Consider the following 72,089-nt stretch of genomic DNA (forward strand, 5'->3'; position numbering starts at 1 on the left):
AACTAACTACTTTGACACCATGCCAATAAAATGTGTCATGCTTTCTCTATGTTCTTATTTTCCAAACACTTTTCATGTATGTGGGGGCTCATGTTTGGGCTAAAATCACGAAAGACTTCTCACTTCAATGAAGTTGGAGTACAACCTGTCAATTTTCATCGTTACCATAGAAACCCGACAATGTATTTCAAGAGTTGATTATTCACATTTTAGGCAGTGGATCGTTTATTTACCCGGAATCCATCTCTTGTTTATTTTTCCGCAGCTTCCAACCCTCCGCCCAAGCCACCAGCCCCAGCCGCTGGTATGGTGAAACCTCCAAGGAATATGAACATGGGAGGAGGAGGGGAGGAGGAGGAGGAGGAGGAGGAGGAGGAGGAGGAGGAGGGGGAGTCAGTGACCTCAATGACATGCTAGATGACCTTGTAGGCACTGTCACACCATCTACGTAAGTCAAGAAATATTTATTTCAGACTACCGTATTTGCCGGCGTAAAGGCCGCAGTATTTTTGGAAGAGAGAAGTCGGGGTGCGGCCTTTACGCCGAAACAGTAAAAATCGCAAGTCAAAACAGCACGTCCATTATTTGTAGTCAACTTTATACAAAAAAATATATTAACAAAATTGACTTGAAAACACATCGGACAAGATCTAGTCTGAACCACGTCAGCAGCAAATTTGAAGAAGTCATCTTTTTAATCGTTGTGCAACCAGAAGAAGAAAGCTGACCAGAAACTCGTATTAAAAATCGTACTTGTAAAAATGTCCTTAGACAGCGCACGGCCCGGGTACGTAACCAAAATCATACCTCGCTCACACACTCTGTGGTGGGGAGCTACGGGGCTGGGAGTTGCCAACAAATCCAACGCACCTTCGGAGATTCACAGCGCGCAATCGTCGGTGTTCTTAACTTTTTAGTAAGATAATTCTGAATTATAATTGAGACTATCTAATTAATTAAAGCAACAAACTAACCTCGGTAGATCTCTAATAACAATACAAAAGCTTGTTTATTTTCTCCATTTGGCGGTACGATAGGGGTAAGACCGGATAACATTATATGGCCACAGCTTGGTTATGGCAGGATTATATTAGTGCCGACTCGCTGCATGCAAGCTAAAGATGGCCATTCAGGTTTCTGTATGCATGCGAAGCGCCCTCTAGTGTCCAATGAATATGCTAATCTGCCTAAAAATCGATGAAGATTTGCTAAATTACGATAATTTTTTAGGTAAACTTCCTGTAAATTTATAAAACATTTGATAATTTTGGTATTAGTTTGTAGGAAAAATAGAGTTCTACGAGAAAATTACGATTATTTTCTTTGGTCCGTTTTTTTTTTTTCTCTATGAAATGTCAAAGTTGGAGGTGCGGCCTATGCGGCGGTGCGGCCTTATCGCCAGCAAATACGGTATAGAATTTCATTTCTATTTTTCTCATAGAAATTGATATGATTACCCTAGTGTTAATACATATAACTCTAAAACGATGGTTTCTGACTTTTCGACAGCATATGTACCGGTATATGTGTCGAAGAAAGAGAGGCAACTGGATTAAAAACAGTAAGTCCAGGTTATCACCTTCAACATTACAGACTACATACCAGATGATTGTATCAAGTTGACAACTGCATGGATTAGACCAAGTATCAGAGTAAATGGCAATTTTAGTTTCGATTATGATAATTATTCTAAGATCCTTGATAATGTATGAGGCATAAAAATTAATGACCACATGTTGGTTAAAAAAAAAAATAAAGAATAATTTTCTTTGCAAATGGTGTTTCTTGGTGCCGAATCACTTTCATATTTGTTTTTGTTTTTGATCTACTTATATGTCATATTGATCAAAAGAGCCATGAAGGAACCATGTCATTGTTAAATAGATGTCACTGTGCATACATGTGCTAGATCTTTTGTGTGGTTGTAATAGGAGAAACATACCTCATGATCTCAAACTAAAGCAACCCCTTATCTTGTTTCAATGAAAGTTTTGTGACTAAATTTGATTTCAAATTAACTTCATTATCTTTATAATTTACAGTTACACAGTGGAGACAACTACCAAGACTTACACCACACACTCCCAACCACCAGTACACTCCCAGCCCCCCAAGGCCCAGCCTGCCCCGCCTACCCACTCTGCCCCGCCCACTCACTCTGCCCCGCCTTCCCAGCAGCAGCACCAGCAGCCAATGAGTAGAGTGATGACAAACAGCACCCATGCCCCGCCCCAAGCCAGTCAGCCTCAGATCAGTCAGCCACCTCTGAGGACCGCTTCATCAGCTACCAAGGAACTGGATGATCTCATGGCATCACTCTCAGACTTCCAGGTAAACCAGTGCTAGCTAGAGTGGAAACCTCCTAATAAAAAGAAAGTTGAGTTCTGGGAAGGGTGAACAATAATTTGTGCGCGTTATTGCATTTTGCAAGTGTAGAAGAACATCAGATAAAAAATGTTCCCTAAAAAGCGTAGCTCTTCAAATGCCCTAATATTCTAAATATGGCATGAAACATCATAAACATTGGGACAGATTTTGTATGCCACATGGTCGTGTAGTCCCATATACATCTTTCTGTGTACAGTGCTTGTAACTTTACCAAGACTGGGCCAAATTTCTTATCATTTTGATGATTCCAGAACCTAGCAGTACACACCAATACTTATATGCTAGATGATCAACCTTTTCTGATCAATTCCACAACGTTTCTTTCACAATGCAATCGCATGACCAGAACTCAACTTTATCTTTAAGAAGGCCAGATATTCTGCTTTGCAAGGACGAAGATGCAATCTAATCAATTCTGATCAAATAGGTCATCTGTTATCCTGTTATAAAACTGAAGAGAAGCCTCCATGGAAACATCATATTGCATTATCAGGATCAATCTGATTTCTTGTACATGCATTGTATTCAAAGACAAGGTTCTCTCCCAGGAGGCATCAAGGGACTCCACCTTGAGGCACCCTTGAGGCAGCCCTGCATGGCTCTCTAACCTTGATTTAAGCCAATATAGCTGCATGTTTTACGAAAGATGAAGACAAATCTTTAATGTAGTGGTGGTTATTTTACCTGACTGCTAATAAAGCATAAATGCTTGTTAGTATTAAGTAACCAGAGGACCAATGGCTTTAGGTCGTCTCCGAGAGACCTGGTAATGAGGATTAATGCCTTACCAAAGGGCACTAGCCCATCGCCTTGGTTTCGAACTTGGTTCACTGGATTACGAGACCACTGCTCTACCAACTGAGCTATCGCGCCTCTTTAAAAATTTAAATAAAGTACATGCAGTGTGTTTATATTAAAAAGTCATAACCTGAATGGATATGTGTGAAAAGCCAGTCAATTAACTCACAACTTTTTCTCTTTATTTTAACCGTAGCTGTCACCAACCGACACAGTGCCCCCTGAACCTGCCTACGCCCAGCCTCACAAAGTCACCCCACCCCCGAAGCCCGCCCACCCTGCCCCTAACATGGTTAACATCAACAACACTCCTGCACAGCACCCAGCCCCACCAGCTCAGCAGTACCCACCCCAGCACCCAGCACCACCTGCCCAGCACCCTGCTCCACCGGCCCAGCAGAGCTATGCCCCTTCCCAGCCCAGTCAGCTGGATTCTATGTTGGGTCATCTCAACTCTGATGTTAGCAGGCAGGGAGTGCAGACCATGGCTAAGGGAATGTGTGCAGCATGCCAGAAACCTATAGCTGGACAGGTAAGTTGACAAGCAATGAGTGAATTCAAGTTGGGTGTTTATAGGGCTGGTGTTAAGGCTTCCTGTAGCTAGTGTTATCGATTTTGCAAATTATCGTTTGCTGAACTGACCTTTGTGGCTGGTGTTAATATTTTACGTACAAATGTACTAACACTAACCCCTAGGGATTAAGCAAATGTTGATTTCCAACTTTTTTTAATGACAGTTTTACTGTATCATATGTGAATGAATCTCAAGGATCCATTTCCAGTTTCATGTTCTACAGGAAGTCTGGCCGAAAAAAGCCAGCATGATCGATGTCCAGTATTCTTTAGAGCTATAGATACATGTAGTTAAGGATGTTCAGCTCTGATAGCAACAAAGAGTCTTGATACCAAATAAACCTCTGTAATCACACTGCGGTAAAGAGGCTCAGAAAACACTTATGGAATTACATGAACCGGTACTTTTGAAAGGCAATTTATCTTCTTAAATGATCCTAGAATGAGTACTTGTTGGTACAGAAGAATTGGAGTGTAAAATGATACTGTATATATCCTGAAGAAATTGATCTTGCTTTATATTGAATGAAATGCACACCTACAGCTCTTTTTAAAAACATTTCTTCCCTTGAATACATTGTAGCAGCTTTAATTGGTATTAGAAAGATCTTGCTACCTACTTGACACTAGATGAATTTCTTTGTCTTTTCCAGGTTCTGACAGCATTGAGTCAGATGTTGTTTTCAGTGCACATATTCTGTTTATGCTCATTGTCAGAGACAACTTGCAACTCAAGTATACATTAAATCTATCTGATGTATATTTCTCTCTTTTTTCCTCAGATAGTAACAGCCTTAGGACAAACGTGGCATTCAGAGCACTTTGTTTGAGCTCAGTGTCAGAAAAAGTTTTTAAACTAAAGTAGACAAGAGCATGAATCCATATTCTTCTATCAGGTGTGGTATTCAGTGCATAAACTTTGCTTCCTCTTGTTGTCATAAAGAACTTGCTACGTAAGCACCTAATATCTATCCATATATTTCTCTCTTCTTCCCTTAGATTGTGACAGCTTTAGGACAGACGTGGCATTCAGAGCACTTTGTTTGCGCTCAGTGTCAGAAAGAGCTCGGTTCTCAGACGTTCTTTGAGAGAGACGGACAAGCGTTCTGTGAGGAGGACTATCATAACCTCTTCGCTCCTAAATGTGCCTACTGCCATGGACCTATCAAGGACGTAAGTCTTCCGCCTCGGTCAGATATGACCCGGCAAATCCGTGGTGTTTTTCTAATGATGACGTAAAGTATGATATGCATTCCTGGGACCCGTTCACACAGCCTTTTTTCAATGACAAATGACAAAAATCAGTGACAAATCTGCTGATAACCAATCACAAGCAAGGATTTCACTAGCTTATAATAAACACTGTCATATGTCACTAATGACAAGTTTTGTGAAACGTGGCCCTGGTTTCTATATCCTATAACACAGAGTTCAGTGAATATACACAGAGGATCTCTGTTGCGTGCAATTGCCATTCATTCACACTTTTTTTTAACACCGCTTTGTTTTGTTTTGTTTTTCATGCGGTTAACTGCATCATATCTGAACAAACCTTCTTTAGAGCTTTTTTGTTTGTTTGAATATCTTTTTCTATCTTTGTTCTTCACATTCTGTCAGTTTACTTGTCCTTTTTTCTGTTTTTTTTAATTGTGATTTTCTTAGCTTTGACAGATTCTTTCTCTATTTGATTATGAAATATCGTCCATTGAAAGCTTGTAGGGCATTAATACTCTTCTGGATTGTAAACAGACGATATGTTGTATGTTGATTAAGTATTGTACCGAAAGACATTCATTTTTATGATCAAGCGTTTCTTTAGACATAAAATTAAAAACGTACCTTTGATTAGCAAATCTTTGCAAAGATAAAATTTCAAACAGTGAACAGACTCTCAAAGTTTATATATTGTAACTAGATTTACCCGTACTTGTTTTTTTTGCTAAATATGTGCTTTAAAATTGCATCCATCAAGCTATTACACGTGTCATCTCTTTCCCCTCCTTGCAGAGGTGTGTGACAGCTTTGGATAAGACCTGGCATCCAGAGCACTTCTTCTGCGCTCAGTGCGGTAAGACGTTCGGTGAGGATGGCTTCCATGAGAAAAACGGCCGAGCGTACTGTAAGGAGGATTACTTTGATATGTTTGCACCTCGGTGCGGAGGATGTAACAGAGCTATCATGGAGAACTTCATCACAGCATTGAATGCACAGTGGCATCCAGAGTGCTTCGTATGCTCAGTAAGTCATGATCATTCAAGTTTTGCGTCAGTATTCAATTAACTGCTTAGGTCATATTTTACTCAGCTTTGGGCTTACAATTGGTATTCAGTTGAAACTTAAAGGTATAGACAAGTTTTGGAAACGCCCCGCTGTCAACAAAATGAAATGGGAGCTCTTATTACCAATCATGTGAAAGAATATATATTTTGACGAATACGTGATGATACAAATTTTGCCAGGAAACCGCCTACTTATTGATATATTTGGTAAGTTATCATATTTATCCAGCCTAGATAGATATCGCGTAGTCCCATATAATCTTTCTGTGTACAGTGCTTGTAACTTTACCAAGACTGGGCCAAATTTCTTATCACTTTTATGATTCCAGAACCTTGCAGTACACACCAATACTTATATGCTAGATGATCAACCTTTTCTGATCAATTCCACAACATTTCTTTCACAATGCAATCGCATGACCAGAATTTTTCTATACCTTTTAAGTTGGCTTACTAAAGTAAAATACCTAGATTTGATTTGAATAAGACTTTAGCTATCTACTTAGCTAGACTAAATGCTGAGTAAATACAGACAAAATTATATTATTGAATTGAATATGGGCCCTGGTATCTGTATTAGAAGATTTGGTAAGAACTATTGAAGGATGTTTTTTGTTAGCTGTTTATTTTAATTTAGGTTGTTTTCATGTAACACTGAAATTATATATTGAATCTTGAATCTTGAATTATATAAATAATAGTATCAGCTTTTAGAATGTATAGAAGCAAACAAGAGCTTGTACTTTTCATTTGTTAAACACTGAAATTGTACTTTATTATTATTATTTTAAAAATGAAAAACTATGCAATTGAAGTGAAAAATCATATAGATAGTCTGATGAACATGATCGATTTAAGAGACAGCTTTAATATATGTTGTATAATATTGGTATTTTATTATCTTCAATGTGAATGTCTGAAAAGAAAAGGAGCCTTATCCGATATCTGAATCATTTAGAAGTTCTCTTTCTCTTAATTCCAAGTCCTTTTAATAGAGCAATAGTTAAGCGGACAGTACACATGAAGCTGATTTGAAACCTACCGTGGAAACTAGTAATGCAATTTATTAGTGCAGCAGTACCACTTTAATTTCATCAAAATCATCTGAGAACTAATTCAAACAATGTTTTGATCATTTTCTCCTCCATTAGGACTGCAGAGTACCTTTCAACGAGGGTGATTTCTTTGATCATGACGGAGTCCCATACTGTGAGATCCACTACCATGCTGTACGGGGCTCCCTCTGTGCCGGCTGTAACAAGCCAATCACAGGCCGCTGCATCACAGCCATGCAACGCAAGTTCCATCCGGAGCACTTTGTCTGTGACTACTGCCTGAAGCAGCTCAACAAGGGAACCTTCAAGGAACAGAACGGCAAGGCATACTGTCATTCATGCTTTGTCAAGCTCTTCAACTAGATAGCTTTGATAGAGGGCGGTCTGTAGGGGTCACAGCTCAAGAGACCAACAGCCCATGAGACCGACAAGAGTCTTGCAGATCTTCTGAAAGGTTATCTTTAGGGTCAACGAGACTGACAATGCCCATCTGGTGGACTTGCTGAAAAGCTCTCTGAGAGTCCACAGGACCAACAGCTCATAAGACGGCATATCAGTCTTGTGGTCCTGCTGACACTTTTTATAAAGGTTCAGGTGGGCGTTTCACAAAGCCTTTTTCAATGACAAATGACAAAAATCAGTGGCAAATCTGCTGATAACCAATCAGAAGCAAGGATTTCAGTAGCTTAAAACAAAAACTGTCATTTGTCACTGATGACAAGTTTTGTGAAACGCCCCCTGGAGTCTAACATTGTGAGTCTGGTGAGCTGTTGATCTCCTGGGATGTCCCGGTCCTAAGGTTTCCTTGGTCATGTATCATACATGGAGACTTCCCTAAGATGTTGACTTGGGACACATTTCACAACGCCTTTTTTAATGACAAATGACAACAATCAGTGACAAATCTGCTCATAAACAAGGATTTCCCTAGCGTATAGCAAAAACTGTCATTTGTTACTGATGACAAGTTTTGTGAAATGGGGCCATGGTCTTCATTTTTATATTTTGCTTGTAGAAAAGTCAGTCAGTCTACCTACAATAGATAGTGAATGCTATGATAAAATGATGTCTGAATGGTGCTTGGAGCAACTTAAGGAATGTTTCATTCCTCTTCATCTACACTGGGTTGGAGAGACAATGGAAAATAAATGCCTCGTCTAATAAAACCAGGGCCCACTTTCACAGAACTTTTCATCAGTGACAAATGATAATGTGGTGAAATTCTTTCTTCTGATTGGTTATCAGCTGATTTGTCACTGATTTTTGTCATTTGTCATTGAAAAAAGGGCTTTGTGAAACGGGGTCCCAGGTGTGTGCAATTAAGTCTTACAATAAATTGCATTGGATCACTGACTTGATTTAATTACAAACCACATCTTTGGGGAACTTATCTTAAATTTTCAGAAACGATAGAATATATACATGTAGATAATTTGCTCTCAGTTGTTGTAAGATAGGAATTATCAGAACACAAAAGATCCTGAAATTATCTGAATTTTGATACAGTTGAAACATTGTAGTCCAGGCAAATGATATGTCTTCTGATTAGTGATACATTTCTGTCTATCATTAGTATACTTGCAAAATAAATGCAAGTCATTTTATGTTGTAAGAGATCATGTGTGACATTTTAAAAATCTATTTCAGGAGTTGAAATCTTTTCTCTCTGGTTGGGAGCTCGTTTCTTGATCTTGACAAAAAAGATGGAATTCTTTCTCTATTCATTGTCACAATTCTTTGCCTTTTTTTATCTGTCATAATGTTTATAATGAATGAATGAATGATATATTACTGAATATTACAGTACTGTCTAAGTTAATGTTTACAATGATAAATTATATATTATGTCTTGCGCATTGCTACATTTTAGCATTATATGACAATGCTAATTCAAAAACTGTATATATTTTGACATCTTTCTTTTCTTCTATTTTATTGATATGTAACATGCTTTATGTTAATTGATTTTTTTTTCTTGATATAGCTGCTTTCTACTTGCATCCATATATTTTTCAGTTCAATTCTACAAATTATACAGAAGAGGCGATAGAAATGATTGTAACAGAATACCAAATATATAGAGAGAGCTATTTCTTCATTTTTATGAGTAGTAGTGTACACCGTACATGTATATAGAGTGTTTGAGAACTGCATTTGCTTTTTATATCCTTTTCAAGGAAAATATCCTCCTCACCTTCCTTCCTATCAACACTTGTTCGCTTGTTTTCCCTCCTGTTTTTCCCTCCTGTTTTTAAAAAGAATAATGTACCACTGCCATTATTGATGTAATATTAGTACAGTTCTTCCAAAAAAAATGCACTTTTAGTTTTGATGACCTTGTGTTGTCGGAGGTAGAATCACGAATCAGCGACTGGTAGTAACTACAGTTATGATTTGTTTACACTCATCATTAGGACTGGAGTGGGAAAAGACTAAACTCTGGATATTCACAAAGTGAAATTTAGGTTGTTTTATAGAGTAAATTTTATCTTACATGAGAACCACTCTTACATAACAAATAGGGATAGGGGAATTACATGTATTTGTGAACGAATAGTATAATTTATGGAACAAACATTCATTTGATACAGTATTTCAGTAGATGCTTTATGATGTTAAATGTTCAGACTTTTAACAATTGGGCCATCCCCAATAAAGAAGTCAATTGAAATGGAAGGAATGTGATTTGCTGTGCAGATCAGTTAGACACCTTTAATTTAGATTATGAAATGTTCATGAGAAGTTTGGTTTTAGTTACTAGGAGACTGAACATTAGAGATCGATATGAAAAGAATTAATTTGTTTTTTTCTTTTAAACAGAATGAACAAATCCAATTATTAAAAAAAGTTTTTGTTTGTTTGTTAAAATTGGCTCTACACTTTCTCTATTTTTCATGTTACATGAAGAACATTATTTCTATACAAAAAAACCCTGATTAAAAAACATACGCTGATGAGGTTTTAGGAAGTGGTTCTACTGTTTCTGTTGTGGTTACAAGTGCCTTGTATAGAGTAAACTTGGAAAAATATTATCTTCCTGTTATTAAATGATTTCATTATTTGTCATGCAAGTTTAATACTCAAAAGGAATTTTTTACATGTCTTCAGATTTATCAGAACAAAATTATATTTTCATGTAAATTCTGTTTGCAATTGTATTTTTTGTGTCTCTTTAGCAGTTGTACATGTATTAATGGCGAAAAAAAAGATTTACGTATATAATACTTTCTGCTTTTATGTAACTACATGTAATTTGGTTTATTTCCTTTTTCTTCTTCTCTCAATGCAATACCTGGAATCAGACCTATACTCACCATGTACGTGTATATGATTAGCGTGTACAGCTAAAAGTGATGAACTGTCTTCTTTAAAGATATTCTCCACTTCTGGATATTAACAAACACGATACAAAAAGCTGTTTTATTTAACAAAAACAATATATAATTATGTATTAAATATGAATCTGCAATTTCTATTTCTCTGAATTTACAGATATGGAAGAGTCATTAATTACACTGATGCATCAAATCGTCCCTATTTTCACGAAGTGACGGTAGTGAGGAAAATCGTCACGCAAAGTGAATGCAATTTTTTTTCACTACCGTCACTTCGTGAAAACAGCGACGAAATTTATGTGGCTGTTCCAGGGCCTCACACCTTTTATTTTCTTTTGAGGGGGTTTGGAGTCATATTTTGGTCTGTGTGCTCCTGATTCTTGTTAAGATTGGAAATCGTTTAGAAACCTAGAGTAAAATCTTATTAAGAGAGGCATGTGTACTGGTCCTAGGCCGTTTGTCTGGAGGAGGCACATTTACTTTCTTACCTTTTTCTCTTTTTTTTAATGCATTACAGATATTTTTTGCTGATGTAATTTACCATTATGGATGGACTTATCATTATGAAATAAAGAATATGATAGCAAATGCTTTGACCTATACAAGATGTGTACTGTGTGATTGGTTTTCATTCTTGAGTGTTTGTTTTAAAGTTCTTGCATGTAAGTACTAGTACAGTGTAAGTGTGCCCTAAACAAATTGAATCAGTTTTAGCTTATGGAATTAATACCGCTGTTTAATTCATTCTGTTATGTCAGTATTTTCTTCCTTTTTGTTCCACGTTTACATTTTCTTTTTCATATACATTCTGTTTCATTCCCTCCCTCCACTCACAGATTTCCTTGCAATTGATGCCATCTCTGACCTCTCTTTCCAATCTTCCTTGTCCTTCCACACCATCATTTCATCTTCTTTTCCTTAAAAGTTTTTTTTATTATTTTATATATCACCCCTAATGATAGTAACTATGACATTGATCTATAAAGTAGAAAATGTAATGGCTTTTGCCTTTTCTACATATATATACCACTTTTACAGTTATTGTTATCATTATTGATGATATGTGCCAGGGCGACAGGGCAGGTATTCAATTCAATACTTGGCATACGGTAAGTAAGAAATATACTAAGTAAATGGCTAAGCTAAGAAATTTACTTATCTCGTATTCAAATCACATTTTAGACTTATACTTACTGTATGTAAGACAAAATCTAAGTAAAAAACTAACTGATAAGTATACCTACCAATCGAGGCCTCCTGATAATTGACTTAAGTCTGGTAGGGAGCTGTCTTAAATTTAGGGTAAAATACTTAGCCAAAAGTTTGAATTGAATACCAAAATTGGCTTAGTATTTTATCTAAGCCAAATACTAATTAAAAGCTTACATTTTGTACTTAAGTATTGAATTGAATACGGGCCCAGGCTCCTTACTGTTTTACAGCAAAAAACCCTTCTCATCATCATACTTAAAACCACTGCAGTTTACAGCATCAGATCTAAACAAGGCTTTATCCATACTTATCAGATATCAAACTCTCCTTTCTTCACTACTCTCCTGTTCTTTGTTTCCTCTTCCTCCATTCCAGATCTAATAAATCACCCCAACCACACAACTTCACACAAATGATAAAATGATCTACGACCACGTTTTAAGATGGCTCTCAAATAATTACTTTTATTCAAGCGTTATGGTGTATTGATCATATACATGTATAATACAGGTATAGAAAATCCACTATCTTACATTTATTTACACAAGATATTGGGCCTTTCATTCAATAATATCAAAATGAAGGGCTTTGTCATAAACTACATCAATCAAAGAACTTTTGTAAAAAGGATGCATCATAAAAATGTTATGAAAATCTGGTATGTTTGGTTTGTTTGGCATAGTTCATTAAACGTGTCTACATTTCTATAAGGAATGTACTATGGGATATTCCAAACACCATGTACCTGTGTCATTGAATAGTTTGCCGTAATAATTGGTAAAAAGAAATATAATTCATTTAGAGTTCAATTTAAAAAAACAATATTGAAGGAAAAAGGAATTGTTTTGAAAATTTGTTGCATTTGTCTGTATTTAGTAAGGTGTAAATAATAAATACAGTACAAGGAATTCACAATATAGTGATTGGCACTTTGAATAGCTCTTAACAACAGGCATTTATGACCGACTGAAATGTCATAAATATTGGCTGAACCAAATCTGCATGTATGTCTTCAATGAAAGCGTTGGAATGAATGCAAGCATCTGCTGAAAAAATATCTCACCTTCTATCCTGGTATGATTATGAAGAATTAAATGAGAAGTTACCGTTTGAAATTTGATTGATATCTTATTAGTAGTAGGAGGATCTTGTAACATGTTTCATAGTAAAATATCTTTCAGTTCATCATAAAAGATTAAATAATGAGTACTCCATAAAAACAGATTCTTGAAAGTAACACAAACATATCACAATTACCATTTTTACATGAGATTAGAGAAATTTGTTAATGGTTTCATAAAAAGCTTTGTTATATTAATAACATAGCTGTCAAAAATAGTGGATACATTTCTCTTTCCAAGGCAAATAAGGAAAAAAGATATTTTACAAAGAGAATTAATACTTTGAAGTTAAAGTTCTGAAGGACATACAGATAATAGTTGATGAAGCTGGTAACTTAATGAGTACCTGGTCTGTTACAGTGAAGAGTGCATCACAGTGCAGGTGCTGCAGGATGTGTACAATTACATGTATGTCTGTTTTTACAAAAACAAACGGTTAAAAAACTATATTGTGCTTAAAAAAAAAGGAATCCATATTCCTTTGGAACATCATATGTCTATTTTTTGTTATCTTTACAAAGCAAACATACTTTTAAAATGCTCTTTCATATTTGTGAAGATGTATTGATAAGCAAGAGTTAAAATCAAATAGTGCTTAAGAAAGAAAATTGATTGCTCTTTTAAAATTACAATTGTACCTAAAATTATGAAATTGTAGACTTTTACAATGAGTATTACCTTGTAAACAATTTATAATCTGTAATTGAAGTAAGATATGTATATAACACTCATCAAAGCCTCCTAAAAAATAATCAAAATCCTTGATTTATCAACAAAGCAGCATCTGTGTAACACAACGCATAAAAATCAATTTTTATTTTCTTTTGCGACTGTTCTCGTATATAAAGACATATCACACAGCAAGTCCATGTTCTGGTGACAGCAATACACAACAAACAAGAAGTTTATATTCACCAACTCTGCGCAATACACCAAAATAATCTTGCCAAAACCAAAGCCTGTTTTATCTCTAGTTAAACTGCAGCTCCAAACATTATCTTGATTAATATGAGTCACCATGTTTCTTCATTCAAACACCCAAAATGGATTGCGTACCGAGAAAATTCTCAACTATGGAAGATATCTTATGAATACTAAAACTCCTGGAATACACATCAAGAAAATATCAGTTTACATGTACAAACACAAATATACCTGTACCTCATACTTGGCAAAAACCTTGAGAAAACCTCAACTCATGCAGAAATGATTTCTTGAATAGAAACAGAGGAACCAATGCAGCTATATTGTAACGTCTTTAGAATCCATAATTTTTCCTCTACCAGGAGCACCTTTAGAAAACCTCACAATCTGCAGCATCGTAAAACACTATTATTTACATATTTACATCAACATCATCAATGTCTATGGATGTTTTTAAACTCTTCTGTAAGTGCATGTTGAAGATAGTATTATCTTGGTATACATGGTATATCTGCCAATGATGTCTGCCGGGTTAAAAAATGATGTTAAGCAGTCGAAAAATCAACAAAGATTCAATATGTTTCCTCTAATGTAAGGAACGTTAAAAGATTAAAAAGGAAAATAAATTGTGAAAGAGTTTTAGTGGAAAGAAAGACCAATGAAACCATTTCCATTGGTTCTTGTCAATTCAGTACTATTCTGAAACAGAAAAATTTGGATAGAATTAGACAAAAAATAGTCTTTCTGGCAAGAAAAGATAAGAAAAAGACGTGAAAAGAATGTAATTAAAAAAAACTATAAGCTGAAAAAAGTAATATCAATACTATAAATAGTAATATTGTGCCATATAGTGCTTATTCTTCAAACCCCCACACTTGCAGGTTTCTATCTTTAAAAAAAAAAAAAATTTATGTTTGCAGGTTTCTATCTTGTTATCATTAGGTCTCTTCGGTGCTATATCATTTCACAAAATCTTCTCAAAATTAAGTTTAATTCTTGACTCTAAATAATTCATATGAAACTAAAACTAAACTAAACATAGGGATTAAGAGATATAAAATATATGGCTAAAGAAAATTTAACAAAAAAGGATATTGCACTAAATGAAATATTTACAAACAATTTTCCCTCGCATTACAGATGTTATTGTGTAGTCTGAAAAAAGAGTAAATAAATTGTTATCAATAAGTACTGCGGACATAGTAGACTACATATTCATAATTTGTACTGGTAGGAGGGAACCTTACAAGAGAAAGCACTGGAACTACAAACATCTTTAAGACTAGTGTTAGAATGGTTCTTGACATTTACTTCTACAAACATTACAAGTTCCCGACTAGAATATTGCTTTGTGATACAAACATACAGAGGGTAAAAAAGAAGAATGAAAAAAAGAAAATATGCAAAGATGAGGGGTATGGGAGAAAAAGGAATAAGAAAGGCTAAGAATGGATGAAGAGCTTGATTTCAGAGAGAAACATGTGGTGTGGAATAAGGAATGCGAGAGAAGTTAACTTTCTAATTAATCAAGTTTTAAGGCACATGCATTTCAAGGGGAATTGAAAAATCGACCATTCAAGCTTCCAAAGAGGGAAACAGAGAAGAAAAAAAGAATAATTCATAAAATCAAATGAAAATTACAAATTCAGGTCTGTCTTTCAAAACACATTTTTCCTTCACTTACCCATATAATAAACGGGTAGCGACGTATGTCATCACAATTGTACTCATCAAACTTAAAATAAAGCGGAGGCTTCTGGTGTTATGGACTGGCATGCTTTGAAAAAAATGAGAAAAAGGAAATGCAACAGACTTTTGTTTTGAACATTGAGAAGAATTGTAAGCATGGAGGTTCTCCATAAAGATGGAGTCTATTGCTTAGTTGTCAGGGTGTTTTTGCTGTTGCTCAGAGAGACATTATTGCTCTTGCAATCCTTGAGAGTTCCAGATCCTTTTAATGAAGACCTGAGGTAGATACTTGGAGTTGTTTGTATTGTAGTCATAGAGAATTATTTTATCTTATTGAATTATTTGCTAATTCCAATGATTTGTTACAATTTTGAATACATTCAGAGTGAACTTAAAGCACTTTAATACATGTGTTCCAAATTTACATATAAACATAAAGTATGTGGTTGATTTCATAATTTGCTTTGGTCACAAATGTCATCATACAAACTTAACATTTTGTAATAATGCTATGTAATGTTTTTCATTAGTCATTTTGAAGTAATGGTTTTACTTATGCAAGTTATGTTATTAAATGTCTTTCTAGCAGGTGCTTGTATCATCTAAAAATTGAATAGCTTCCCACAAATAGATGTATTTGACATCTTAGCAATGTGCTGCTTATTTCGTTTTAACAATGTACCATTACATTATCAAAAAGAGAAGTAAAATGGCTAGTGTCGTTTAACACCTTAGTACCGCAACTTGCACTTGAGTAAAAAAGAATGATCCTTGCAAGTGTTTGAATTTCTACAATGTACTATTAAATTATCAAAGTAAAAATGCTAGTATTGTTTCATCTAGTACTGGTGAATAGCTATCAGTACTGCATTCATCTACAGACCAATATATCTGAAGACTAAGACTGGTATTAACCACTTCTATTGAAGCCTGGAAGCATAAAGGATTGTATTTTCAATACAAGTTCATAGAGGAGATGTCATGCTATGATGATTGGGAATCATTCTTGATCTTGATAGACTGTGAATTAGAGCAGTCAACGCGCACTCTGAGAAACATGACATCATCCTTGACATAGTCCCGGGTCTTGAGGAAGTTGTGGGAGACGAAGGTCGGGTAGCCGTAGCCCAGGACGTGGACATCCTTGCTGGGTCTCTGGAAGTTCTTCCACGTAGGATCGGGTGTGAAGGATTCCTTGATGTGCATGCGTTTGTTAGGATCCTCGTTCTGATCCAGGAGCGTGAAGGAGATGGGGAAGGTGAAAGGCCACCGAAGCAACGAGTCAAAGTCACCGTTGGTCACCCTGATGTAGACGGAGACGTGCTCCCCCTCCCCGGAGCCGTTACCACTGGGGAAGATGGACACCTGTAGCTTGTAACCATAGCGACCAGTGAAGAATGGAGGACTGACCAGCTCCACCTCCTCCTCGTTCTTGGCCTTGGAGAACTTCTCAGCGTAGTCGGTGATACGCCAGAGGAGTTGGCCATCGGTGTTGAGAGACATGGTATCTAGCTGACCTTGTAGGTGCTCTATGGTCTTCTGCTGACTACTGACTATGCTGCACATCATGGTGAGATGGGACTTCATGCTCTCATCCAGGTGCCTCTCTAAACTCATCCTTGGACCCTGGATTGAGAAAAATCAAATTAAATAAATGATTGGCCTGATGCAGACTTCTTGCTATGACCACTATTATCACGGATCTTTCTGTAACTACTTACACCAAAGAGATACCAGCTCTTTGCTTACACTGATCCTGATACTTATACTGCTGCTTTTTCCACTGTTACTTTACTGCTGCTACGGGAACTGTATCTGCCCCTACGTGAGGGTGTCTGTCACCCTTCACCTACAGTATATCATTTAAGGTTCTATGAATATGACTCCTCCATTCAAACTTAAATCTAACTTCAAGTTTTGGTTGTACTAAAGAAATAATAATAATAATAAAACTATCCAGCCTGGCAATCCTTAATACACTAGCACTATCAAAGCCTCTGTAAATCTCTAGCATGCTATAAATGTATATAGCCATACCCTACTTTTTCCTTGTCTTATACTACCCTGTTTGTGCTCCTAGACTACCAGGAGATTAGGGAACTGTTTAAGTCCTGCTACTATAACCTTAACTACTTCTACTACATTCTCACCTTGTGTTTACATCCGTGTTGTTTGTATGGGCAGCATGCGAGCGCCGATGGGCATGCTTCTGTTAGATGTTTCTCCATCTCTTCTCTGGGTACCTTTTTAGGCTCACATCGGTTAGGGCAGGATACAGGGTACCGGGGGCACTGGTGGAGGTGGTTCTACAGGAAAAGAACAATAACAAATACAAAAACATTATTTTGTGTTTTGTACAATGATTGGTATGGAGTCTGTTGGATTCAGCAAAAATTGACCCAAGATACTGCTTTTCTGAGGGAAGGGTTTACACACAAAAATTAAGAGCTCTTCTTGCAACTGTGTTTACATATTTAAATGAATTAATGATGAATTTTGAGGGGGGAAACATGGCCCTATGATGATGGATTAGATATTAATCACCTAGCGAACCATCCTTATTATTAGTATTTATAATCATCTACCACTAAAATAATAAACTTTATTATTATAGTCATCAACATCAACATCACCACTACCACCACCACCACCACTACCATCATCATCATCATTTTCCCACCACCACCACCTTCACCATCACAACCACCATCACCATCATCATCATCATCATCATCATCATCATCATCATCATCATCATCATCACCACCACCACCACCACCACCACCATCACCATCACCATCACCATCATCATCATCATCATCATCATCATCATCATCATCATCATCACCACCACCACCATCACCATCATCACCACCACCACCACCATCACCATCACCATCATCATCATCATAACCAACATAATCATCATCATCATCATAACAACCACCAGGCCACCTCCATCTACATCTTCCATTTACCTGTAGTGTTTCATAGACGAACTCCTTGTGGCAGTATTTACATGGAATAGATCGTTTTGCACACTCATTGAGCATGTGATGATTGATAAACCGTCTCTGCAGCTTAGCCCCACACTTGTTTTCACAGAATACCACTTCAAGCTGACATTTGCCAAGATGAGTCTGCAACAAGATGAGAGAGAGAGATAACATGCAAGAGTGAGACTCAGATGATGAATATCTCAGCCCAGATTTCTATTTTTAATCGTGATTCTGGCTTATGATTATCATCAGGAAAGACTAACGATTCATATCGTTGAATACTGCCAGTACACATGCTGCTTTTAGTGTATACCCACTCATAAGCAGGGTCAGAAAAATGAGGCAAATATTTAATGCAAGCTATCCAAGAACATAATTGCCTCAGTGGATTAAAATACATTCAGAAGTATATCCTATCCACATTAAGCCCTTTGACACTTCATTAATCCAAAGGTTTACAAATTAAGTGTTGTTGCCTCGTAAAAGTTAAAAGCCTTTGCTAGCATCTACAGGGAACAGAAAACGTATGATGACAACACTGAAACACCAATGGCAACCCCAATGTATATTTAAAAGACAAATGTCCTATTTTGGAGACATTTCTCTCAAAAGTTAGTCCCATAATGACAGTTCTGTTGACTTTTTGATGAGCACCTATTACAATAGAGGGCTTGAACCTCTCGGCTTTTATTTTTCTTAGGTTCAAATTAAAAACAATAGCTTAGTATCTTACATCTATCTTGCTTCCTGTGAACTCTGAGCCGCAGTATTCACAGGTCTCTGAGCGACGAGGGCAGTCAATGTCTAGATGATCCTTGAGATGATTACGAGCTACCATAGCGCTACACTCCTTACAGGCAACCATGTTGTACTGGCAAGACTCCAGATGGGCCTGATGGAGAGAGAGAAAGAGAGAGAAAGAGAGAGAAATTAATGTATATGTATGACATCAATATGTAGCTAACAATTAATTTGAATCATAGTTATATAGTTATGTATCTTGACCCACATGCATGTTGTCACTACGAAAACAAACATAAATGAGACCAACCAGAAAACTTCATTTTTTCACAATCATCAAAAGGAATTAAATTATCAAAGAATTCAATATACTGGTATATGTATATATATAAAAAAACTCAAGAAAAGAGAGAAAAAATATGTACAAAAATGTATTTTCGCATATATATATATATAACAATGGCTTAGTTATCTTCTGAAGATGTTGACTTATTCTCAAATATCCATAAGAATAAAGGCAACCCAAATACCACATGCCAAAAAACAACTCATATATCGTGCCATTACAATGTCTAAAAAAAGAGGCATAGCTCAAGGCTTAGTTCAAATCTACATATTTTTATGCTCCATGTAGAAGTCACATATAATTAGCAGTCCATCAAAATTATTTACACAAGGTCTTTAATCTCTTGGGTGTTAAAAGGTTGACCGTTCAATTCCCTCACTCTCCCCTCTTGTCCCTCTAATTTCTTCTCTCTCTCTTTCTTTCTTTTTTCCCCTTTCTCTCTCTCTCTCTCTCTCTCTGTTTTTGCTCCTCTCTCTCTTTCAGCTTTTTCTCTCTCTCTCTGTGTCTGTGTCTGTCTCTGTCTCTCTCTCTCTCAAAATACTGACCAATACTTCGCACCAAATGTCAACAGGAGTCCCATCCCACCTTGGGGGATTGTAGCGCTCTGTCAGCTGTAGTTCCATTGTACCACTGTTTGACAGGCACTGAAGACTAGGTGTGAAATCAAAGCCTACTTTATTGATTGAACAATTTGAGAGGTGCAGAGTCATTTCCAATGTCAAAAAGGAAAAGGTTATTTGGTGTTTGCTTGAAAAACCAAATAGCGAAGAATTGATTGGCATTTTTCCTGTTGGAATGTAGATCATGGTCGCGTGTGACACTATTCTTTGAGGTAAGTGGCCTATGTCAATTTTAAAAGCCCTATAGGCATTATCAATCAGCATAAAAGCTTATTCAAAATGAACCTTATTCAAACTATTTGAGGAATGTATGAAACATAATGACCATCGTGATCAAGTCTTTCAGACGCTAATCCAGTTCTTGAAAAGTTCACAATCATTTGGCTTTTGTAAGCAGGTGATTTAAATACAGCGGTGAACAAAACAGCAGTCTAACCTGTCTACCAAGACCAACCAAGGTTTACAGAGAAAGTGGCCTCTATAGGTAGGTGGCATTTCAAGACAGGTTCTATAACTCAAAGCTCTCTCTCTCTCTCTTTTCTCTCCTCTCCTCTCCTCTCCTCTCCTTATTTCATTTCCTTTTATTTTATTTCAATACGGATAACTTGCTTCAGCCAATGGCTGTTCTTCTGCAAGTCCGTCCTCTATCTCTCTCTCTCTCTCGGGGAACAAAATACATGGTCATTATAGACAGGTGGCCTGTATAGAGAGGTGGCCACTATTAAAGACAGGTTTGACTTATATTCCACCCCATCATCCAAGATTCTTCCCCATTTCATCTCATCGGTGACCATCACGAGGATTACATCATCCTTGATTAGTGAGAGATGTTGTTGACCCGCTTCCCTCCATCACCCATTACTCATTAGATGGAATAGACTAACAGATGTCCTTGTTTATTGATTGGATAGAAACGTGCAAATCCTAAAATTAGCATTCCTAATCATCTCCACCTGATGTCGTTTGTTTTCCCCATAGCAACAAGCAAGTTGGATGATAACTTGTGATGAGTGTTGGTGGAGGTCACTCAATATTACAGCCAGTAACAAAAAAAGTTGAATGGATGATTCTGGTATAGTTGAATCTGCCTTCACCCTCCTTATCTCTCTCCACTACCTTTTATATTTCTTTTCCTTTTCATCCTTACTTTTCTTTCCTAAACTTTCCCTTTCTCTATCTCTCTCTTCTTCCATCTGTGTATCTCCCTCTGTCTCTGTCTCCATCTATTTTTATCTCCCTCTATCTCTTTCCCTGTTCATCTATCTCCCTCATTAATCCCCCCTCTCTATCTCTCTCTCTCTCTCTCTCTCTCTCCTATCTTCTTTTTTCTTCAATCTACCCAACATGAATCTGTCTTTCTCTTCCATCAGTTCCATGAAATGGCAAACATCACACCAATCGATAAGCTTTTACTTCAACTAAAAACTATCTGGCAACAAGTAATATTTGAATAATAAAAAAGTAATTTTTTCTCAAATCATATCCTATCAACACCATGCTTTTCCAGCTTCATCTCTGATATGTCTCTTATCTTCTTTTCTTTCCTATCCTCTCTATTACATATGTGTATTTCTATAACATGCAATCAATAATCATCAATCACAACCTCTTCTAAACTGATGTCTGGCTACAAGAAATATTTAACTTCACAATCTAAGTAACCACCGGAAAATCCATGTCAATGCTTTCCACTTGTGCAAGGTAACAATCACAAGTATATCCGTTATGACATAGCAACACTCCACCATTCTCTCTTCATGATGCATCTTCCAGCATCCTCCTCCATGGTCTTCATGCACAACATCCTTCCCAAAGATGGTAAACACGATGATGATGATGTCAGAGACTCCCATCGCATTGGGGAAGTGTGACAAGTCAATTTGCATAGATGACGGTTGGAGCCGAGTCTGGAAATATAGATTTACGCTTTCATGTTCAAGCTTTATTGACACAGTCACTGAGTAAACCTTCTACTTTTTTATTCAAGAAGATTCCCAATACAGGCAAAATATTAGAATTTTAAACGATTCACACAACATTGCTGCTTTGCAGTTCTCCATGCATTTCTACAGATGTTATTTAGTATATTTGTTTCAATGTAGTTCCAATGTAATATTTCTAGTGAAAATAATGAAAAGAAACCGGGAGAGAGGATGATGGATAGAGAGAGAGAGAGAGAAAGAGAGAGACAGCGGGAACAATGGGAGAAGAGGTTGAGAACAGATTTCAGAACTTCTTACCCAAATAGCTCTTTGAACAGCAGATTTGATACAAGAAATTAACTAATACATTTTTGAAAATCAATCGATTGAGTGTGCCAAAAAGAGAAAACATAGCAAATGTATGTATGAACCTACCCCCATCAGAAAATACAGGTGTATTCCATCAGTAATACAAGAAAACAACTGTGATTTACTGATCAATAGTGTTGCCCTTTCTTTCCAAGCTATATAAAGCTTGCAAACATTAATCAACAAAATTAATAGTGGACCAAAAACCAAAACAGTATGAAATGACATTGACTGTCATTCACCTTGTATTAAGCCCTTCTCTAATCCTTCCATCAACCCATACAAGACAGATAATCATAAAAACATCTAACGGGTCAATGACATTCTTACAAATTCTTTCGCAAAGTTCAAATTATAAATCTGCTTTAAACTACCACAACAAAAGATCACAGTAAACAATAAAGGACAACAAATTGATAATGAAATGAAAACAAAATAACCTCAGAATGGCAGCTGTATTCCATGCACTAATGAATATCATCTGTAGGTATTTGTCTTTTCAGTAGAAGCTACAGATTTCGGCTTTATACATCTCCAGCAATGCTTTCATGGTCCTGCATATTTTTTGCCATGAGTTGAAATTACAGGCTGAAAACCACAGAAATCTGTTCCTCATTTTCCTCCGCACTGTCATATCTCCACCTGGTGCAGCGTGTGCCGATGCTATATTGCGAGTCCTTTCAAAGGTTTTTGGTCAAATGAACAAATAATGTTTGGTTGGATGAACTTGTCCAGTTTGTACAGGAATGTAATTAGATTGATGAGAATGCTTGACTACACACTTTATGATGTGTGGGACCAAATGCCTTGTCAAAACATTTTAATATGCAGGGGACAGTTCTGGCATATATTAAACTGTTCTGAACTTGTGATGACACACATGCTTACAGTACAATGATAATATCTCCATTCACCTTTATGCCTTTATGAATTTCTTCACTTGTCCTTTCTTTGAGTATGAATAATTGTTTTGCTTTATATTTCAAAAACAGACTTTACTTTAGTACAGATCGTAGACACGTTAAGGAGGCAGCAATGGATCTATGATTGTCAAAAAGTGGGGGAGGCCGGAGGGAGCCAAAGTTCTTGGAAACACAAATATCCACAATCTCTGGAAACAATAGCACAGATATCACTTGACATTTTATTTCATGAGGCAACATTTTTTCAATTTGGAATTTGGATATACAGGGGAACGAGGTATCATATCAGAAAGAATGAAAGTAAAAAACTACGATAAGCATGAAATATGCAAAGATTGAAAAAGATAGGGGTTGGGGGCCTATAAAATTACAAATACTACAGTCACTTCCATGATGAATTGCTCATAATTTGACATTATTTCAAACACTCTTGAAAACACAAATTCCATTAAAATCAATGCTTACATATCAAGACACAGTGACAGATAATCACATTGTTGATAAAAAATCCTCTGATCCTTAAAGTCTGAATTTAGAATTGTGGAAGAATCCATCACAAAAGGTATTTTGTGATTTTCTTCGCTTTACAGTCTGGATCAACAGGATGGTGCAGACAGCGAAAATCAATGAATACTAATATTTTTTTTCTTCTAAAATAATTTTTTTCATCCTACTGCACGCTATGGAGTTAACCACAACTGATAATGTCATTCATGGACGTTCACTGAAGCAGAAATGGCTGGAGGTGAAGAGGGAACAGAATGAGAAGAAAGAACGTTTTGATGATGAGCACTGATAATGGGGATTACAAAATCTATTCAACTATTCAAACGGTTATCATTATTGAGCAGCTGTCACCACACAGACATAAATATACAAAGTAGAAATGATGTGAAAAGATGCTCTTCTCTGCTTTATCTGTGTGATGGTGATAAAATGAATTTAAGAGGACAGTTCTCTCAATGAAAAAGAACATTAAATACTGAAGTTGCTGATGAGGTTATATTTTCAAGAGTATCATTCCTTGTTATTTTTAAACACTGTTTCTCTTTCCTTCTATTAGTCTGTTCTGTTTACAGAATGTACTTTGACTTAACTTCCCCTTCTTGTTCCTCTTGTTTATGACATATTACTGTCCTAGACCTCTATAAAAAAATATTCTAAGGCTATAAAATTGAAGAATATCAAAATAATATGAATATATCGATTTCATATAAAATGTTATTTTAATTAACATTATGGATGATCCTACATGCATAATTCTGACCCATCCTTTCATCACATCTGAGAACAGATCTCTTTCAAAATAAGCAATATTACTGAAATCAAAGACATCATCTTTTCTTACTTCATACCAACCTCCATCTTGCACTTTCATGATTAGAATGTCATGATAGATACTCGGCTCAACTTCATGAAGGAACAAAAATCTCTTAATCTCTTCAAAGCGTACAGATCTCATATGTTGAGAATCAGAAGGGCAGTAAGTCATTTACTTGTATACAGTTAAAGCCCTTCTGGCTCTGGAGAGATGACATCTTCTGTCAATAGCCAAAAGGGCATTGGAATTTTCGGTTATAGATGAATGGAATGATATGCTGTAATATCTGACAGTTTATAGTTAAGAAAATTATGTTTGGCAATTAGAGGTACAGACTTTAGAAGATTTGAATAAATAGGAAGATGAGTTTAGAATGTTAAAAGGAGTGAGGAGAAAAAAGATAGAAAGGTTAGAAAAAGAAAAAGGGGAGTGAAAGACAGAAAGAGAGAGTGAGAAAGAGAGAAATAGAGAGTGAGAGAGAGAGAGAGAGAGGGGGAGAGAGAGAGAGAGAAAGGGGGGAGAGAGAGAGAGGGGGGAGAGAGAGAGAGAGAGAGAGAGAGAAAGAGGGGGGGGGGGGGGGGGGGAGAGAGAGAGAGAGAGAGAGTTTAATAATGCCCTTCTGGCTCTCAACAGACAACTGTCTCATGTATCCCAAAGATCATGATTTCAATCACTACCTACAAATGAATCTACAAAGATAATCCCATAGCCAAAAGTTCATAGAACAAAGTCAAGAAAACTAGAGATTTCTTTGCAATCAAAAGCAGTGGTATTAATATCATCACTTGGAAACTGTATATGAAATTCAATATTAAGCAAGGATAGATTTTGTTCTTCTCCAAATTACTTTAATATCCTTCAAGTACTCAAGTGGTTATTGCTTTCAAAGTATCTTAACAAATTTATACAAGTTTTCTTCACCATTTTAATAGAATTATGATAACATCCAATAAAATAAACTGTCATATTACAGCTTCAGTACAGAGGGCAGAGCTAGAGAGAGAGAGAGATTATCTGAGAATTAAACAAAAATCATCTTTAATTCTTAATATACTGTAGTTTTTCTAATACAATAGCTCGTCTCATGATTAAAGATGGGCTATTAAAATGAAATCCTATAAGAAATTTTAAACATTACCATCAAAGTACTGTTGCATTTAAGAGATAGAAATTAGAAGCATTGCATTCATTATTGAATGCAGAGTTAATTTTTAGTTTTACACTCCTGTCAAATGTCACTATATCCTCTTAGTTGGCATCATGAATATTCTTGGCATATCTGGGCTAACTCTTCATGTTTTTTTTCTTCCACACTATTTACAAATAACTGATTTTACAAATGGCTGCACTTACAAATCAGCATACAATGGACATTTTCAATCAATAAGCTCACATGAATGAGCTGTCAGTTTGTTAAAGTTTAGTCATTTGAATCTGATCACACATTTAAACTACATAAATCCACCTATTGCAAATCATTGTGCAACACCATGTAGACTTAAGTGCTTGTCAACAAAAAGCAGATCATTTGTTGTGTATTCTTTTCAATGACAAAGGGAAACTAATAGCTTTCTAAATGTAGTACTGTAGCACACACTGATGAAGACATTTGTCCATTGAATTTATATGAGTAGTAAAGCCCATTTACTGATTGCAAGTTAAATGCTTTCATTGTAAACAGCTTTGCGGCCGTTGAATTGATCGATTGATATATCCTTGCTTCATTAGCTGGATAAGAGCCCAATTGTGCACATAATCTGCAAACATTTACAAAATAATTGTTACAATATTGATGCAAGGACTCTCTATACAACTCTTTTAATTGTTACAATTGAGCCTATAACGACTTGCTATGCACTTTTAGAAAGCAGTTTCCTCTCTGGTAAATTCAAAACTCAAGTGGTATATGCAAAAGAAAACTATCCTCTTCTGCTATCGATTTGTTTTCTTGTTGTATATTATGATGCCGAAAACAAAAAAATAATATACATGTAGGTATATAATAATGTAATGACATACATTAACATCAATCCACAACATGGGGGAAGGGAACAATTGACTGTGAACCATATATTATTTAATGACTGATAGATTAAACATTGATCGTGGAGTTTCTAGAATGATTTCATCCTAAAGTAATTAAAGCAAATGACATCAATTCATATTAGTAAACTTCTTATGGCCCGAGATGCTGTGGTGATAGCTTCAAATGGAAGGGTTACAATTACAAATATCAATGCCTCATTGTTATTCCTCTTATTCCAAAATAAAATTGTGACCTAACCACTAAATTACCACACTGCTAACCAACTTTATGGTTTTATATTCAGAAATCTGATAATACTCCCCTTCTTCAGTTTTTTCTTCATATTTTTCAAAGAAGTCCCAGAAGGATAGAAAAGGACGGGGATGAAACCGGGGCAGCTTTTTGGTGCCGCTAATTGGTGCACTGGTACAACATCCTTGTGGTTTGTTTTCATGGTGAAGTTCACGACCCCTCGGCTGGCATCCCTTGGAACCTATGACCCATGAAATGCCTAAAACAGACCCATATATTGCCTGTTTGGAGTCAAAAGGGTGTTAACTCTGTATAAAATAATTGGAGTTAAGACCCTTCTGGCTCCAGTGGATGAAAAGGGGATAGGCTGTATAGGACAGTTTTCTGCTCAATCTTGATCTCATTTCTAAGGCTGTTATCAAAGACTCATGTAATCTTCTAGTTCATCTTTTCTTCCCCCTATGAAGAACATACAAAAGTAATCAGTTTCTATGCTTTAATTTACCCATATAATCCTGCTAATGATCTGTTTGGGTTGGATGGTTTCTATTTGGTCACCTGTTCCAAATCAAAACCATATTTCTCTCTGGAATCCACTTTTCAAACAAGTTTTTTAAACAAAACTGAATGTATCACATCTTCTTTTTTTGCTTGAATGGAGTAACAATAATTCACCTGTCTGTAGGCAACAGTTCAAGATCAGAGTTGAAAGAAACTTGGAAATATCTAGAGTAACCAAATAAAAACTGAAACAGATGCATTCACAGTTTGAAAACAAGAACTAACGCTCTGTTAAACAGTTAGAATACAGTACAACTTTTCTTCCATAATATAGATCTATTCTTGATATATTTAACGGCATAAAATAAAAAGGAGATCAAAATAATAGTCAATCGAAAAAGATCTGTGTTTTTATTTGTGGAGTAATTAAAACTTTTAAATCAATTGCATTTGTCTTCTGAGCTAAGGAGAATGATAATAAAGACCAATTACCCCAACTTCCATTTTTGCTTTGATACAGAGTAAAGTAATTCAAGATTCAAGATTCAAGATTTTATTGTCCATATACAACACAGAATTTTTTTTCTCCATTGGTGTAACATGTAATATGTGAAACATAAGACAAAAAAATGGTGTCGTGTGCTGAAAACCAGGAGGGCGTCAGGACTCTATAAAGAAAAAATCTATGAGCAGGTACGGTCCTCTGGCTCTCAGCACCCAACATAACAAGACAATTATATGATTTACACATAGCAAGAATTTTAAATAGAATATACACAAACGAAACCAAGCGTCCCCACTTTCAACTTCCATGGCATACCAAAATATCAATATTCTGCACATTACTAATATTTCATTCCCATAACTCAAGAAAATGAGTTTATAAATAGAAAAGATGTCTAGTGAAATGTTTGGTCTGATGTAGAGTGACAGATTAGGCTCCAATCATTTGTCCCTCCAGGTCAACTTATTTCAGATTCTGTCATGTCCAATTCAGGAAATAACCCATCATACTGTACTTCACTGATTCCCACCCAATGTGGAGCAATATAATATGAAGCAGGATCGCTCGATGTTCAAAAACAGAAATGAATATATATACAAGTTTGTCATTTTCAATTCTGGAAGTTGTATGCTTACAACTAAAATGATAGTTGAAATAAAAATGTTTGATCTGAATTAATCAGACAGTCTGTTTTTATAATCTTTGGTCTTTGCAAGTGCATGCTAATTTGGAAAATAGTCCATTATGATGTACTTTACTGGTTCCCACCAAGTGAGGAGAAATAACGAAGTTGCCACAGAGTGAATGTTGAAATTGGAATGGATATATTCATTAATCAAGATATTTCAGTTCTCTACGTTCTATATGCTTATACAACAATATTCTTACAAAGGGACCCTTCCTACACTGTAATAGCTCATAAGCATAGATCTTTCTTTAAAAAAGAAAGAAAAAAAAAAGGCACATTTTTTTGTTACTGTTTTGAGGAGATTTCAACAGATATAAAATGAAAGAATAGAGTCAACTAAAATTTAAGCTGATAGGGGTTTTCATTTCTGCTTTACAATAAATTCAGTTTGATTGCAAGCCACAGATAAAACAGGATCCTCTTTCTAATCATGTGGTTTGAATTCATCCATTCTAACAAAATCTCAACACAAATGGTGACCAGTACTGGGCTTTAATACTCAAATCTTCCCAACCACAGAAATGATTAAAACCTAATTCCCCTTTTTCATATTTCAAGGAATGTAATTTATAATTCTATAACGCGGAAAAGTAGATTTAATCTGAGATTTGGTATAGTTTCATTATGTTTCGTGCTCACACACTTTAATGTTGGACAGTGAGGAACCATGCTACAAAGGCATTTAATATCTTCGGTTGAGGGTCAGAAGGGGATTATCTCTGTGTAAAAGTATACAAGTTAATGCCCTTCTGGCTCCAAACATGATTTAGAGTGGGTGGGACAATAGCTACCACAGCTATGTGCGGTTGTATTGATTTATTTTATTCTCTCTTCCATCAAGACAGTTAAATATTGATACTATCAAGGTCATAAAGGGGGCTGAAGAATCCTCTTTGTCAGCAAAATATTCCAACAATTTTTGGGCATGGATTTATATTCCCCTAGTACACGGTATGCATTGTTATGATGCCCACTGTCGTGTAATCAATATCAATTTGGAATGTAAACAGCTCTAGTCTATTTATTTGATCAATACACCTTTCAAGTTCAGAGGACTAAAGATGGAGTTGTCCTTGTCTCTGACTATAACTAACTGACAAATATTTGTTATGTTCGTGGCATAACATGTTAACTAACAAACAGCTGTGGGAATGTTTTTAGTTTTTCATTTTGGAATGAAAGATTTCATGAAATTCTTTTGGATGACAAATAGTGACATATTCTTCATGGGCATGCTATTCTTAAACAGTGCTGTGTCTTGTGAACATAAACAGAATTTAATGAATCATGATTTCACAATGAATGAAATATAACAGTTTGCACAAAAGAATAATCACAGTCCTATTAACATCATAAACTATGCATGTATATGACACATTTTCTTTCATAGATAAAATAATAACATTTAATGCAACAACAAATGTTTAAAAAAAGAGTACAGGCTAACAACTCAGTCTGAGTTACACAATAATACATAGCTGATCTTCATTGCAAAATAAGCAATTTGTATGAAAACTGAGGCCTTCTCAGAGATCCCATATATAACCTCATATGCTCTCTAAATGGACAGGAGTGGAAATCTTGAATTCCACTCTACAATATAGAAATACTTGAAACAACTCCCAAATGAGTGGATTTCAATCCACTCATTTGGGAGTTGCTGAGAGTAGACTGAATTGCCTGGTTTATGACAACAACTTACAAATGCTCTACCTTTTAGTAGGCTAACAAAGTTGCTTATAAATATTTCAATTTTTCTATGATCTGCTACATATTTTTTTCACAAGCAGCCCAGTATTTAAGATAATCTGTTTATAGAAATGCATGAAAACCAATTCTTAAAATCCATTTTTACTACCGGTAGTATTTTGTTATATACAGAATCTGCAGTTGAGGCAAGTTTTAAGAAAAATGGATTATAACTGTTACACATGAGGACTTATGATCCATTTTCCCATTGTATTTCTAAAAGAGACATTTCAATACCATAACAATCACGCTTTCTGAACGTTTCAACAGGAATGGAATTGCATTGTTATCAATTCTCTTTCATCTGTCCAGACAGGTTCTCACAACAATTAAGTTGGTTGATGAATTCATTGGATTAAGCTAGGAAAACAACAAAAAATGGGAGGGACTTTCTAAAGCAAACATGGTATATTTGTCTATTTGATTACATGATGTTGGAATAACAATAATTCAAGTTTTAGGTTATCTGGTAAACAAGGGTAAATAAATATTTTGGAATTTCAAATATTGTCAGATGTGTTCAAAATGAAAGAAGAGAGCATAATATAAAACCGTGTGAATCCATTAGGATGGAAGAAAGAAAATGCAATGGCGCGGACAGCACATGGAATTCTCACATATTTCACACACTGGTGTTTCCCATAATGACATAAATAAATGAGGTAGAAAATCTCCGAAGAAGGCTTTTGATCATTTTGGGAAACAATTAAATGAAAATAAGGTAGGGAAACTAATGTACCTTGCTGCTTTTAAAGGGGAAGAAAGCGGCATTATGTAGATTAAAGTGTCCTGTTTTGAAGGAAGTAGGTGGATAAAAATAGACCAATTAGAGCCATTTCACAACTAACCACTGCCTTCTCTTTCTATTCAAAGCCGCCCATGTACAGAGTTTGGAATACACATATTCGGTTTTTATTTGGTGCCCTGGATATTTGTAATATCTTTGGCATATAATCTTCTTTAGAAAAATGAATCTGGGAAACTAGAGTATTTACTCAGTTTTCTTTGTTTCATCTGCAAAGCTTTATTACTTCGGATACTTTTCCCCATATTTTTGCCCCCCCCCCCCTGTTTCCCCTGTCCTGTCTTTTCTCTCTCTCTCTCTCTCTCTCTCTCTCTCCCTCTCTCTCCCTCTCTCTCCCTCTCTCTCGTCCCCTTTCTCTTCTATATATTTTCGCCTCTCTCCTATAAACATTTAAAACTCATCTTCCTATTCATTCAAATCTTCTAAACTCTGTGGCCCGAATTCACAAAGGAGGTTTATCAACAAATCTAGGTTTATGTGCGTCATATGAGGCATTTCGATGCGTTTCAGAACAGGGTTCAGACAAACCTTTACAACACACTATCAAAAATTACAGCATATCACTCCATTAATCTATATAACCCCAAATTCCAATCTGTGCTATTTCATGATAATTTGTCTGTTTGGAGCCAGAAGGGCGTTGACTCATATACTTTAACACAGAGTTAATGCCCTTCTGGCTCTGAAGTAATGATACATCAATAATCCCCTTGAGACCCACAGAAAATGGACTGCATTTATCCACCAGCTATTCTTACGACTGCTAGGGCTATCCATATCTATGAAATTAATCAACTTAAAAGATACCATCAATTCCCTTGACTTGAATGTAATACACTCCTCTTCAAGGCAAACTGAGAAATACTGATAAAGCTGTCATTTCTTAAATGCTTATACTATCTAACATACTGTACATTCACATTTATACATTTTTCTTAAATTTGCTTTCTAGGTTGTACGAAAATCCTCCATCTTTTGAAGTCATGGCTAATTTAATTGATATCTCGAAAACTTCGTCAAGCCCTCCAATAATATAATTTTCATTGGTTGCCATTGTAACCTAATAGAATATACACCATATCTACCTTTCTACGACACGAGAGAAGGGCAATTTCTTTAATATAATACACCTCTACATGTAGCGGTCACGCTATCACGCTCTCTCTCTCTCTCTCTCTATTTATCTATCTATCTCCTCCCTTTCTCTCTCTCTCTCTGTCTGTTTCTCTGTCTCTATCTCTCTCTATCCATCTATCTCCCTGTCTCTCCTCCCTCTATTCCTACTTTCTCTCTTCCACATTCACTTGATCAAACCTATTTCTCTCTCTCTCTCTCTCTCTCTCTCTCTCTCTCTTTCTTTCTTTATCTCTCTCTCTCTCTCTCTCCCTCCCTCTCTATCTATCTCCCCCTCTCTCTCTCCTCCCTTCATTCCTACTGTCTCTCTACCACATTCACTTAATAATCCACTTGATTCCTACTGCTCTGCTCTTCTCTCATCCTCCTGTACAGAATCAACCCGTTCCAGCAGGCAATGGGTAATGGTAACACTCTTCCATGTAATATGCTGCAAATGCTGTGGCCCTAAAATTAAAATGTTATATTGTGCTCGGGGTGAGAAAAAGCTCCCATTTCTGCAGTTAGTTTCAACATGAGATTTGCAATGTCCAAAATTACAACGAAATATAGGAAAACAAATGTTATTGGTGTTCATTTCTGGCAAGTTTTGGTACACAAAATGGCAAGTAATAACTATCTTTAATATGAATTCATTGTTTCTAGGCAGACCCCCACCCCCCCCCCCCCACTCAACGTTATTTAGGGTATGCATATGCATGTTCCCTCCTTTTGAAAACACCCACCTAAGTCTGGTGTGTAAAGTGAATACGGGCCAGATTTTTGTGTACTATGAGCCAGACTTTGGTGCGTGAAAAGTACCCCTTTACCGGACATTTTGGTAACATGCATGGTATCCCTCCGTTCACGGAGTTGGGGGGGGGGGGGGGGGGGGGGGGCAGACCTTGGGTTTCCCAGGTATTTTGTAATTTTCTCCCTCTGTCTCTTCTATTTTCATACTGTCTGATGTTAATCACTACATTCAGTTATTTGGAAGGAACCCTTCTGATCTCAAAATTTAGAAAACAATGAAGTTATTTCCTGAATTTTCATTCCAACTGTAAAGCCTCAATTTTAATCAATGTTGTTCTAATATTTCAACCACCTTTACCTACATTTTCCTATCATTTCACTATCTACAAGTATCAGCTCTATTGTCTTCATTTCCGATCCGACTTTGTTCATTTCTTTTCATTATTTACATCAAGCAGGTAAAAATAACGCCTACTAACATATCTTGGAATCATAAACAGGAAGCTATCATTTCTCCTGCATTCCTGAAAGTACCATAACAAGTTTGGATAACAATTAATCCAATGAATACGAAGTGTTATGATACGATGTTGCAATAACGTCTGAACAACTAATACATGATGCAGCACAATTAATCAAGGAGTTATGAATGCTTGATGTCACGAAGAGTGTCAAAATAATGCAACAGTTGAGTGATCAAAGGCGGCATTGATAATAACAAGCTTGATATGGTGGGATGTATGAAAAGAAAATAGAGGCACACTTGTTTGGAAAGGAAATGCAAAATTGTTGAAAATATAATGACAAATATTTGAATCTGTATTTCAGAACCCCAATGCTATATGTTTGAGAGAAAATTTAGTTTTGACAATTATAACAAGAAATCAACCAAATATTGACAGATATTGAAATTACTTTATTTCAGGTTGTGTTTTTCTTCAATAGGTCCCCAATTATTAATTAAATTAAAAGTGCATTGAATAACTTTAATACAGTGTATGTTGAACAAAAGCATTTCTTCATGAAATACTTATTAATAGTGATGAGTGACTCTAAGCATATCGATTTCGAAGTAAACATGAATGTGCCTCAATGAAACAATGGCAAAACAAAATTCCTCTGTTCAAACCTCAAAGCCAGAAAGACGTTTATGTGTGTTAAAGTATCTGAGTTGATACACTTTTGGCTCCAAACATGCACAGGCCCGAATTCACAAAGGAGGTTTATGTGCATTATGAGGTGTTTTGATGCATTTCAGATTAAAGTTCGTCTGAACCTTGGTCTGAAACGCATCGAAACGCGTCATATGACGCACATGAATCTAGGTTTGTCGACAAACCTCCTTTGTGAATTCGGGCCACAATATGTATTAAGAGTACAATGACCGCACAAACCATCACACTAGCACCAGAAAGACTTCACACCCATCGTGGGAAGTGTCAAATTTGTTACCCTATATATCCCACCTCTTGCAACCGTATCATCACTACCCAAAATCCCTAAAAAATTAGTGGAATCATTCCAACAGAAAAAGTTTGGTGTTTGGGAAATCTTGGTGACGTGATGATAGGTGTATGGGACTAATGACGAAGCCAAGGAGAGATATCTGGATATCACATCAATCACAAATCTAATAATATAGTGGTAGATGATGAAAGGATGACTTGATTAGGAATGAAAGCTGGAGAGCAGGAGGGTGTTACACATGTGTATCATTAGTTTGAGATCATTCTCTTAAATTGTATTCCTTTTTTTATTCCTCTCTCTCTCTCTCTCTCTCTACAACTCTCATTCAATATGGCCTATTACTGATGGAATTATCCCAATATAGGAGTGAGGTTATAAACTTAAAGGTTGATAATCTTTTGTAGCAGTCAAAATACTTTGTAATAGGCCTATGATTGAGGGTGGATATGCACTTTCTCATTCATCAATTCTTTTAATTTGATGCAATTACAGTCTAATTTTGTTTAATAAATTTCAAGTTGGCTCTTTTAGACAATAACCAAACATTTCAAGGTGCTACTGCAGAATGTAACCTTTTGTATTTCAAAAAACATCTTTCTGTGTAAGAAAATATTTAAAAATCATGTTACTCAGCCCAAATAAATGATTAAATCCAAAATAATCATTGTTTGTCACTGCGGAAACATTTTTACTTTTTACAAGTGCTTCATCACAGTTCAAAAGAAGGTAATAACATTTCTCCGTATCATCTCCCTTTAAATAATTCCATTAAAACATGACTGCTAAAATGGATAAATGTGTAATGAGATCATAAAAATCAAATTGGCACTTATTGCCACTCACCCGTAGGGGGTAACATGTTATTTTCTCACACATGGTCAATGTAACTTTGAGAATTTCATTCATAATACGAGAATGGTAATGATTCCCTTTCCAGCCCCCCCCCCCCCCCCCCCACTACTAAAAACATGACTGCTGAAACGGATAAAAGTTTAATGAGATCATAAAAATCAAATTAGCACTCATTGCCACTCACAAATGGTCAATGTAACATTGGCGGTTTCATTCATAAAACAAGAATGGTAATGATTCCCTTTGCCTCATCCCAGCGCCCCCCCCCCCCCCCCCCAAAAGAGGGTAAAAATAAGAATGAAATCCAGATGGTATGATTAAGGTTGGGTGAACATAATGACGGGTAAGCTCGTTAAAGAGGCAGGGAGCCAGGACACTTTTAACACGGTTGGGTTCTGAACCCGGTGCCACCGGTGTGAGTACATCAACGAGCATGCCATCTGGATGCATACACACATGGCAATTATTATCTGGGTGAAAAATTAGCACATCTCGTCCATTTAGAGCGAGAAAGGGGTTATGAACTCAGATACCTTTACACAGAGTTAATGCCCTTCTGGCTCTATGTAAAGGGTATCTCAAAGAGAACTTCAGAAGGATGGGTTGGTGGAGACATTGGTGGGTTTTCTCCTTCTTTTTAATCCTACCTAGAAGAATTTAAATAATGGCAGCAATGATAAGCAGTACTCTCAAAATGCCCACATTTTCCAGCAATGACTAACAATATATGATAACTAACATACCAGTAGTAATCAAAGATATGGGATGAATAAGACTTTAACTTGCCCCACCTCTTCCCCCACTTCTATACATATATCGCTATCTCTATGTCCCTGTTTGTTTCAATATCACCTAGAAACCGAAATATATTCCGGCAAGAAAAAAATAACATGAATGTCACACTTGCAAAAGTGCAAGTGCGAACATCATCAACAAGGTATATCTACACCCTGGGAAAGAGATAGAGACTCTCTCTCTCTCTCTCTCTTGGCAGATGAAACAGAGCTGGTGCAGGACCAAAGTGTGAACTTGATTAAGGTACATCAGAATGCTCAAACCAAGTTCTCTTGAGTTGTATGCAATAAAGGATAGGTGATAAAACTGTGACCAGTGTCAGGAATCTGTCTTCCTTCCTAACACTTCTGGAACAGAGTGCAAGACTTCAGTTGGCTTTACACACAATCACCTAAGTACTTCACTCCAGAGTGCATTGGCCTAGATATTAAACTTAGGAGCTGACAAAGGATGAAGGTTTTGCTTGGCTTGACTAATGTAATAACTACACAAAAGAACAATAATGATAATAATGATAGTCACATTTGTCTAGTGCTTACTACAATGCTCAGCACTTTACATTGTATTATTATAACCCCGGTCATTGGAATAAATTGCAAACCGGGTACCCAATTAACACCTGGGTGGAGAGTGGCAAATGCAGATTAATGTCTTGCCAAAGGACTCGAATCATGAACCATGCGATCCACAGACCAGCGACATATCCACTACACCACAACAACCCTATATATATATATATATAACTATATATTTTGTCGTCAAATTAGTCTCCAAAATCTTGTGCGAAGAAGGTACAAGTATTTGATATTGGTGTCAAGATGCGATTGCTCTGAGAGAATAAAGGCCAAAGTCTTATTAGCATCAATCAATGAGATAGATCTCCATCACTGAGATCAGAAATACTTTCCTTGTAAACTTCACATGGCTTCAAGAGACCAATTTGGGAATAACTTTTGGCCATACGTATTGCTATTAATATCAGCCATATAGGAACAGCCCTTAATTCTGCTCCTGCAATACAGATATTGGCCACATATACAGTCAAACCTGCTTTAGTGACCACCTGTCTACAAAGACCATATTTTTTGTTTCCCTTGAAAATGGTTTCTCAATGAAACATGTACTAAAGAAACCTGTCTACAAAGACCACTTTTTGGGTTTCCCTTGGGCCGTCGCTACAGGTAGGTTTGACTGTATACACAGTGAGGTGTGGTATGCTGAGAGTTAGGCAGAAGCTTACCTGTAGAGTCATGAGTTGGTCCGTCCATCTACAGCCATCCTTGTAGAAATGACATCGGACCATCAACATCTGAATATCACCAGACATCTTATCATCAGGGTAGATCTGAACACATTGGAAATAATGGCAATAATGGTTATTTATGAGTTTCTGTCATTAAATTCATTTTCATTTCAGCTGATCATAGCACACAATAAACATATAGTCAAATAGAAGGTTCACTTCTGGTCAAGCGATTGCATTGTCAAAGAAACGTTGTGGAATCGATCAGAAAAGGTTGATCATCTAGCATATAAGTATTGGTGTGTATTGCAAGGTTCTGGAATCATCAAAATGATAAGAAATTTGGCCTAGTCTTGGTAAAGTTACTAGTACATCTGGTCTAGTTTTTTATGATGTTACATGCCATATTTAGAATATTAAGGCATTTGAAGAGCCATGCTTTTCAGGGAAGATGTTTTAACTGATGTTCTTTCACACTTGCATAATACAATGATAACACTCACAAATTATTTTTCACCTCTTCCCAGAACTCAACCTTCTTTTTAAGGATCGTTCAGACATGAAGTGGTAAACCCCTAAAAAAAAATATTGCTGCGTCTGTTAAAATATGTAAATGAATGGAAACTGTGCGTGACGTAGACCCTATATATGCATATTCACTTATCTCTGTGTTAATATACGATACAGAAATGTGAAGTATCTTGCACTATACGTCATCAAAAAGAAACTACAGAGGTTTACTGTTGCATATCTGAAGAAGGCTTTTACACTCATCAGAGCATGATCAAAGTAAATCAAAAACAATGCACAGAAAGTGGAAATCAAGAATATAAACAGTTAACATGGTTAATAACAGGTAACAAAGGGGATGAAAAATAACAAAAGCAAGACGAAAACTTAAGTATGTATTGAGTAATGAATATGTATGCACAGTTATTCTTATTATCTATTTAGTCTATTCAAATAGACAAAGTGTTAGAAAATGTAATAAAATGCACCAACATCAGTGTTAAGATAGATATTCACTAAAAGTATATTAACAATCTAATTGATGCAAACATGTCTTACTTTCTTCACACAAGATTTGAAGAGAGCCATGTTCATTTCCTTTGGATACGCTGACCTCATGAGAATGTTCATCTAAGGTCAAGAAACTCCAGGAGACAGGTCAACAATGTAGACTGTCCAAGTATCAAGCAATGATGAACAATTATCTTCAGTAGATAAACAAACTACTGTCTATAGGCCTGTCCTCATCAGCTCGAGATTGCCAAATAGCCCGCTATTTCTGATTTGGGAAACAATACCAAAGATAAAATTTGCGTCGAGACTTGACCTCGAAAACTTGAAAACTTGAAAACTCAAGCTCAAAATATTTTGCTCAGCATTTGTGCATATAGTGCGAGTCAATTCGGGCTGGTGAAAAAGCGCCGGACAAATAGCGGGATATTTTGCAAACTAGCCCAAGATATCTTGGGATGATTATCTCGACCAAATATCTTGGTAATTGCAACTGCAAGCTGATGAAGACGCAAATTAACAGGATAATTTGCGATAGGGATAGTTCAAATAGCGGGATATTTGGCAAGCTTGAGCTGATGAGGACAGGCCTAATGTGGTCTGTCCAGATATCAAGCAATGATGAACAATTATCTTCAGTTGAAAACAAACTACTGTCTATGAGCAGGACAGGTTGGATTGAAGTAATAGACAGAGTTCCAGCTGTTGATTACCAGGCTACGCAACAGATACCAAACATCTATAGCACAAGAATAGATGTAAGGGTCTTACGATGTCTTCAAAGCAGTGCTGCACTAATTAAACTCTAAGAACTTCAGGGCACCTGTGGGGGGGGGGGGGGGGGGGGGGATCTCAGACCTACATGTATCAGGAGCAGGAGAACAACTTCCACCGATTAATCGTTGATATTCTAGTTCATCATGTATTCATATAGAATTTGATTTAGTTTCCCGAACTGCTGAGTATATGATCGAAGGTAAGCAACCAGATGGACCTACGTACAGCTTAAAGTCCTATCCGAGGGACTTGGCAAGGATTAATGTCTTGCTAAAGGGCATCAGCACATTGACTGGGTTCAATTCAAACCACTGAACCATCACTACTCCTTTAATAGTCCTTATGTCTGATTGATTTGATTGCAACAGTTATCTTCAATCATCAAAGAGTCCATGAAAATAGAGACACATATCTGAGGGAAATTCATTAAAAGGAGTTCAATGATACGGCAGATGCCCACTGAAAATTATCTACCATCCACTTATAAGAGGCTTACATGTCACCGAACAGTTAACATTGTTGAAGGGTGCGTTTCTACATGTTTGGAGAAAAACAGAAATGAAAGGAGTGTCAACTGTGCCCTAATAAATCATTCTAGATACCCAATCCATGCAAGAGACTGATATCACTCAATACTAGAGCATATAGCAAGGAGATACATTAGAAATGTTTATCAAAAGAAGCAGTTCTACTCAGCACTGTGTATCAGCATCTTAGATTACAAAATGAAGGAAAAACACTCCTTTTGTTGCAACTGCCTTTTACATATAATGAAATGGAAAATGTCAAGCCTAGATGTCAGATAAGAATAGATGAGTTCTCCATGAAGACATTACTTTACCCTAGAAAACGTTCACCTATGATCAAAATAAGTTTTATACTTGTACGTCAAGAGAGATAAATTGATCAATGATTCTCCACACCCTGACAGCTGTGATTTCTTTAATCTCAGAGACACCCCTGCTCTCAAAAATTAATTCCGGCAAAGGAAAACAATCACAGACGATATCTTCCTCGGAGAGGGTCAATCCATCAACCGGTCTTTTTATAGCATCAACTGTTTATCAGATGATAGTGTCCATACAAATAGTGATTGTCTCAATCGTGTACACACACGTAAAGGAGTTCCAGGACCAAGTAGAGACGAAAGGGGTAACACAAAGGTGAGAGAGAGGCATCCTTTTACCAGCAAGCAAAGATGTCAAGAATCTTTCATTGGTCAAATGATTGTCTCAATCTTTGAACCAAATGATTAGAAAGAGCAGGATACCTGAGCTAAGATGGGTGCAGCAACAAAAACCATAATATCACAAACTTAGTAGATATCAGCCACATCAAGTACAAGAGACAAACAGATGGACCACATACATCTTTGGTCAAATGATGGAAGATAATGCCTCTTGTACACACTTGCGGAGGAGCTCCAGGACCAACTAGAGACAAAACGGGTAGCACAAAAGTGAAAGAGGAGGCAACCTTCTTCAAGTACTTCCAGATAAGAGGGTAAGAATCTGTAGTCATATGATAAAAGATGATGCCTCTTGTAAACATAAAAAGAGGAGCTAGAACAACTAGATGCATCCTTCTTCCAGCAAAGAAGATGTCAATGATCTTTCATAGGTCAAACGATATTATAATAATGATGTCTCATTCAAACAGAAAAAGAGGAGATAGACCAACTAGATGCACGATGGGAAGCACTAAATTAAGAAAGGAGGCATCCTTCTTCCAGCAGAGATAGGGTCACTACTGATGCTGCCACCACATGCCTGACCTGGTGTAGACTTGTTTCTGAAGATCCTCCAGCCTGCGAAGGAGATGACTGAGTAAGTGAGTGAGTGATGTGTGTACATGTATATCGATGTCCCATCCAAGCCAAGTTTAGGCTAATAACATCCTCAGTCATGCAAAGCAGACTCTCTCGACACACATCTGGAGAAATTGTCTCTCCTTCCCAGTGTCTTTTCAAAAGATGCACCAAGCAATGTTTGTCTTGGTTTAATACGCAGAAGGGCATTAATTCTGTGTTAAAACAAAACAGGTTCATGCCCTTCAGACTCTCAGAGACTCAGAATATGTACATGAGTACAAAAATCAGATTATGGATATGAATTATGACATTTCAAGGACATTTTTACAAGCTTTATTCAGAGGATATGTAATAGCTTTTTGAAAGAAAATCTAGATGATCTAGATGATGAAAATGATCAAAAGATTGAGAAAATATTGACAAGATTACAATGATTTGAGATAAGAAATGTAATACTGCAGACAGTGGAAAGTGTCTCAGTGACAGATATGCTATTTGTATTGCTTTTTAACACTCAACAAATTTAATGTTTAAATTACACATGCAAACATTTTATAAATTTCATTATCACATAAAATATAATGCAATATCTTCTAAGCTCCTAATATCAACATAACAAAATGAATGAAAACTTTGAAATACTGTCCAATGTCCGATGATTTCAGAGCAACAGACCATGTGCGATCCCAACAAGGTTTTGAGGACACAAAATGAAAGCTGACAGTATTTCAATTGACACAACAGAGTCTGCCACCATCCATTTATGAAAAATAAATTATGGCATCTTGAGGAGTCATTTTTGCCAGCTCTGGATCCACCCTAACAATAACAAACAATAAACTGCCCCCTGTTCCCCCTCCCCCCATGTGTAAGTAATCAAATTCATAAAATATAATTTTCTTCTTCACAATAGACTGAATGAATCATCCATTCTGGTGTGAACAACAGATGTCTAGACAGGGTTCAATCTATTTAAAAGATATCTTTTTAGAAATTAAAGAGGTTATTTAAAAAAAAAAAAATATGAGCATGAATGGTTTTATTTCTTATTTTCACTCTATTTTTCCCCCATTATTTTTTATGTTCTTAATTGTATTGATCTATTAATTATTATTATTTTTTTTAAATGGGGGGGGGGGGGGGGGGGGGGGTAGGGCTTCAGGTGATTTCAACCCAAGGGCCAGTTTTGAATAAAGTGCTCTGAACTCAAAACCACTTTTCCCAGCTGGATATAGGAACAATGAATTAATTGTAATCAGGAAAGCAGAAAGTTTGACAAAACCTGCTGGAAAATCAACTCTAGTCTCTAACAGTGATAAAAGTGCTGGAAATACACTTTTCTTGCTCAAATCAATTACAAGTGATGACAGAAGAGTGGTCAGTAAGTGTTACCGCCATGTACATACAACCAACCTAAGGAATTAATACATGATGAATTGAAAAGTTCATTTAAAGTTTGAGAGATGTTATAACTGCAGTGAATAAAATAAGAAACAAAGGTGTTTTGCCAGTTTTCATCTGTATCTTTTGCTTTCTAATTAACAAGTGTAAATTGAAGAGGGAAATTGTCTGCCAAGAGCCATGCAGAAGGGTGTTAACTCATTTAAGCTAACACAGGGTTAATTGCTGATCTCTCTTTCAACAGATGATATTTGTAGGGTGAGAGCTGGGAGGACGTTATATCTGTATTAAAGTGTATTAGTTAATCGTCCTTCTGGCTCTCAACAGACGAGAAAAGAGATAATCCCCCTTCTCAAAGAAATAGAATAGTAATCTAATCTCTCAATCTCTCATCACGTAGGTATAAGAAAAAGATTTACATTGTTCATATTGCAAATTGTGAAGAGATAGAATATCTGGAGTGGAGTTGTGACTCATGCCAGGAGGCTGCACAAAATTGGAAATATTATTAGACATGAAGAAGATGCACATACCTTGGCATAGTCGAGTGGTAACCGATCTTCAGGACATTCAAAGACTCCAGCACTGCAAAGAGAAGAAGAAGAAATGATATCTTGTCAGTCTAAGTTATCAAAATAAAGATGCATTCATCTATTCAAGCCGCAATTTGAAGAGTTACACAGCCAGCCACATTGACACACATCCTTCGTAACCTCACCTAGGTATACAATAAATTCATTATTCTGCTGATGAAAGACGGAAATTCATAGAATAATACGCAAAAGTATACAACATGGATAGAATATAACGAAAGTAGTCGTAAGCGAATTCCCAACATATTTCTGATATGAATAGAAGGATTGCAATATTAATGAGAAAGAATATTCTGTGAGACATTTGAGGCGAGTGCGGTTGGTTCCTGAAGAATGCAGGTAATATGGGATTACGTTGGTCAGGATGAGCGTCTGATAGTTTGTCTTGGTTTAAGGTTTCTTAATGTGGGATTGAGAAACAAAGGTGAAACTGAGGACAGATGTGACAAGACATCAGTCAGTATCATGATGGACCAAATAAATCCTTGGATATGAGCATTCTTTCGCTCATCTCTATCTCCTCCGTGACTTTGATTAATACTTTCTATTTGAAAAATATACCTGCTACCTCTCCTCACTATTATTTATTTTCCTGCCCTCCCCCTTTCCACTTCCATCGATATCTTCCAGATATATTTTGCTCCCTACCTTACTAACAACCAAGTTCAAAATCTTTACTTATTTGTGATGCATCTTCTTTTGTACATAATCATCTTTTTTAAATAGAGCATTTGAATCTGAACCTTGATACATTTCTCTCTTCCTGCGATTAAACATGATCTACCCAAGCCAACGCAACATTTCCCCTCTCCGATTACAAGCGAGGAGGTGGAGAAGAGTAGCCGAATCTTTGCAGGAAAGGTTATATTTCAAGAGGTTCCATAACTACACCATGATGGAGAAATGAAAGCAGATCCCTCAACCGGAGCTGGAATTTTCAATCTATGCAGGAAGATTTCCTTGCTGGGATCGGTTTCCACTGTCAAGGGGAATTAATTGTCTGGGAGGATGATGAGATGGGGTAGAGGAGGAGGACGGATGTTAAGATGGATGAGATGGAGACGGGATGAGAGAGGTGAGGAGGATGAGGGTGCATGACGATGATTGGAGGAGGCATTTAAATGAAGATACTCCATGTATCATACTCTCATTACCACTTATTACTAACTGGTGACAAAATGAGACATTAGAGAGTACACTTCTGAGACATGAAGGTCACTTTAATGACTCTAGGCTTTAATATGTAAATTGTTAACTTAGGCTGAGCTCCAAATCGTCTGCTTGTAGCCAGGAGGATGTGGCTTCAAACATATTTCTGTAATCTCTTCATTCAGAAAGACAAAAGCTTTTATTTCCAACTTTCTAATTTGTATCAACTCTCAAGAGATTGCTTTTGTTCTGCTTAAAGGTATAATACTCATGTGAATTTAAGTCATTTGAAAATATGTTGCAAAAGAGTCCATACTTTCATACTTAATATAGAAATACTTTAAAGTTTAAACACCACACATCATCTAACATATAATGTGTCATGTACTCTAGAATGTGTGCCTTAAATGTCAGCAAAAGAGACTTACACAAAAATTGCTTCAAAGAAAGAGCTAAAAAAACAACTACGTATAGACATTAAGACTTTCATATACATTCATAAACATTTCTATAGTATTTCACATCACCAAGAAGGAAAAAAACAAAAAACATTTGTAGCCAGATACTGTACACCTCCCTGTAATGGTGCTTAGCACAGCTAATGTTTCATACAACGCTACCAGCACAGGTAGAAACCCACTTTAATGGTGGGCATGAAAACAGTGTAAAAGTGTCAAATTATCCACCCCTGGAGATGGCAATCAATACTCGTCAGGCGTCGCTCACTATCAAATAAATTGAATTACAATAGGCATTGCACTATGTGCAAACTATGGGACGTGCACATCATTAGATTCTATCGTTAAATTTCATCGTAACATGCTGTCACTGCATGAACTTGCACATTATTAGATTCTTTTGTAAAATTGAATTGTAGCGTGCTGCCTTTGCTTATATGAACTTGAAAATGTATGTGCCATTGGGTTTCCTTAACCAGGAAAGATGCACGGCCAATCATCAGCACACTATCATAATTTTGAAAGTACGATTTGAATCGATTCTTGTGAGATTCACGCATGTTTTGGAGAGGAAATAGAGAGAAATATTTTCATGTCAAGCAATATTCGTAACATCTTCATCCATAGACCAACTAATTATCTTGCTAAAACCTGAACTAAATTTCATCTTGCTTTTTCTAACTCTTGACCTTCTTTAGAAAGCATGTCATGTTCAATACATAAATTTGCTCTAATATCGTATTAAGCACTCATTATTCGGTTGCATATTGAATAAGAGACATCCTATCTCGAAACATGTAATGATACATGCACTGAGAGCCAGAAGGGTGTTAATAACTTAATACTAACTAAAAACGGCATGAGTCAATGCCCTTCTCGCTCTCAGAACGGCTTATTGACGATCAGCAAGAATGAAGCCAGTGTTTTATTGATCTCCTTTGATTTTGTCTCTCATGTATGGTAACTCCTCTGATTAGTCCAGGCTGTCGATAAAAGAGACTTCTTCGCATAATCCTCGTATTGATTCTCTTCCTCGCTTGATTAAAACAGATCAATTTATAACATTGAGCGCATCTTTTAATGACTTTTCCTCATCCTAATTAAGAATTTTATCTCATATTGTAATGAAAAAGATTCAATTTGCAATGGATCACTCATATTCTTTAAAAATGACTATATCCACCAAATTGATTTGATACCAATACTGATAAAATGATAATCATAATGCACTTATTCATCGTGATAAATAAGAAATCAACTTGTTTCTTATTTTTTACTTAAAAAGTAAAAATCCTGATGTGCTCAGAGCAAGGTACTCAGAAACAGGGGAACTTCTTAGAAATATGAACTTGGTTATTATGACCCAAATACAAGCACACTGTTCAAAAAAACAGCACAATTTTCTACTCTAGTGGTCTTGTGTACATTTCTCAGCCTATAAAGTTGGAAGCACAAAGGAGTACTAGCAAATACAAGCACTTCTTGATCCTTATCTAAACTTCTCTCTCATTGAAACAGACTTTTAAACCTACTGAGCAACATCTCTCTTTCTCTATCTCTCTTATTCTGTATTGCATTAAAACAAAATATTTCTTTGAGAAAATAAATTTGGTTTTCTACCCTCTTGTATGTCCCCCTCTCAGCATATCGTCGCTGTTTTCACGAAGTGACGGTAGTGAAAAAAAATTGCATTCACTTTGTGTGACGATTTTCCTCACTACCGTCACTTCGTGAAAATAGGGACAAATTATGTCTACCTCTGCCTCTTTCTGCTCATCTCTCTCTCTCTGTCTCTCTCTCCTATCACTTTTGCACCCCCCTTTCCTCCTCTCTCCGTCTCTGTCTATGCCAGTCTGTCTGTCTGTCTGTCTGTCTCTCTCTCTCTCTCTCACTCTGTCTAACTCTCTTTTTCTCCAAAAACATAACTACATCCACACCAATCACACTCTCTACAATGAACTTACCTCTTGAATTGAATGCTATGTAGGGCAATACGCATACAGCAATATTATATTGAATTGAGGCATATGAGGCATCAAATCTACACAGCCTTCTCCACAAGCACTCACTGTGATATGTCTGCCTAACTTCTATTTTCATTTTCATTCCAGTATCCCTTTCAACTACTGGCAGCTCATATAAACACTGACAAACAACTTCAAACAATGGCATATTACACATGCCATAACAATGTAACAGAGCTAATTATAGCATAATTAAGATGTCTGACATACAAATAATATACATGTATCACTTAACACCATTATAAACATAGTGATATCAACTGGAAACTGATTTCATTAGCTTGACTAGTCAACCTAATCAAATGTTGACAGAATATTAGGCCTTTTTATCAGTAAGCAGACTCTGAGCACATAAACTCATGGATGATAAACATGCCACTCAAGAGGGAGAATGATTATAAAAATATCCCCTGAGTATACTATCAGCCTATCATGATCCTAAAGTACAGAGACACTAAATAGAACAAACTACTTCACATTACACATAATTCACAGAAGAACCTATATTGATGATGGAATAATACCAGATGCATGTATACATGTACTTTGAACTTCCGCAGGGAAATTATATGAATTGCCAACAAAACTACATACATTCTTCTTATTGAATGATTGATATCCTTAGTCTTTGATTCTTCTCACTATAATTATTTCGAAATGCCATGATCTAGATCATCCTTAAACAAATAATATTAAAGATAAAGGTGAGTTCTGGTCATCCGATTGCATTGTGAAAGAAAAGGTGTGGAATGTGTAGCCCCTGTTTGGTGCAACATTAACATTATACATAAAGTTATACACATTTATCACATGTTTGTAAAATTACATGTGAGTCCATGAATTTTATAACTTTGCCCTTTTCACCTTAGTGGACATTCCACATGCTCTGTGCAGTGTTGAAATATATAGTACATATATATGCCCATAGTCTATACATACGAGTACACACGTGTGCCTTGTATGTGGTATACCAACTGTTCCTGGAACCAGGGGAGAACATCGCCGTCCCCCTGAAACATGAGTCATGAGTCATGTGTGGTCAAGATTGACCATGGTTGGGTCACTCCATTCTTTTAGCCTAGGGGTGTTATGGCCTATGAATTAATGTTCATAAATACATATTGTATTAATTCTGATTGTTTATTGATTGTTTATCTTTCTCCAATTGGGAAAGTTATTTATATGATTATACAATGTGTCATCTGTATCAATGTTGTATGATGTAATTGTTAAATGCTTATCCTGAACATGTATTAATGAAAGTACTTGAAGCTTTTTACCTCTAAGTTGGGAGATGGCATAACCCATCTCAAAGTCAGCCATCTTCTCCTCATCATCAGCCTCTTTTGTCTCCAACCTCCATTGGGACAACACCATATTAATTGTCGCTGACAATATTTAATATTTCTTCTCTTTAGGTAAGCACATTATTACACTTTTTGAATATCTTACTCAATTATAACCAACTGTTGGCATTATGTATTTCTCAAGAGTGGATGGTTATGCAGTTGTGAGATTTAAACGGATTTTGTGTAAAGTTGTTGTAGAGATGGGAGAAAGTGATATCACATGCTGTTAAACCATGTGATGCTATTGAATCATTCTTTGAACTTGTAAACTTATTACAGTTATTCCTGATTATTACTAACCGATGAAAATAAGCCTCCTTAAACAGAGAGTACTATATCGTCATCATATATGTTGCATGTTTTTCTGTAAATATTATTTACTAACCATTTCAGTTTTGATGTATTGGCATGAGGATAATAATAATGATAGTAATTAATTTAGAGAATAATAGTAAAGATATTATTCGTGCTCTTTTGTCTCCAACCTCCATTGGGACAACACCATATTAATTGTCGCTGACAATATTTAATATTTCTTCTCTTTAGACAACGTCACAATGAAGGTCGTCGCCTCAGCACTAACCATTTCAGAACCCTCATGTCCAATTGATATAATTTAGGATGTAAATGTAGTAGTGATAAGTTATGTATGACCTTGTAGGATTAGTATAGATAGTTATAGTTCAGTTAAATGTTATTGTTTTGTTAAACTTCTATGATTTTATAGAAGTGCATGTATAAGTTGTAAATAATAAAGGGAAAAGACATCCCGATATATACTCGCATAAATAATGAGTAATAGTTTAGATTTTCAGACTCTTGTGTGTAGTGATTGAATGAGCGTGATTGCTTTGATTGTGTAACTGTATGTTCTGTGATATGTTCTCGGTGTTCGTGGTATGATTGATTGTTTGTTTATGTGATGTACTTGGTGTGCGTAATGTTTGTGTGAGTCCTGTGGTAACCGGCATAAAAGGGGGGATTATTTGCATGGGTACTAATTAAAGAAAAGTTCCCCGATATGCAATTTTATATTAGTCTTCCGCTGCTATTATGAGTGACTGTGTGATTATTATATGATCCTCACCCCACCCCAAAAATGCCGGTGCTACAATTGGTAGCAGAGCGAGGTTGTTGTTTTTATAATATATTTTTCTATTTTATTGTTTTTCTCTTTTGGTTGGTCCTATTTGTATTTTTAGTTTGGTTACACGTTCTTGCCTGATCGTATGACATACAACTTTAATATTTACTTTAATAGTGACATACGAAATGATTTACCAACCTAACACAATGACATGACCTTGACCCCTTGTTTTGACTGATAGACTGGTATGAGAATAGTAAACTGATACTTTTATGGTATTTAAGTTTACTGCTAAATTGATTGATGCAACTGGTTATAAGGCTATCTAAGGTATAGTAGTCTCAATTGCCAGGTTTCTTGGTTTTGAGTTTGTTTTTGTTTTGTTTTCTTTGCTAGTATATATGATATTACTTCGATCATATTTGGCAAGTTGTTGTTGTTGTCTGCTTCTGTTTTCTTAGGTGCCGGAACCTATTTGTTGTTTACCTCTTATATTTCTTGGTCGCAACAACTCTCTCAGCGTGTTACCTGCATTTGTTTTCTATTTGGTATATATTGTTTGTACCATTACTTTGTTTTTATTTGGTATAAGGATTTGATTAATTGTAACATGTCTCTCGAGGACAGCACTTCCCTTGTCCCTGATGAGGAAAAACTACTTTCTAGTGCTGACCCTGACACCTTAAGTAAGTTTTTGACAGAGTCTGGACTTACCCTTTCCCAACTCGAAAAATTGGTGAAAGGGTGTTCAATAGGTAACCCTCCCCCTGTCCACACCCCTGCCCCTTCCCCCAGCTCCCCTTCCCCGCCACCTGCCCATAGTCATGGCATAGTTAATGCTCCACGTCTCCCCCGTCTTGGCCTCTTCTCAGGAAAAGAGCCAGTAAAACAAGGCGAGGTAGACTGGGAGACATTTAAAGATGTCGCAATTGAGGTTGCGTCAATGGCCTCAATTGACGAGCAAACCAAAAGGCGCGAGATCGTCACTAGGCTTTGCGGGCCTGCTAAAGACTTCGCTAGGCAAGTTTCCCCAAGCTCCACTGCCCATGGACTTGTATCTTTTTTAGACAATGTTTATGGCGCAGTGGAGAACAAGTCCCTTCTCCTTAGCGAGTTCATGTCCATGGCCCAGGAAAAAGGGGAAAAACCCTCAGACTTCCTTAAGAGGACTCAACTAAAAATCAACAAGTTGGTGGAGATAGGAGAGTTTTTACCAGACTCGGCAGACCAGAAACTTTTAGATAGGTTCAGGATGGGATGCCAGGATGAGTACATCCTCTCTGTGACCAATCTCCATCAACAAATTGTTGCGCCCCCTTTCCACAGATTAATAAGCCTCATCCGAGAAGCCGAAGCCACTCGTGATGCAAAATATACCCAAAAGCGCACTGTTAAAAGCTATCCTCAGCAGCTTGGCGCACCCAACCCATACCACCCTTACCCATCCCCACCCCCACCACCACCAACACCACCACCACCTCCTCCTACCCCAATGATGTATCAAGGGAACCCCCAAAAGAAAAATAGACCCCTCAAAATAGGCAAGGCCCCCTTAAACCCGTAAACTCGTTTGACAGGGATTGTCCAGTTAGGGTGCTGGTTTGCTACAATTGTGGCGAATTCAACCATTTTGAGAGGGAGTGTAAAAACCGCCCCAATGAGGAATTGAAGAAAAAGAATTTGGCCCGCAGAAAAGAAATTCTCGCAGCCTGGGAGGCCATGGCAATAGAAAGTGCCCCCTCCTTCCCCCAATCCCCACTCACCCCCTCCCAAACTCCCAATCACCCAAACATGTAAGGACCTCCGTTAGTGGGCGAACGAGAGGCCGAAATAAAAAGCGCCCTAAAGTAGTGCCCCAAAAACACCATAATTCCCCATCTAAGTTAGAAGTAGAAATTCCCCCTGGGTTGATAGGAGAGTCGTGTGAGACCAACTGTACCCTTGGTAGTAATAATGTTAAAACTACCTGCCTAATAGATAGTGGCAGTGTAGTCACCACCATCCAAAAACATTTCTATGACTCCCACCTGAGTAGTTTATACCCATTACAGCACCTGGCTAATTCGTCACTGCGTATTGAAGGTGCGAATGGGCAGTCAGTGTTGTATGAAGGGTATATATCCATCCCCATTTGCCTCCCTGAAGAGATAGTAGGTATAGACACCCCAGTAAATGTTCTTGCAATAATCGTTACTTGTCGCGTCTCTTGCCCCTCCCCAGTCATTGTAGGAACTAATGTTTTTCGTAGCCTTGCAACTGCCTGCAGGGCACATTTAGGCCCCAAATTTCTATCATTACTTGACATCCCCACCTCAATATATGCTTGCTATCAGAAGGCTGCATATGAGGTGAGGATGGGAGATCCTACCACAGGAAAGGTAGGACAAGTTCGTTGTCGACTGCGACGCCCCCTCACAATCGAGCCTGACCAGGCTCTACAGGTAGTTGGAACCCTGTACAGCTCCCTGCCCCCTGGTAAGCACAATGTTCTGGTGCAAGAGGTGGAGGATCCTCATCGCAACCAAGACATTCATGTTGTAAATGCTATCCAGGAAGTGTTTGGCAGGAGAGCCAAAGTGAAGGTGAGTATCAGTAACAACACAAATGTCCCCATTACTGTCCACAATAGACAAGTAATAGCAGAGGCATTTACCTACATGTGGGATAGACCTCTCGCTCAAGTATGCGCTAATGTGACTGGACTAATGACTAAAGACCATGACTTTGACTCTGTAGGATTGACTGTACCATGTTACTTTACTTCCTCCCCTCAGAAAGTAGATGACGATGACGACTCGTTAGGTAACTACGACATTGCTAGTGACACTTCCCAAGTCATTGCTGACTCATTAACGAAACAATTAGATCAGATTGACGGGTTATTTGCCAAGGACGATAATGACTACGGCTGTGCTAAGGGCGTGGAGCACGTAATAAAGCTGACTGACAAGACCCCGTGGAATGCTCGCTCACGCCCCATTCCCCAAAACATGTACGAAGAAGCTAGACAGCTTTTTCAGGGCCTCCTGGACGCAAAGTTGATAAGGCCCTCTACCAGTGCATACAGTTCACCCGTATGCTTGGTGCGCAAGAAATCTGGGAAACTAAGGATGACGGTAGATTACCGTCAACCAAACAGGCGGGTTACCCCAGACGCGTACAGCATACCTAAGGTAGAGGATCTATTCAACTCACTCCACGGGTCCAAGTTCTTCACGGTTGTGGATCTGAAAGGCGCATTCTTTCAGATTCCACTTCGTGAAGAAGATAGACAATTCAGTGCGTTCAATACCCCATTTGGATTATATGAATTCACTCGTATGCCACAAGGCCTGAAGTCCAGCCCCGCCCAAATGCAAAGGGTTGTGGAAAGGTGCCTAGGTGATTGCTCCTTGCGAGAAGCAATTGCCTACATAGATGACATTGTCATACACGCACCGACCATGCAAGGGTGCATTGAACGTACTCTCAAGGTTCTAACGAGGGTCCGGGACTTTGGCCTCAAACTTGAAAAGAAGAAATGCCATTTCCTTTACCAGACAGTTTCACATCTCGGGCATGAGATAAGCGGTAAAGGGATTCGACCATGCCCATCCAAGATCGAGGATGTTCTTAATTGGCATCGACCAAACAATGTCCAGCAGCTCAGACAGTGGTTAGGATTTTGCGGTTATTACCGCAGATTTTGCAAAGACTTCAGCAAGATATGCCGACCACTGAATGATCTGCTGGTAGGTTTGTCGATGCCTAGGAGATCATCCAGCACACCAGCTGACCGCTCCAAGGTAAGGAGAGCCCAGCTTGAGCCCTTTCGGGAAAAGTGGACCGACAGGTGTGAGGATGCTTTCCTTGCACTGAAGAAGCTGCTTACAACTGCACCAGTCCTAGGCTTTGCCGATCTGTCGAAACCTTTTGAACTGCATTGCGATGCTTCTGGGTTTGGTCTTGGGGCTGTCCTCTATCAGGAGCAGGATGACATAAAGCGGGTAATTACTTACGCTTCGCGTGGTCTCAGCCAAACTGAACGAAATTACTGCGCTTGGAAAAGTGAGTTCTTATGTCTCAAGTGGGCAGTTACTGAAAAGTTTGCTGACTACCTCTATGGTGAGAAGTTCATCGTCATAACTGACAATAATCCCCTAACCTATGTCATGACCAATGCCAAGCTCGACGCTACTGGCCAGAGGTGGGTAGCAAACTTGTCTGTGTTTGATTTTGAAATTAGGTACTGCCCAGGAAAGAACTTGAATGATGCCGACTCTCTCAGCAGAAGGCCGGGCCTAGTACCAGATGACAACCAGATCCAGGAAGAGGTGAGTACTCAAGTAGAGTTCTTAAAGTCTAGGGTCCAGCAGATGGATACCGCTGAAGTATCAGCATTATTCCAAGGGTATGTACAACAGCCAGCCAACGAGACAGGTGAGATACAAGGTAAACATACTCCTAAATACCCCTCCCAGTCTCCACCAGTTGTAATTGCAATAAGTCTTGCAATGCAACCCTCGTCCATACCAGACCCTTACACAAATAGTCTACAAGGTAACACCTCTCTCCCAGGTCTTAGTGACACTGATTGGCACCAACTCCAGATGGATGACCCAGACATTGGTAAGGTAAGGACATTCATCGAATCAGGTTCCCACCCTTCCCCTAAAGATAGGAAAGAAGCGTCCACACACCTGCGTGTGCTGTTCCGGGAAATGAAAAGGTTTGTTCTCCATAAGAGTGTCTTATACCGGCAAACTAAAGACCCTTTGTCTGGTGAAGTAAGGCTCCAATTAGTAATCCCGCATAGCTTCATTGGCCAAGCTATGCGTGGAATCCATGATGACTGTGGCCATTTGGGCTTTGACAAGTGTGCCTCTCTTGCGAAAACACGGTTCTACTTTCCGTTTATGGCGTCGACCATTAAGAAATGGATTGACCAGTGTGACAGGTGCATAAAGCGGAAAAGGAAACAGGAACGGGAAGAAATGGGCACCATCGTGACTACTCAGCCATTGGAACTTCTATGTTTGGATTATCTAAGCATAGAACCTGACAATGGAGGGGTAGAAAATGTTCTAGTCATGACTGACCATTTTAGTAAGTACTCTGTAGCAGTCCCAAACAAAGACCAGCGTAGTTCCACAGTGGCGAAAGCCCTGTGGGAGAACTTTATTGTTCACTATGGCTGGCCAGCCAAGATCTTAACCGACCAAGCACAGGACTTTAATTCTAAGTTGATTAAGGAATTATGTAGCATGGCCGGAGTAGAGAAAGTCCGCACTACCCCATACCATCCCCAAGCTAACCCCGTAGAACGGTTTAACCGTGTCCTGCTAGACATGTTAGGATGCCTTTCCGATAAGGGTAAGTCCGAATGGAGAAAACATGTCAGCCCCCTTGTACATGCTTACAATGTTTGCGAGCATGATACAACACACTTTTCTCCATACTTCTTGATGTTCGGCAGGAATGCTCGCTTGCCCATTGATCTTGCCTTTGGCATTGACCCCCAGTGGTCGTCGGAGAAGGACAAGACAATATATGTCAAGAATCTCCGGGAACAGCTTAAGGAAGCGTTGATATATAGCGTCAAGAAACATGGCTAAACGTAGTAGTGCAAACAAAAAGCAGTATGACCTTAAAGCTAAGGCCCCTGTTTTGGAGGTAGGTGACCGTGTTCTGGTAAAGAACGTGCACTTGCGCGGAAAGCACAAGCTAGCGAACAGGTGGGGTGACAATGTATATGTCATTCTACATAAGATAGGTGAATCCCCTGTCTACCGCGTGCAAAAGGAAGGAAGCACGGATACCCCTAGAGTCCTCCATCGTAACCTCCTCCTCCCATATGACGGACCTGACAATGACAGACCCAATGACACTGACTTGCCAACCACCAAGCCTCCAGTTACTAGGCAAAGACAAGCGACCCCACGTAGTAGAAATACTGCTAATACAGTAATTAATGAGGAAGAAGATGAAGACAACGACGGGGACATCTTCATCATACCAAATGAGTCTGTCCCTATTGAACATACTCCAGACCCTAACCCCTCACTTGACGAAAATGACATTATCCCACCAGATACCCCCTCACTTGACGAAAATGACATTAACCTACCAGATCAAAGGACCGATTTGGCTATTGACATAAATCACCATGATGATAACCATGATGACAGGCATGAACATGTAAGGAATGTAAATGATATCACTCAAAATAATAACTTTGATAATCCTGATAATGCTGTCGAAGAGGATAATAATCAGACGGTTGCGCAAAGCGACGCAGTTGATGATGATGTGAATGTGGATGTTGAGGTGGATGTGCGTGATTCTAGTGATGGTGATCGTGCGGATGCCGGAGTCGATGAAAGTGTAAAAGTAAGAAAATCTACCAGGAATACTAAAGGTGTAGGACCTAGTAGGCTTACGTATGATCAACCTGGAAAACAATACGATGTAGATTTTAAGTTGGCTCTCGCTCAACAAATGCGAGCATTTTTGAATGATTTGTTGTAAATTAATTATAATTATTTGTTCATGTTAATATAGGATAGTACAATGGATACTATTAGGTCGGTTTTCTGAGATATGTTTGTTTTCTGTATTTAATAATTGTAGATTCCTTCTTATCTAATACCTCTAATGCTAATGTTAGGGCATGTCCTAGGAATGAGGGTTCTCATATCTAAGTGTTAGGACGGAGGGATCTACCTGTGGCCGCCATCGGATCTGCGAGATGCAGCTTATAGCCTGTCCGGTCTGCAACGCTGGACAAGGACCTAGTACAGCCACCAAAAGATGATTGTGGGGGATGCAGTGCTCATCGTTCTACACTTACTGAACCTTGATGTCGCCTATCGCGTATAAACAATGAAGCTGAAAGTACTTCTACGCGGAGCTGCAATTCACCTGAAATCATCGTAGACATACACAAAAGGATGAACATTGGAACAAGGAAAGTCAACAGTACTTCACCGTATTCATCCCAAGTTCACAGGATGCCGAGATGAATCTCCGTATCCGACCAGATTCTGACCGACATGGATTCGGCAGGACCATGAACTAGCCGGCGTTGTAATTATGATACGTGAGTCAGGAGAACCTTGGCACAGACTGTGAAACTTTTGTATCGATCGATACCCTTGAAGACCACACAGTGACATCCGAAGAGAGTCACTAACATTGTGTATAATGAGCTTCATGAAAATTCGTATGTCGGCTGTTGTCGTGATGTGGACATCTGCTTTTAGGGCGGAAGAATATGTAGCCCCTGTTTGGTGCAACATTAACATTATACATAAAGTTATACACATTTTATCACATGTTTGTAAAATTACATGTGAGTCCATGAATTTTATAACTTTGCCCTTTTCACCTTAGTGGACATTCCACATGCTCTGTGCAGTGTTGAAATATATAGTACATATATATGCCCATAGTCTATACATACGAGTACACACGTGTGCCTTGTATGTGGTATACCAACTGTTCCTGGAACCAGGGGAGAACATCGCCGTCCCCCTGAAACATGAGTCATGAGTCATGTGTGGTCAAGATTGACCATGGTTGGGTCACTCCATTCTTTTAGCCTAGGGGTGTTATGGCCTATGAATTAATGTTCATAAATACATATTGTATTAATTCTGATTGTTTATTGATTGTTTATCTTTCTCCAATTGGGAAAGTTATTTATATGATTATACAATGTGTCATCTGTATCAATGTTGTATGATGTAATTGTTAAATGCTTATCTGAACATGTATTAATGAAAGTACTTGAAGCTTTTTACCTCTAAGTTGGGAGATGGCATAACCCATCTCAAAGTCAGCCATCTTCTCCTCATCATCAGCCTCTTTTGTCTCCAACCTCCATTGGGACAACACCATATTAATTGTCGCTGACAATATTTAATATTTCTTCTCTTTAGGTAAGCACATTATTACACTTTTTGAATATCTTACTCAATTATAACCAACTGTTGGCATTATGTATTTCTCAAGAGTGGATGGTTATGCAGTTGTGAGATTTAAACGGATTTTGTGTAAAGTTGTTGTAGAGATGGGAGAAAGTGATATCACATGCTGTTAAACCATGTGATGCTATTGAATCATTCTTTTGAACTTGTAAACTTATTACAGTTATTCCTGATTATTACTAACCGATGAAAATAAGCCTCCTTAAACAGAGAGTACTATATCGTCATCATATATGTTGCATGTTTTTCTGTAAATATTATTTACTAACCATTTCAGTTTTGATGTATTGGCATGAGGATAATAATAATGATAGTAATTAATTTAGAGAATAATAGTAAAGATATTATTCGTGCTCTTTTGTCTCCAACCTCCATTGGGACAACACCATATTAATTGTCGCTGACAATATTTAATATTTCTTCTCTTTAGACAACGTCACAATGAAGGTCGTCGCCTCAGCACTAACCATTTCAGAACCCTCATGTCCAATTGATATAATTTAGGATGTAAATGTAGTAGTGATAAGTTATGTATGACCTTGTAGGATTAGTATAGATAGTTATAGTTCAGTTAAATGTTATTGTTTGTTAAACTTCTATGATTTTATAGAAGTGCATGTATAAGTTGTAAATAATAAAGGGAAAAGACATCCCGATATATACTCGCATAAATAATGAGTAATAGTTTAGATTTTCAGACTCTTGTGTGTAGTGATTGAATGAGCGTGATTGCTTTGATTGTGTAACTGTATGTTCTGTGATATGTTCTCGGTGTTCGTGGTATGATTGATTGTTTGTTTATGTGATGTACTGGTGTGCGTAATGTTTGTGTGAGTCCTGTGGTAACCGGCATAAAAGGGGGGATTATTTGCATGGGTACTAATTAAAGAAAAGTTCCCCGATATGCAATTTTATATTAGTCTTCCGCTGCTATTATGAGTGACTGTGTGATTATTATATGATCCTCACCCCACCCAAAAATGCCGGTGCTACAAATGGATCAGAACAAGTTGATCATGTAGCATGTAAGTATTGGTGTGTACTGCAAAGTTTTGGAGTCATCAAAATCATAATAAATTTGGCCCAGTCTTTTAAAGTAGCAAGCACTGTACACAGAGAGATGTATATGGGACTACACAAATGGTGTCAGGGCTACTAACCTTGATTTCCTAATCTTTCTATGCTCATTACTCAGCCAGTATACATATTCTACCAAGATTGTTTGGCAAATGACATTTATTTGTAATCTTGAACATTCAGTGAAGTTTCGTTTGATTCTGTGAGAATTCATTTTTTTTTTTTTACCAGAACTCAAGTTTATCTTTAAGGTATAGAGCCAGAAGGGCATTAACCCAGGATGTGTCATACATGTACGATGTGAGTTCTGGCTCTGAGCAGACGGTTCCTAGGACTGCAAACTTCTTCAAATTTATAGAAAATACCTCACTGCTATTTTAATATCAACGGACGTTATTGTGGTGTATAGAATGCGAACGATGTCAAAACAAGCCAGGGATTGAATGCAACCATCCAGGGGTGTCTGGACACCCCATGGGTGCTTTGTCTGTCTGACCCCCTTGGATTGGAAGAAAGTGGATCACCCCTTGTATTTTTGGTATCCATGACCAGTCTACTGTAAGGACAGTGCACTCTCCATATACTGTTACCAGTGTAACAATGTAAAATAATACTGTCCTGCTAATGTGAGTTCAAATCTCATAATTTGCAAAATTTTTGATAGTTTGTAGGAAATCATACTAAATCAAAGTGAAACATGTTCCACCTTGTGTAATCACTAAAACACAAACTTCAGAATTTAACAATTTTAAAATTAAATGTCACATGTGAACCCAGCCTCACCCTTGCTATTAATTCCTACACGGTGTCTGGGTTGTCCAGCCCCCCCCCCCAATATCAACTACCATAAATTGCAACATTATTGAAGTTTGAACAGCCAATCAAATCAAGGTTTCCATGGAATTTACCATTAATGGCAATGTTTATGCAACAGGAGTCACCCAGGTCTTTATAGTGTTACAGGTGCTTTAATTTCACATGTGAACCTGCACTTCCTGATGTTTTCAGGTGTGAACACATCCCTTGTTTGGGTTGTTCAAGTCTGTCTGGTGTTACAGGTGCTTCACCTGATATGGGGGGGGGGGGGTATATTACAGGCCCAACCCAGGGGCGCTAGAATGCACCCCTCCACTCCTAAGGTCACTACGAGGACAGGTGATCCCCACACCAGGAAGCCTACAGGAGAAAAGAAACATTCATCAAGTAATCTCCTTTGTTACTATCTGGAGCAGGAGGTAAACCGGAAAATAGATTGCTGAAAACAAATCCTGAAAAGTGGTTCTTTGTTGGTGAAGGAACAAAGCAAAATCTCACTTTAAGGGTTTCTTCAAAACATATTTATCATCTGTTTGTACATTTGACAAAAGCAACAACAATGTGTCCGTTTATTGTATATGTTTTCATGCCTGTAGAATCTGAGCAAAATAACTGTCAATTAGAATCATCCTTGAGTATAATCAAATGTTTTCCGGTGTTGTTGTCAAAATCTTGACATGTGGAAAATCATTTGTACGAGTTCAGATTCATTAATACGGATGCTAGTACTCCTAAGTGGACATTTTCAGAGTTCCTAAGAGGACTAGACAGACTAAATAATAATAAAAAATCAATTATGCAGCTATCTTAATTATCATTAAGAAAAATGTGTAATTCTTACTGTTTGGAACTTATAATGACACCAACAGTTATACATCTGCATGGCTTGTCTCATACCAATGCATTGTAGCATGCCAACACGCACTGTCATATCACGGCACATAATGAAGGCTTATTATGAATCGAGAGCGACTTTATTAACGCAACTAGTTTCAGTTATTGTACTATAGCATCACCACAATGATACCGATCCCCTGCAGCTATGCAATTTGTAGATCTGGCATTGAAATATCATGCCCCTGTCAAACAAATTTCCACATCACACAAGTGCACCGAGAAGCCAAATTATTTTTGCAATAAATATTTCACCCTCAATATTTGCTGTTCTTACTTGTTCACATACAAATTACAGGTAGACTGAGGTAGTGTATTAGACTGTAAAAACATTCTTTTTTACTTGGCTAATGTAGTAATGTTTATGCATCCTTCTCTTGGAATATTTCCACCCCCCCCCCCCCAAAAAAAAAAAGTTTAACATGATTTATTTGGCACTGCATGATGCATATTATTCAAAGTCTAGAAGAAAAATCAGGCAATAAATCAACATTAATCCCTCTAATCAAACTTCAATAAAATGAAACAAAATATTGACATTGACTTCTATTGGTTAATGGGTGCATTGTTTCAAAACAGCAACGTTAATTCCCTTAGAGATCAAAACAGAATGAAGAAACTATCAAGAACGCACCGGGAGCGACACAAGCCGCTATGTGGGGGACTATTATGAAAATGTTTCCTCACAAATAATGTAATATCTATCATGATCTCATGATCCTACGGGGTATCTCGTCGTCACCTGACATAATAAATTTCTCTCCCATCTAAACTTGTTGTGACACAAGCTCTAAGTGGGGGGATGAGGTGTGTTTTCATACTGCTTGTCATCTAACGTTTAAAACTTAAACTTGAAGAGAGGAACTCTTTCATATTAGTCTTCATCTTAGACCAACTATTAGTATAAAGATTGATGTCAAACAAATATTTTGAATAATGTTCGGATCCAGTACTTTGAATTTTAAAATGTACAGATCAATTGATGAGAAAATTGGAACTACCAGACAGAGAGAAGGTTGCCCATCTTCTAAAGAGCTATGTTATGTAATATCATATAGCAGTAATAACAAAACATTCAATTATCTTTACCCCTCCACTCCATTTACCAATCGCTCACTCCCTTCTCTCTCTCTCTCTCTCCCCTCTCTCCCTCTGTCTATCTGTCTGTCTGTCTCTCTCTTGCCCTCTCTCACTCTCTCTTTCACTCTCTCTCTCTCTCTCTCTCTCTCTCTCTCTTTCACTCTCTCTCTCTTCCTCTAGGAATGCTCATGTGTTCATGATTTCCATGATGGTCTGCAGATGCTTTGGAAACTTGATTTTTGATTGAGTTTCACTGACGAGTAAACAGTAAGAGGCTTTACTAATTGCAAGCTGAATTCTCCATTAAACTATCCCAAGTTGCTTCCCTTACTTTTGAAACAACATTCAACATGCTTTTGATATTATTTCCAAAATCAGAAAATCCTCCTAAATCCGCATCACCTCCTCCATCCAGGCCAAGAAGTGAGTGACATCAAGGTTTCTCTAAAGTTGTCTCGCTTCAAATGCTTCCCACTCCATTGAGGAAAGAAATCAGACAAGGGGAAAATCAAGAATAACAAAGTATCAACAACTCTGGCCTAAATGTATGACAAGAGAAGCCCTATTCATCAAACTTATTTTCAAATTTCTGAACACAAATGATTCTACCATTGTACACACCTGGAAGTGACTTTTAGCCAAATGATTCAAGATTGTAAAATTTACATTCATAGTTGAGATAAAGAAATAAGTTCAAACAAATTGTGAAGTATATACAGTGTATAATTTTCAAACAGACAAATGTGAGCTCTGCATTTATCCAAGTAGAAGGACTTTAAAAAGAAGTTTCAGAAATAATTTTACAAGAAAAGTCAAGAGCGCAGTGTCTAGCGTCACAGACAGAGAGACTAACCGGAACCCCCTGTGTTGATTGATTGACAGCACCCGGTCTCTACCACTTCACACCTTTGCCCCCAAAATATTTACCCCTGGACCCCTGAAATCCCCTCTCCTATTTGGTAACATATCATCTCTAATAGCCCCCATGGGGTTCGTCCTAGATCCCCATCTCTCTACTCTTACCCCCTCTTACCCCTCAGCTAAAGCCCTACTTTCATGTGTGAACTCTCTATTTTCAAAGAATGCTCATGATATAATTTTTAAAACATTTTTTTAAAGAGAAATAATAGAAGTATATGCAACTAGCTTTAAAAATACCAAAGCAATGTGACCAAAAGACAATAACGACATGGTATCAGTAATGTTTAGAGCTGCATATACTTCACTGGAAATGATATTTTGTTAATATTGAATATTTTTAGTTATTACAACTTTTATGTCTTTAATCTTGAGCCTCTAAAATAAAAATAAAACACTGTGTCAATCAAACATTGTACTTTTTATCAATAATTGACTTTAATTAGTGTACAGGACAAACTATTCAAATTTCTTGTGTCATCTGTTACACATAACATCCTTAAAATGCAACCCTCTTTTCATTCACAGGTCATTTACAGATTTCATAAGACTTTATCATAACACAATCTGAAGTACGCTTATCGGATTTGATCTTTATAAGGAACCCTACTGCTTGGTTAAGCTTGACTGCATGGTCTCAAATACAATATTTGTCAAATGGCAGCATGAGCACAAATATTAGTTTAAACGAATAAAAGATAAATATTTGCTTCATTCATGCTGCGTGCACAATGTAAAGAAATGCAACATAATATGTTTGCTTCTACTCTCAAACATGAATGAATATACTGTTTTTTTAATCAAAATGTTCCTTCTACAATTTAATACAAACATGCCAAAGCTCTTTCCAGACTTCTACTACACTATAATTTACAGAACATTACTTCATTATCTTTCAGAAAGATAGAACAGGGAAAATTAGATACGCTTTCTAAGAAAATCATTGGAAAACAAAAGTGTCATTATCAATTAAAATTTCAAAGGCTCATTCCAACTGATGCCCCCCCCCCCACCCCCAATTAAAAAAAATAGAGAGTAAAAATTACCAACTCATCTTACAGGAATAGTACACTCACATAGCTTGGTCATTGGTCATCAATGTTTTATTGGCAATAGGGTGATAACAGATCACCCCCCTCAAGGGCATTCTATTGTCACTGTATAGAACAGGTGGAATCTTTGAATCCTACCTCAACAAGTATAGAATCTGAAATGCATAAAATGAATGATTCAAAATTTGTCATTCTCATTGTGAAGTGTGAACATAACGTTTTTATAACCGAGAAGGTGCTTATGTCAAGGCTATTGGCATATCTATGAAAAAACAAAAATCATTTCTTTTCCACTTGCGGTGAATGTTCATATACCTTATCTATTTAGGTAACCTTTCCTACATACACAAACCCATCTTCGGGGCTCTATAATAATGACATGAGCTGCTATATGTCACGATGGTTCAGCTTGAAATAACTTACAAAAGGGCACATAAATTATGTCAGTCAGTATGACATGAGATGATATGAGCATACCCCTTTTACAACTGGAAGACAAGTTCAAGATATATATGTTAGGTTCTATGTCTCTAGCAAAACAAAAGGGATCTGCTATCTTAATATTAAGATAGCAGATCCCTTTCATTTTCTATCTCACATGCATCCTCATTAATATTTGTCAACTTGCAACCTGGACTTCTAATTTTGGCTGCTTGCTTCATCTCAGTGTTGAGTTGACCTATATTCGAAGTGAAGTATACAGGTATCTCTCTCTCTCTCTCTCTCTCTCTCTCTCTCTCTCTCTTACATCCTTTCTTGATTTCAATATCATTTCACTCATTCAATTGTTTCCCCGCCTAATGTTACATTTCTTCCATCCACAAAGGCATATAAAAACTTTGATCTTTCTTAATCCTCGTAAATCTCAAAATTAAATGATCAAATTTGGTTGAAGAGATTTATCATAAACTTTCTTCTCAGTGTAGTTCATTCTTGATTTATTTCCCTCTTCACATCAATCATTTACTCTCTTTGACCTTGCTGGACAGCAAACTGAGTGTTTAAAGGTCAATGCTGCTGACAGAACAAAACAAAAACAAAGTGCAAACAAAATCTCAACTCTCCAAGCCATAGGATAAAACCATTATCCTCAACTGCAATAATCTGAAATAAAACCAATGGATCTAAAAAGTAGATCCACGAAAAATAACTATTATTGTTCATTAATCTGAAGTATTGGTGGTAATCTTTGAAGGATTCCATATTTCATCGCAATGATCTGTCATCCAAGTGTCTGGTGGGGCTTATGTCATTCTCACTTTTTTTCTTGGGAGATCAGGCAATGCCAAGTCCAAGGTCAGCACTGGGGTCAAGAGCTAAGACCCAGCACTTTCCAGAGGTTGGAAAAAGTAAAGTCAGTTTATTCAGGTACTTACTTTTGGCTTTAAAGGTAGCTTTCATTTTATATCTCATATCTTTTATTATTTTTTATATTTTATAGTAGAGCATATATTGTGATTTAACAATTTGCACAAATGCTTTGACTAAAAACGTTTTAAAACTTTTAACAAAGGGACACAGGACATGTTTCACTTGGAATTGTTATGGCAGAGGCAAAGGTACACATGTATATAAGGTCTACACGGCATAAAGGCCTATACCTCATGAACTATACTTTCAGGGTGCTAAACCTTCTCATGATGGGCTTGCCTTATCATTCCACTCAAGATCAATTTTAGCAAAGGGGCACTTCCCTCTTGCGTCTTCATCTCATTACAAGATGCAAATTCTCCAAGCTTTCCCTGAGAGTGACCAATCAGGAGTGTCCAGGCTCTAAAGCCATCTGACCTTACGCCATTCATTAGATGATGATCACCAACAGCTACACACTGTCTATGTCGATGAATCAACTTCAATCAAGCAACTCTTTACAATCGCCTCCGAAAAGTCAACCACATCTACAAGATCTATCTTGGAGTAATCGCCGCTGTGAGTTTGCCGTACTTCTTAAATGTTTTTCGTCTCTAGGTTCAGGCAGAGTTGACACAGTGCAAGAGTCTGTCTGTCTGTCCCCACTTCAGTCTTGCAGTCAAAACTTGGGAGGTTTGGGTTTAAGTCAATAGAATGATGTCAGAGATCAAATCTTTTATTTCTACCACCCTTGTCACAGACCCATATATCATCACGTCTTAAAATGTATTGTCACAAGAATCCAGTCACCATTAAATATTCACCTTTGAGGCATACAACGAAAAGAACTTAAATGAATGTTGGATATTTTCCAACATTTTAGATGAATTCAAATCAATTCTATTGTCATCGATGCAACTTCTAATGAATAAGATATTTTCAGGGAATCTGCACAATAATGACTGAAATTGTAACTTTCAATATAGAAACACAAACTATTTAAAGAGCCTGGATTTGGGTAATTCAAAATCAATTCATCATTTCACTAATGGCTCAACTTTTTACCGGAGGCAGACTCTTACAGACCATTATAGGAATACAAAGCGTTAAAACCCAACTGGCTTCTTATGATGATGATGATGATGAATGAACCACAAAGCACTGGAAGCAGTCAAAATAAAATACAAGCATTCCCTGGAGCACAAGTCCCAGCTTGTTATGACTTCAACAAAACATGTAACAGACACTCTGCTAAGCCTATAAGGACCCTTAACTAATCCCCTCGTGTAATCTAAATCCCCCATTCAACTGGTGAAAGTATCCTCCTAATGGGATAATCATTGTTTATTCTTGATCCATACACCACCAAAGTGATTTTATTTTGGGCAAAGTCCAGAGTTTGCTCTGTGATTGATAGTGTAGAGTTTGTGAGGAGTTTGGGCTTTAATTGCCCTCAAAACACCACACTTATTTGTATTTTAAGCTGTTATGCAGTCAAAGAAAAGATATGTAAATGCTTTTTGCCACTCAGTAGTCCTTAATAAAGAAAGCTGAACACTGACTGGTTGTCAGTTTCTGCATAATTATACAAAGACAAGAAAAGAAAAGTGAAAATGACCAATCTATCTTATTCAACCTTTTCTGTGTGGTGAAAAATTTAAGTTAAAGCATGGACCTAGGTCAATGGTTATTGTAGGTCTCGCTGCTTCATCTACAAGTCCATCAGCTAAAATTCTATAAACATGATTAGTTTAAAGGGCTTTAAACTAATCATCTGTACATACGACATCATTCACTCACAGAAATTTCAGTGCGATCGTTAATCGTTTCGTGACTGCTCTTAAAATGCGCAGTAGTGCCATTGCGCATTGAAGGTCATGTCATATCAAACAAAGCGCACGCTCCATCCAGTTTAAACACGTTTAAACATGAATAAACTTTCACACACCAGATGTCAAGCTCTCTAGATACAAACTTTGTATCTGCAGCCTGCTTTTAGGGGCGTATGAATGGCGACTTCGTATCTATCCCAACATCGTATAAACGATGTTCACACTGGGAAAATTTTCTATAAACATGTTTAAAACTGTTGAGTTAAACACGTTTATACTAATCATCTCTAGAAACGATGAATTTTAGCTGTGTGTGAAAAGGCTGCATGTACCCCCATTGATTTTATCAAGTTCTAATAGTGTCAATCAAGAAACTAAAAACCAAGTCTTCAACCAAAAAATGGTATTTCCTCCTTCTAGTCCATCTGGTATGCTTTCAAAATGGGGAAACGTGTCAAAACAGATTTTCTTTTAGAACATGGACTATTTTGATAACTATTGTGAAGGTGGATTATCCATATCATATATCTCTGTTTCGGAGGGCAATTGAGCCCAAACTTTGTGATTGGATTAAATGAAATGCTTACCCTCATTTTGAATTTTACACTTACTTAGCCATAATTCAAGTGGAAAACAACCAAGAGGTCACAGTCTGATCAAACCTCTCTCTCTCTCTCTTTCTCTCTCTCTCTCTCATATTCTCTCTCTCTCTCTCCCTCTCTCTTCCATCGTTTTCTCTCCCTCTCTCCTCCCCCTACTCTCCACCCCTTGCTCTCTCTCTCTCTCTCATTCTCTCTCTCCCTCCCTTTCTCTCCTTTTCTCTTTCCATAACTGCTCTCACTTTCTCTGTCCTACTATCCATCCAACTAAAATATTTGCAACAAATTTCAAGTAACTCAATGCCTTGCTCATATTTTCTTTCCCTTTTTGATCTTGTTTTGATCTTGTTTTTGAAGTTCCAGATCACTCGGTTTTTACACCTTCTGGTTCCAATCATTGATTGCTACAGGTCTACATATTGATTTGGCTCTTATGGTGGTTAGAATCACCCACACTCAAATCAATACCCAACACTAGCTGCTAATGATCTTCCACAAGATCTTCAACAACAAAAAATGCAATATTTTCATATAATATACAGTGTACATTCTGAAGAAAAAAGTATCAGGCAACATAAATAGTACACAAATATATGTAGGTTTTTTAAGAAGCTGTACAGGTGCATGCGCTTATGAGTGGCATTGAGTCTCTGGTTACCGTCATCTGACCCCATAAGAAGTAAGAAGAAGTATATAACAAGGAAAGAAAAATAAGTTGTTTACTGTTTCTTAAAAGAGTGTCACTGGTGTATATATTGATTAATGGGGGTGTAGGAATGAATAGCCTAAATCATCCCCATTACAATCAATACAACAAATACATTCCTTTCTTCTTACTTCAAAACAGATATCATCCAGCCTTAGGCCTCTCACTCGGTGTCACTGGCACTTTATCATCCATTCAGAGCCAGAAGGATGTTAACTCTAGGTACGAGGATGTGAATTAACCTCCTTCTTGCTCTCAACATGTGATTTCATCTCACATGAAAACAGTCAAACAAAACCTAACAAAAGAATCTTCTCTCAAACACACATGCAACATGAGTAATGAGCTTTCAATGTTTTGTAGTTTAGGAAGCTTCTGAGAAGAATTATTGAAGGATAATTGATTTTTTTTTTAAGGCATTTAATCAACAGTTAAACTGAGTTTAGTACTCTTCAATTCATACATTCAGTACATCAATTGTCATTCAAAAGCAAATATACCACATAATAAAACATTGAAAACAGAGCTAAAAATCTGAAATATCAAAGCCTATAAATGAATAATATCCAATGCATACAAATATTACTACTCTTCAGCAATGTTTTCACTTCAAATGAACCAAGATTAATGTCAGCATAGCTTTTCTCTTGAAACCTTCATCGCAAGGACATATTTACAGATGGGATTCCATGTGTTTCTACCTTTATATATACTCTTCAAGCAGTGATCAATAGCTAGCTAATGATCAATCAATGTCAACATCATCTACAGGTGACAGGTGAGACAAGGTGACCTTTTGTTTTCATCGCTGACATCTTCCTACAACTACTACAAGCAATCCACATCAAACAAAGTACGTTGACCTATGGATAGTACACCATCATGCCGATTTACTCTGTGTTTATCAACTCCTAACTGTTCTCCTTGCTCAATCAGTCCCCACATCTATCTGTCAGTAAATAGTTAATCTCCATCCATTTCTAATTATCTCATCTCATTCAATAGGTAGACAAACAGAAGAAGATCCCTGTTTCTCCAGTGCTACCGGTATCCTAGCTCAAGACTAAATCTATTTTAGCTAAACATTACCAGACCTCGCTCTCCATGAGAAAACGATGGGAGAAAATGTCCAAACTCACAATTACAAGAAGAAAAAAATCTCTATTATTGACCTAACCATGCTTGAATATTAAGAATGAAAGAAGTTTTTAGGCCATTCTTATTACAGATATTAATACCTTATTCCACCTCCCTCAAATCATTATAAATAAATCTACCAGTCTTGATTCAGACTACTACATTGTTTACAAACACCAAGACAGAAGGATAGAAGACAGAACTGGTATAACAAAGAAGCTAGGTTATTTTGTGTGTATTTTCATAAAGGGGGACCATGTTTATCATTAACAGAAGTCCAGACCACTGGACATTTGACCAACCCCCTGATCAATAAACTGGACAATGGTGTGGCTGACGGGTCTGCATATTGTTGTTGTGGATGACGGGGCCTTTGAGCATGCTTTGAGTGGCTATTTAGCCAGCGGCAAGTTCATACAAGTCGGCCCACATCAAGATCAATACAAGATACCATATAACGGTTATATCAGAACAAACAGAGCGGTTGCCTAAAAGCAAAGTGCGGCAAACGGAACAGTTTTAGAAGCAGGGATATGTAATTTGATAGATTGATATTTAACAACAAATTTATTACCTTGCCTTCTGGTACTGGTCACAAATTTGGAACCCCTATGATATTCCTTAAAAATAGTACTGACTATTTTGATATCAATATCAAAATGATCATCATATCTGATGCAACAATCATTTCATTACTTAGAGATGTTATGATGGATTTTTAGTGTACACTGCACGGTCCCAACATTACATGTATTCTTACTTCAAACATAGCTCATGCAATAATGTAAGCAAACTTCAAAGGTACAATTAATTTTAACTTCACTTGTTCATGCATTTAATATTCTTCCATTGAAAGTGGAGGATTTTTTAGAAATGCTTTGCAACACAGTAGACACTTAATTGCATCAAGCATAATAATTAATAAAGCATTTTAAGCAAGATTTATTTCAAGATTTATTTATTTCTTTCCACTAACATGAAAACAATACATTCATGAACCGTATCAACAAGTTCATCGTCCACAAGAAGTAATTCATGAAAAATAGCAAGAAAGTTATAAAGACATTGAAAATGTGGAAAAGAGGTGGTCGTTGGAAAAGAGGTGGTCGGTAAAAAAGCACAGCTTCAATCCCTATCCCTATCGTACACACAAAAATGTGTCATTGGTTTTTAATAAGCTTAACATAACATAGTTTTAATTTCATTTTGATAAAGCAATTGCTCTTTTGTTGTTTTTTAAATCTGAGGGCCGCCCATCGATTTCACGCTCAGTACCCTGTGATGTGTGAGTCATAGAAAAGAATGTTAAAACAATACAATATGTGGTCAGAACACATACACAAAGCATTTGACGGTTGAAGTTTAGTGGACAAGCTTTTATTGATTTGGGGTCTGTTTTGTTTCATTTCATCATTCCTGGGTGATGATGCCAAGCATTCCTTGTCCGCACCATAAAAGCCTCTCCATGTTGTTTTCCAACCTGTTGAAGACTTCATTGATAAGATGCTTCTTTCCAAGTGACGGATTGTGGCTGGGGGCACAAACAGCCCTTGCCCTCCCCTTTTAAATCTAATATGGCATACCATATGCACAAGAAAAAAACTGGGCCCTAATCGTGTTTTGTACCACCCCCCTTTCAAAAGATTTACATGTACCCAATCATAAATGGGCACCTACAAAATTTAACACCTCTATTTTTCTCTTTTATAGAAATCCTAGATCTGCTCCTATTCCTTGCAGCCTCTAGGTATTTGTAATCTAAAATGAAACACCTGAGTTATAACTTTGTTAGAGTGAGAGATATGGTTGTGAAGTACTAAGTAGACAGATTGATATTGATTCATGGGAATGAGGAGGAGGGGTCTTGGCGCCCTATTCCTTTCCCAATTGATTTATCACTAAACAGGATTGAATGGGAATATAAATTCAGCTCACAAACAAATTAAGGGCTTCAAATTGATCCTGGTCAATCAGGATGCTATTTGTAGCCTCTTTAACCAATTTAGTTTGGAGAGTAATATAAATTACAGCTTCTCATTGGTTGGTATTGATTTATAGAGAAACTAAATAACAACTTGTTGTTAATGTCCTGGGAGTAGCAACTCTATACCTTGCATGCCTTCTATAACAATAAATTAAAAGGTGACCTTAGACTAAGATAGATACATGTCCAAGATAATCCATATATCTAACTGCGTGGCTACTGAGAAAATTAAATTTAATGAGTTTTAAATGGAATTCTTTTAATACATAAATTACAATTTTTAGAACGAGGTGAACATACTTAATGGACTTAATTACATGCTGCTAGCCCATTCATTTGTTATTGAGGGCTTTTACAAAGAAACCAACATATCCTTGAAATGCCTGAACTATTGACCTAATGAGCTTTCCTGGACATGAATAAATGAAAGGAATTCCACATCCATTTTATTTGCTTACACCCAGGTGATTGACCGCTGGAGATACCTCACATTTCTGTACATTATTAATGAATTGACCATCCCCTAAGCTCAGGTCTTATGTCATTTGTTCTTAGACTGGACAATAGGTTAGGAGGGGATTGCCCACTTGAGGGTCAGTTCTTCTGACCGCAGGTATTTCCACTTTCACTTTTGATCCATTGTGTTCTCTCTCTGGTAAGAATGCAAAGGAATATTTGGTGGTCTATCCAACTAAAATCATTTAATTCCATTGTCAGATGGTTTACCAGACTAAGGAGCTATAAACTGAAGATTATCTCACTAAATTTATTGGTTCTCCATCAAAAGATCTCATTTTATGTTTAAGAAAAAAGTATAACCATGTCATCACTGTTTGTTGTTAATTTGGTTAGCTGTTCTTGATAATTTGAATAATCTTACTTATAATAAATATATGATTTGTTCACATTAATAACACTCATGTATAAAGAAACATACACTTTGCTTGTTGAGATGAGGGTTAAATATGACTGCCCATCCATCTATACATTGTTTGTAATTTAATTGTCTTGGCAATGTGACAATCTTTTTTCTTCCTATCTCATATTTCTGTAAATCATGGTGGAAGGCACTTAATTGACAGCACCCCATCTGCGCAGGTGAACGGCTTTCAATAAGAATGAATCAGGGATATACATTTTTAAGAGGCTTTCTGCTCCCGAGGTTAGTCTTTGACAAGAGATTCTGCACCCTTGGTGATAGGTAAAGGTGAAATGTAGCCCTACTTTTTCATTTTGCTGCACCTGCTGCCTTTTAGTATCTTCATAAAAAAATCTTCAAAATTCATCATCACATTCAAGGTAATGATGTACACGTTTTCAAAAGTGAGAAAAAGTGAGCTGTTGATTATATGTGAAGAGTGATAATTGGTGCTTTGTCCATTTTGGACACTAGTTTGTTTTCCTGTTATTTGTTTGCAAATGATGTATAGAATAAGAACAGCTGGATTGAAGATTGGAATTCAATTAAGATTAGTGCTGTAGTCAAACGTTTAACCGTCCGGTATCCGACCGCCCATGGCGGATTCCGTTTTCAATTGGACGGTTTCGTTTTCCCGTTTTTTTTTTTTTTTTTTTTTTTTTTTTATAATTTTTTTTTTTTTTTTTTTATAATTTTTTTTATATTTTTTTTTTAAAGTTTCGATTT

General features: G+C 37.1%; 3 protein-coding genes and 1 long non-coding RNA gene across 4 annotated transcripts; 3 read left to right on the forward strand and 1 right to left on the reverse strand.

The window, feature by feature from the left end:
* The first annotated feature begins 348 nt into the window (after positions 1-348).
* LOC100893734 (paxillin) lies at positions 349-10,842 on the forward strand. The gene is made up of 6 exons (XM_030992464.1): positions 349-448; positions 2,043-2,331; positions 3,383-3,718; positions 4,759-4,932; positions 5,767-5,997; positions 7,190-10,842. Exons 1-6 carry the CDS (start codon positions 411-413, stop codon positions 7,454-7,456), a joined length of 1,335 nt encoding a protein of 444 aa, XP_030848324.1. The 5' UTR covers positions 349-410; the 3' UTR covers positions 7,457-10,842.
* Positions 10,843-12,076: 1,234 nt separating this feature from the next.
* LOC115926879 (TNF receptor-associated factor 4-like) lies at positions 12,077-42,988 on the reverse strand. Its single transcript, XM_030992465.1, has 6 exons — positions 42,906-42,988; positions 37,362-37,466; positions 19,107-19,265; positions 18,353-18,514; positions 17,525-17,680; positions 12,077-17,000 (listed from the first exon to the last, which is right to left on the reverse strand). The coding sequence occupies exons 2-6, from the start codon at positions 37,446-37,448 to the stop codon at positions 16,359-16,361; spliced, it is 1,206 nt and encodes a 401-aa protein (XP_030848325.1). The 5' UTR covers positions 37,449-37,466; positions 42,906-42,988; the 3' UTR covers positions 12,077-16,358.
* A 4,417-nt stretch (positions 42,989-47,405) lies between these two features.
* LOC115926518 (paraneoplastic antigen Ma3 homolog) lies at positions 47,406-50,596 on the forward strand. Its single transcript, XM_030991303.1, has 2 exons — positions 47,406-48,014; positions 48,492-50,596. Exon 2 carries the CDS (start codon positions 49,643-49,645, stop codon positions 50,594-50,596), a length of 954 nt encoding a protein of 317 aa, XP_030847163.1. The 5' UTR covers positions 47,406-48,014; positions 48,492-49,642.
* A 6,274-nt stretch (positions 50,597-56,870) lies between these two features.
* On the forward strand, positions 56,871-57,667 carry LOC115926880. The gene is made up of 2 exons (XR_004065322.1): positions 56,871-56,951; positions 57,430-57,667. It is a non-coding gene; the product is annotated as an uncharacterized LOC115926880 (long non-coding RNA).
* Positions 57,668-72,089: the final 14,422 nt, after the last annotated feature.

This window comes from Strongylocentrotus purpuratus, unplaced genomic scaffold (assembly GCF_000002235.5).
Source record: "Strongylocentrotus purpuratus isolate Spur 01 unplaced genomic scaffold, Spur_5.0 spur5_scaffold_2, whole genome shotgun sequence".
NCBI lineage: Eukaryota > Metazoa > Echinodermata > Echinoidea > Camarodonta > Strongylocentrotidae > Strongylocentrotus > Strongylocentrotus purpuratus.

Bases quoted from the DNA above. Each gene is read 5' to 3' on its own strand.
- LOC100893734 (XM_030992464.1), top strand. From the start codon at position 411: ATGCTAGATGACCTTGTAGGCACTGTCACACCATCTAC. The intron at 449-2,042 runs GTAAGTCAAGAA...TATAATTTACAG, and splicing joins GGCACTGTCACACCATCTAC to TTACACAGTGGAGACAACTA. The intron at 2,332-3,382 runs GTAAACCAGTGC...TTTTAACCGTAG, and splicing joins CATCACTCTCAGACTTCCAG to CTGTCACCAACCGACACAGT.
- LOC115926518 (XM_030991303.1), top strand. From the start codon at position 49,643: ATGTCTCTCGAGGACAGCACTTCCCTTGTCCCTGATGAGGAAAAACTA.
- LOC115926879 (XM_030992465.1), bottom strand. From the start codon at position 37,448: ATGTCTGGTGATATTCAGATGTTGATGGTCCGATGTCATTTCTACAAG. The intron at 18,515-19,106 runs GTAAGATACTAA...ATCTTGTTGCAG, and splicing joins TCACAGGAAGCAAGATAGAT to ACTCATCTTGGCAAATGTCA. The intron at 17,681-18,352 runs GTAAATGGAAGA...CTTTTCCTGTAG, and splicing joins TCGTCTATGAAACACTACAG to AACCACCTCCACCAGTGCCC.